The sequence below is a fragment of the Dasypus novemcinctus genome, chromosome 13 (assembly GCF_030445035.2).
Source record: "Dasypus novemcinctus isolate mDasNov1 chromosome 13, mDasNov1.1.hap2, whole genome shotgun sequence".
Taxonomy (NCBI): domain Eukaryota; kingdom Metazoa; phylum Chordata; class Mammalia; order Cingulata; family Dasypodidae; genus Dasypus; species Dasypus novemcinctus.
The window spans coordinates 52386610-52445028 of NC_080685.1; the positions used below are offsets into that span (position 1 = coordinate 52386610).

General features: G+C 37.8%; 2 protein-coding genes and 1 pseudogene across 5 annotated transcripts; 2 read left to right on the plus strand and 1 right to left on the minus strand.

The window, feature by feature from the left end:
• Positions 1 to 1775: 1775 nt before the first annotated feature.
• CENPL (centromere protein L) lies at positions 1776 to 36066 on the minus strand. 3 transcript variants are annotated; one of them, XM_004484773.4, is made up of 6 exons: positions 35986 to 36066; positions 28474 to 28565; positions 23956 to 24132; positions 11089 to 11340; positions 9617 to 10159; positions 1776 to 7584 (listed from the first exon to the last, which is right to left on the minus strand). In XM_004484773.4, the coding sequence occupies exons 3-6, from the start codon at positions 24127 to 24129 to the stop codon at positions 7513 to 7515; spliced, it is 1041 nt and encodes a 346-aa protein (XP_004484830.1). In that variant the 5' UTR covers positions 24130 to 24132; positions 28474 to 28565; positions 35986 to 36066; the 3' UTR covers positions 1776 to 7512. The 3 variants fall into 3 exon arrangements, with proteins under 3 accessions (XP_004484830.1, XP_058166133.1, XP_058166132.1); XM_058310150.2 differs by lacking the exon at positions 35986 to 36066 and adding an exon at positions 28907 to 29088; XM_058310149.2 differs by lacking the exon at positions 35986 to 36066 and adding an exon at positions 28845 to 28933.
• DARS2 (aspartyl-tRNA synthetase 2, mitochondrial) lies at positions 29185 to 58033 on the plus strand. 2 transcript variants are annotated; one of them, XM_004484771.3, is made up of 17 exons: positions 29185 to 30034; positions 30688 to 30787; positions 31987 to 32053; positions 33563 to 33664; positions 34149 to 34244; positions 35356 to 35479; positions 36417 to 36463; positions 37111 to 37217; positions 37984 to 38053; positions 44571 to 44750; positions 45748 to 45855; positions 48038 to 48100; positions 52030 to 52182; positions 54132 to 54350; positions 54562 to 54672; positions 56202 to 56277; positions 56956 to 58033. In XM_004484771.3, the coding sequence occupies exons 1-17, from the start codon at positions 29908 to 29910 to the stop codon at positions 57168 to 57170; spliced, it is 1965 nt and encodes a 654-aa protein (XP_004484828.2). In that variant the 5' UTR covers positions 29185 to 29907; the 3' UTR covers positions 57171 to 58033. The 2 variants fall into 2 exon arrangements, with proteins under 2 accessions (XP_004484828.2, XP_004484829.2); XM_004484772.3 differs by lacking the exon at positions 33563 to 33664 and having other exon boundaries at positions 29329 to 30034.
• Positions 41966 to 43210, plus strand: LOC105745361 (oligoribonuclease, mitochondrial-like; annotated as a pseudogene).
• Positions 58034 to 58419: the final 386 nt, after the last annotated feature.

Sequence of the window (58419 nt, forward strand, 5' to 3'; positions counted from 1 at the left end):
ACTTGATAAAATTAATAATTCCTTAATATTATTTAATACCCAGTCCATGTTAAAATTTGCCTATTCATCATTTTATTCTATATTAGTCTTTAGAGTTTTTTCTCCTTCCTGTTGCTCATTGATCAAATTACTTTTTTTGTCCTTTTGCCCTATAGTTTTAGAAAGTCCTCTATAGTCTTTATAGTCTCTATTCTGTATGTATATGTATATTTTATATTTTATATTTATGTATATATATATCCCCATCTGTGTAAGACATAGTTGAACCCATATTTCTCTAAGATATTCAAATTAAATATTTTTAGGGGAAGCAGCCTTGGCTCAACAGATAGAGCGTCCGCCTACCACACAGGAGGTCCAGGGTTCAAACCCAGGGCCTCCTTGACCTGTGTGGAGCTGGCCCATACACAGTGCTGATGCACGCAAGGAGTGCCATGCCACGCAGGGGTGTCCCCCATGTAGAGGAGCCCACGTGCAAGAAGAGCCGCCCAGCGCAAAAGAAAGTTCAGCCTGCCCAGGAGTGGCGCCAAACACACAGAGAGCTGACGCAGCAAGACACACAACAAAAAGAGACACAGATTCCTGGTGCCGCTGACAAGAATACAAGTGGACATAGAAGAACACACAGCGAATGGACACAGAGAACAGACAACTGGGGCGGAGAGGGGGGAAGGGGAGAGAAATAAATAAAAATAACTTAAAAAAATAAACAATTTTTAGGAATGCTTCGTAAGTGTATATTACATCACATCAGGAGGTTCATAATGTCTGGATAGTCTATTTTTAATGATGCTAAGAATGAGCAGTGGACTCAGGTATTTTCAGCTTCATCCATTATAAAGCTCCCCATTAATCTTTCACCTAATAGTTTTAGTGTCCCTATGATCAATGTTTAGATCCATTATTTCAGCAGGGGTTACCAAATGATGCCTTTTCTATCATTCCTTTTGAATGTATTAGCTGAAATACATCTATAAAGAAAAATTTCCACTAATCAACTATTTGATTATCCCAAAAGAAAGGACAAATTTTTACTTCTTTCCTCTTATTTACCAATTCTCAGAATAAGGTGGTTCTGTAGAAACTCCAAAGACAATCCATGAATTTCTAAATTTTCTTAGTATCAGATTGAGCTCATGAATGTATATATATTCAATCATTTATCATTATTTTTCTTTTTGATATTCAAATTGTTCCATCTTTAGCAAGTAGGAGCCCCTTCAATTTGGAGCGTATCCTTTTGACAAAATTTCAGTAGTCTTTGATAGCTAACTTGCTTCCTGGTATATGAAAGATGTTCTTGTTAGACATTTCTTGCCCCAAACCTGAAATCAGCCTTTCCAAAAAGAAGCCCTACCTCCTATTAGTGGGAAATACATAGAGACAACAATCTGAGTATTAACGATGCTCACTACTAATGGGTTGTCACTGCTTCCAGACCTCTTTGGTACACAAAGCTAGAAAATATGTATTTTTTAGCAAAAAAAATTAAATCAACCATTTCAATAAATGCAGAAAAATAATTTGCCAAAATCCAATATCCATTCACGATTTTTTTAAAAATCCTCAACAAATAAGAATAAAAGACAACTTCCTTAACTTTCCTTACCCTGAAAAATCCTACCACTAACATCATATTTAATGGTGAAAGACTCAACGCTTTCTCACTAAGATCAGGAACAAGGTAAGGATGTACTTTCTCACCACTTCTATTCACCTTTGTATTGGAGAGTCTAGCCAAGGCAATTAGACAAGAAAAAGAACAGGCACCCAGATTGAATATGACGAAGCAAAACTGTTTTTATTCATAGATAACACAAGTCTTATATATAGGAAATCCTAAGGAATCCCTTCCCCCCACCCCCCCCCAAAAAAAACAACTAAAAACTAATAACCAAGTTCAGCAAGGTCACAGGACACAAGAGCAACGTACAAAATCAATTGTATTTCTATACACTAACAAACAATCCAAAAATAAAACTCAGAAAACAATTTCCTTTGCAATAGCATCAAAAAGAATAAAATACTTAGGAATAAATTTAACAAGAAAAGTGTAAGACGTATGCCAAAAACTACAAAACATTGTTGAAAAAAATTAAACAAGATTTAAATAAAAGACATCCCACAGTCATAGACTGGAAGACTTAATAGGATTGATAGCACTACTCCCCAAATTTATCTACAGATTCATCAAAATTTCTATCAAATTCCAGCTAGCTTTTCTGCAGAAATTGACAAGCTGATCTTAAAATTCTATGGCAGGGGAAGGGGACTTGGCCCAATGGATAGGGCATCTGCCTACCACATGGGAGGTCCACGGTTCAAATCCCTGGCCTCCTTGATCTGTGTGGAGCTGGCCCATGTGCAGTGCTGATGCATACAAGGAGTGCCGTGCCACGCAAGGGTGTCTGTCCCCCGTGTAGAGGAACCCCACACACAAGGAGTGCGCCCAGCGTGAAAGAACGTTCAGCCTGCCCAAGAATGGCACTGCTCACACGGAGAGCTGACAGAACAAGATGATGCAACAAAAAGAAACACAGATTCCTGGTGCTGCTGATAAGGATAGAAGCGGTCACAGAAGAACACACAGTGAATGGTCACAGAGAGCAGACAACTGGGGGCGGGGAGAAGGGGACAGAAATAAATAAATCTTTAAAAAAAAAAAAATTCTGTGGCAATGCAAAGGACCCAGACAGCCAAAGTTGGAAGTCTCACACTTCCTGATTTCAAACTAACTACAAAACTAGAGTAGTTAAGGTTGTGTGGTAGTGGCATAAGGATAGACAAGCCAATGAAATAGAATTAAGAGTCCAGAAATAAACTCTTACATTTATGGTCCACCTAATGCTGAAAAAGGTGCCAAGATAATCTAATGGGAAAAGAATAGTCCTTTCATCAAATGGTGCTGGGACAGCTGGATATTCACATGCAAAGGATGAATTTAGATCCCTACCTCACACAATACCTGAAAATTAACTCAAAATGGATCATAGACATAAATTTAAAAACTAAAACTGTAATATCCTTAGAAGAAAACATAGGAATAAATCTTCAGGGCCCTGGGTTAAATAATGAATTCTTAGATACAACACCAAAAGCACAAGCAATAAAGAAAAAAATCAATAAACTGGATTTCATCAAAATTAAAAACTTTTGTGCTTCAGAGACTGAAAGGTGAAGAATTTTCTTGTGTTTTTTATTAACATTGAAATAATGAAAATGCTCTAATAATGACGGAAGTGATGAATATACAACTATGTGATTATACCAAATATAATTGATTGTACACTTTCGATGAATTGTATGCTTTATTAATATGTATTAGTAAAATTGATTTGTTAAAAAAGAATGAGGGAAGCAGACTTAGCTCAAGAGATAAAGCATCTGCCTACCACATGGGAGGTCCATGGTTCAAACCCAAGGCCTCCTGACCCGTGTGATGAGCTGGTCCATGCGCAGTACTGATGTGCGCAAGGAGTGCCATGCCACGCAGGGGTGTCCCCTGCGTAGGGGAGTGCCACACGCAAGGAGTGCGCCCTGTAAGGAGAGCCACCCAGTGTGAAAGAAAGTTCAGCCTGCCCAGGAGTGGCACCGCACACATGGAGAGCTGACACAACAAGATGACGCAACAAAAAGAAACACATATTCCTGGTGCCACTGACAAGAATAGAAGAGCACAGAAGAACACACAGCAAAATGGACACAGAGAGCATACAACTGGGGCGAGTGGTGGTGGGAAGGGAAGAGAAATAAAAATTTTTTAAAAAATTGTCAACAGTTTAAAAAAATAAAAAAATAAAAAATAAAAAAATAAAAAAATATTGAGTTCATTCTGATAATTCCAATTAAAATGTAATACTAGAGTTTTACTTGATTGCTTGATTTTATAATTGTATATTTTTTGTTACACTGAAAATCTTGATTTCTAACACTGACCTTAGTTACATGTTTTATTTTATTATAAAGTGTCAAAATAACAATATTAATATTCTGAATAAGATAAAGAATGCAATCTAAGATTTCTTTGCTGTTTTCTTTTCCTGAGGCTATAGCTCACTAAAAAGGATGTACAGTCAAATGGTCATCATTTAAAGATATTAACAATAACTTTTTGTGACTATACCAACAGCTTAAAATAGTTCGGTTCATTGTTTTCAATTTTTAAGGATTGCTTTGCTTTTTAACTTTTTAAATCTAACCTAGCGTTATAATTATATAAAACACCTATATGATTCCAAATTATAAATAAGGAACATTCAGGTAAGTCTAGTTTCCATTCCTGTCCCCTCTACCCAGTTCCTTTCCTCCCTCTATAAGCAACCACTTTTATTAGTTTTGTTTTTTTATAAACATAAGGAAATAAACATACTCAATGTGCCTATCATATTCTGCCCAGATCTTGCTCTTTTAACAACATACCCTGTATATCACTCATGGCAATATACAGATATCTTCCTCAATTCTTTGTACAGCTGCATATCAATTCATTGTGCAACTACACCAGTTTATTTAACCAGTCCCTTCTAAAGGGCACTTGAGTTGTTTTTAGTCCTGCTGTTATAAACACTATTATAATAGCCTTGTGCATTTTTCATTTTGTATTTTTGCCAGGGAATCTTTAAGATAGAATCCTAGAGGTTTGATTGTTGGTCAAAGGGTAAATGCACACAAAATTTTGCTAGATATTGCTAACTTCCATAAGGATTATACAATTTGGTATAACCATTTAACTTTTTTTCCCGCTTCTACTCTTGTCTACCCACAACTCATTCTCCTTCAGCAGAGGAGTCTTAAACAAACTGGATCATATAACTCTCTACATAAAACCCTTTTGCAGCTTCTCACTTCATTTAGAATAAAATCCGGTCTACTCACAGGACCTGAAAGAAGGAAAATGGATCCTTCCTTTCTGTATTAGTTAGGATTAGATTTGGCCATGAGCAAGAGTCTCAAATTAACAGTAGCTTAAACAAAATAGAAGTTTACTTCTCTAGCAAATAATCTGGAGGAAGATCGTCCAAGGCTGGCATAGGGATTTAGCTTCATGAAGTCCTCAGGGCACAAGCTCCTCCAAAGCCATTCTCTGCCATCCCTGGACTTGATGCTCATCCCCATGATCTAAAGAGCAGTTAGATGGGAGTGGATGTGACTCAAGCAGTTGGGTGCCTGCCTCCCACACGGGAAGTCCCAGGTTCAGTTCCTGGTGCCTCCTAAAGATGACAAGTAGATGACGAGCAGACACAGCAGCAGACACAGCAAGCAGACAATGAACAGACGGATGAGGAGCCATCAGGGGGATGGGTGGGAGGGTAAAGAGCAGTTAAGAGTACCAGTCATTACATCAATTTCCAGGCAGCAAAGATGGAAGAAGGAAGGGATAGGAAAAGGCGCAAGGGACAGATACTAGTTGTTTTAAAAGGAAGGTTCCTGGAAGCTCTACATGACACTTCCATTTACACATCAAGGGTCAGAACTTAATCACATGACTATACCTATCTGTAAGGACTCTTGGCTGGAAAATGTCATCTTTATTTTGGGAAGCTAAGGGCCCAGACAAAATGTCCAGACAAAAAGAGGGAGATAAAATACCATAGAAGAAATCTCTGCTGCACAATGGCTTTGGTTTCATCTCATACTACCCCCCCCTTACTCAATATACTCCAACCACACAGATACCTCAAATAAGCCAAGTTCTTTATTTTAATGCCTATGCTCTTGCTATGTCACCTGCTTAACACACACTTCTCCCTCTCTTCATTCAGGACTCAACTCAAATGTTACTTCTTCAGATCTTCTTTGTAAAGTAGTTCTCACTGCTGCCATCCTTTTTCATATTGTGCTGCCTTATTTTCTTCATAGCATGAATCCCCATCTGAAATTATTTCTTTGCCTTCCTCCACTAGAATATAATTTTCACAGAACAGAGAACTTTTTCTTCCCTTCTTCACAGCTATATCCCTATTACCCAACACAAATCTAAGTACAGAGTAGGAGATTAATATTGGTTGAATAAATGAATGAAGAAATGTGACTTCAAAGCCCATGCTCCTGGGAAGAGGATTCGGCCCAAAGGATAGGGCATCCACCTACCACATGGGAGGTCCAAGGTTCAAACCCAGGGTCTCCTGACCCATATAATAAGCTGGCCCACGCGCAGTGCTGATGCGCACAAAGAGTACTGTGCCACACAGGGGTGTCCCCCTATAGGGGAGTCCCATGCGCAAGGAGTGTGCCCCATAAGGAGAGTCGCCCCGCGCGAAAAAAGTGCAGCCTGCCCAGGAATGGCGCCACATACATGGAGAACTGATGCAGCAAGATGACGAAACAAAACGAGACACTGATTCCGGGTGCTGCTGACAAGAATACAAGTGGACACAAGAGAATATACAACAAAGGGACACAGAGCAGATAACTGGGGCAGGGAAGGGGAGAGAAATTAAAATTTTTTTAAAAAACCCATGCTCCTTCCACTATTTCTGCTACCCTTTGTATACCTGAAATAATAGCTATTCCAGAAGTCAATCTTTATTTTTGGAATGACAGTGTATTAAAGTTACTGTCTTTCAAACAAGATTTCAAACACATTTTTTCTAAAGTTGAATAAAATCTTTCTATGCTCAGTAAGTAAAAAGAGATTTACATATAATACCTCTGACAAATATCTTGTTACTTTATTTCATAGTTTTCCTTTGTAAAATAGAAGAGCTGGTTAAAATTCATTCACTTAATCTACAAATATTTATCAAGCCTGTGCTAAACACTAAGGACATAAAGGTTAAATAATATGATTTCTGCTCTCAAAAGGAGTTTATAAGTACACTGTAACTCTACAGTTTTTATGATTCTGTGTAATTCTTGGTTTGTAACCTCTGCCCAAGAAAAAAGCTACCACTTCCCATTCCTAGAGATTGAGATCTATTGACAAGACACTGATAAACACACTGCTTCATTTTAAAAGTGAATATTTAATTCAATGTTGTAATAAGAATTCAACATTATTAAAAAACAGAAGCAGGTTAGTGGGTAAAAAAATTTTATGTTAATCTTCAGTTTCCTTGAGGGGATTTTGATTGCCAGTTCTCTACAGTGAAATGATGTTAAGAAAATGTCTTTAGAAGACAGAAATTCTCCTTGAATGCAAGTCTAAAAGTCCCAAAAGGGTTTACAGGTTTTAAATCAGAAATACTCCAGATTAGAGAAATCTTATTTGAATCCTAGAAGGTTGATATAATAAGCCTTATACATTAAAAAAAAAAAAAAAAAAAAAGACGACCAACAATTAACAACTTAGTATTTTCAAGAGGCTAGCATTCTAGATCATCAAAACACCTGGCTATCCATTACCATCTTCTTTCTTCTGAATCCTTCTTGGCTTCCATCTGGGCCATCTAAAAACAGATAAAAACAGATGCAGAGATAGAGGCCCTTTTCTCCTGCAGTCTGTCTCAGCATAGCAAGTAGTCAATGAGAAAAATATATATAATCCGTAACTTATAGTCCACACGCAGGGCCTCACTCAATTTGAAAAATTGCCAGTTCTGTCAAATATGCCAACACTCCAATAAGGTATTTATGACATAGAATCTAGAAGAAAAAAAAAAAAGATTTAAAATTAGAATAGAATTAACTATTATAACAAAGCTATTTGATACTTGGATCATGTTACATTGGTCTAATTGCTGGAACTCAGTCATTAAGACCACAGTAATTAAATCATAAGTACTACTACTTTTTAAAATTTTTCTGCTAACACTTTTAAGTTTCTGGTATCACTGTGCATTTACCTTCATAAAAGTGAAAACTGAAGGAAAAAAATATGTATATACCTCCAATGGGAAAGGTATTTTGATAGTATTCCAGGCTTATTTTAAATTCCCTATCTACAAGATATGTATATGAACCCAAATCACTTCTAAGTCAGCGATTTTATTTAACAAAGACTACAACTTTTGATAAATTTACCACTGTTAGTCAATGAGGTTGAGAAATAATGAGATCAGGGTCTTATTTATAATGGCTTCCCAAGTGGTAGGAATAAGGAGGGGTATCTATGAACCTTTTGGACTTAAATGCCAAAATTGAGTATCTACATTTTCTAGAAAGAGGGTCCATAGCTTCCTGATTCTTAAAGGGATCTATGATTCTGAAACACCTTGTAGAAACTAAGTAGATGGCAGAAATCTGGCTGATACATTAATTTCAAACCATTGAGAGGCAGTACAGTGTTGAAATTAAGAACCTAAGATTTTTGAGGGATAACTGGGTTCAAATTCTGACTTCACTTAATATCTGTGTAATCTTAGGGAAGGGCTACTTATTCTTTCTGTGCTTCAGGTTGTTGTAAAAATTGAATGTGATCATCTGTGTAAAGTGCTTAACAATGCCAGGCACAAGTCAGTGCTTAGTAAATGTTAGCTATAATGACATTGTCTGAACCTAGAGTCATCATTAAGAGAGGGGCTTAGATTTAGACAGACAAAATTTTAAAAATAAATGTGTTTAAGGATCACCCTTACATTCCTAGATGGGTAACAACACATTATATAAAATACAGTTTTTAAATATAGTTTACTGATATAGTGTGGGCATATGGAAACTAAATTTAAAAATACATAAGGACTTCATGAATATTGAATTGAGATACTAAAACCTAACTTTTTATAATTTCATATTTTTGACTGCAAACTCTAGTAAGAAATAAATTTAACATCAAGACCCAAGACATGTACCATATATTTTTACCATGTGTAATACATTCAGTTTTCTATTTTCTAATCTTCATCTTCCTTTTTTGAATTTTAATCCTGGTCTCTTACCATCAAAATTATTTCCTAACCCACTGTTAAGTTGTAACCTCCAGTCTGAAAAGCTCTGTTAAGTGGATAAAGTATGGACTACTTGGAACCTAAGAGATGAGAGTTCAAATCTCAATTCCTCCTCTTACTAGACTATGTTGCACATGTCACTTAAGCCTCTCTCAGCCTTAGTTTCCTCGTTGTAAAAATAAAATGTGAATAAAAATACCTACCTACAGGGTTGCTCTAGAGATTAGAGTAAGGTATGTTAGCCCCTAGCACAGTAACAAGAACACACAAAACGTCCTTCAAGTATTTATTATGGCTGTGCATTTTAATATATTTCAGGTGACAACTGTTTATTTCTGACACTTAATGCAACAAGCACTTCACAGAAAGTAAACAATGTCTCTACTACTACTTTTCTGATGTAGATACAAAAAGCCTAAATTATAAAGGTGTTATCTTAGTTCTTTATTTCTGGCTACAATTTTTTAAATTAATAAACAAAATCCTCTGTTTCTGATACTTATTTCAACATTTGACAAGAAAATTTTGAAAGCTTCAAAAAGTATCACAGAATAATTCATATTATCACCAATGTGTATAGCACACAGCATAGTGTCCTTCCATTATAAAGCTTCATCTAGAATGCTTAAGGCTTTAGTAAATCATTTATAGAGCATAAAATAAAGTCTCTCAACTGTCTTGAATTGGCATATATTTAGATATGTTTCTTCAATGTGGAGAAAGCAATCACTATATTTTGAAATTATGCAATAAGAAAAACTATTTAACTAAATTTAATTGTTCAAACTAACCTTTATTTTTCCATCAGTATGTGCTGAAGCTACAGATGTTGAAACACGAATCAATCTTGTGGCTGATAAATGAATTTTGAAATGTCTATGGAAATGTGAATAAAGGCAGTCCATGAATAAGTCAACTTCTTCCTGGGTAACCTCCCCAGGTGTTTTGTGGACACTGTCCCACAAAGCTTTTGCATCCTCTGGATGTATGGCATAGGAAATATCCAGACTTTGAGGGCTACAGGGTACAGACCAAAGAAACTCAGTAGAAGCCATATAACGGTCCATTTTGCATGCAGTCCACATAGCAGCCATCCAGGTAAGATTAAAAGCATTGATTGCTAATGGACTGAAATAGCAGTCAAAGGTTTTCTGAAACCAGGTTCCAATTATGGCTGTATTAGACTCTGCTCCATTTGCAAGAAATAAGGGTAGACAGGTGAAATCTTCTGAAGCAGTCTCCAGAAGACTGTCTCCAAATATACAGCAGAACAAACCAGTCCATAACACTTTATCTTCTGTGTTCTCAGATGACAACTGAGATTTTGTCAGGATCTATTAAGAAGGAAAACAAAACAGGCTCATTAAGTTCACAAGTACATTTACTCCCAAATTACATCCCAAAAATGATTAGTACTGTAGTAGCTTGGATCTCTGAACCCTAGGAAAACATGTTCTTAAAAATAATCCATTCCTGTGAGTGTGAACCCGTATATAGGACCTTTTGATGGGTTAAGGTGTTGCCCAAAGGTCTCAGGATGGGTCTTAATCCTATTATTACAGGCCTTATAAGGAAAGCTACAGAGAGAAAGCCACAGAAAGGAGTAAGAAGCTAAAAGTCAACAGAACCCAGAAGAGAAAGGAAAAGACAGGGGAGGCTGCCACATGCATTGCCATTGTACAGAAAAGCCAAGGACCAAGGATTATAGCCAGGGTCAGAATGCCAAGGTCTCCTGGGAGAAAGTACTGCCTTGATAGTGCTTCTCCTAGTCTCAAAACTATAAGCCAATAAATTCCCATTGTTTAATCCTCTTCCTGGAGTCCTTCATGAATGGGATGAATAGGGAAAGAGAGAAAAGAGCCAAAAGCAAGAAGGTGAAGCAACAAAACCCATAGGGAAAGGAGAGCCCCAGTAGATGCCACCATGTGCCTTGCCATGCAAAAGAGGAGTCTAGGCTCACAAGCAGCCAGTCTTCAGGGAGAAAGCCTTGATTTAGACATATTTCTCAGCCTCAGAATTATAAACTTGCAAGCCAATAAATCCCCAATGTAAAAGCCAATCCATTTCTGGTATATTGCATTTTGGCAGCCCAGCAGTCTTCAGGGAAAAAGCCTTGATTTAGACATATTTCTCAGGCTCAGAATTATAAACTTGCAAGCCAATAAATCCCCAATGTAAAAGCCAACCCATTTCTGGTATATTGCATTTTGGCAGCCCAGCAAACTAAAACACCTAAGAAACCAGTATTGCTGATATGCTATACCTGGACAAAAAATGCTTCAGGGTCCCTTTGCGTTCCTTTCATTCCTAGGAGGGTAGAAAAAATCACTTTGATGTTGAAGTCTTCTCCTACTTCCACAGCAACTCCTTTTTGCTTTTCAGCAGTAATAAATGCACTCAGAAGTCTAGAATACTCTTTGAGATTTGTATAGGAGAATCTATATAAGGGAGTTAAACTATATAAAGTCCATTGTTTATGCAGAAGGAATGCAACCTTTTGAGGATCAACATCTTCCTAAATAATCAAGACAAAAGAAGTTTAAGAATTAGGAAACATTAGTAAGAATTTAATCAGACTACTATAAATATTTAATACTACTGGTACTATTACACTTCAGCCACCCAGGATTTTTTGCAGATCTTCAAACAGGGCTTTGTACTTGATGTACCTTCCACTGTGAATGTTCTTTCTCTGGGAATTCATGCGGCATGTTCTTTATTTCATTCAGGTCTCTGTCTAAATGTCACCCAAGAGACTCCCCCATCAAAGCATCACCCCCACCCACTCCAACCTTGCCACAATATATCTCCTAAACCTGCTTTATTTTTCATCAAAGAACTCATTACTAACTAATATACTTGTCTAATTTTCACTGTCTTCTCTACTAGAGTATAAGTTTGATGACAGCAGAGTTTATCTTTTTTGTTCACCACTATATCTCTAGCACCTAGAACAAAGAGCCATCTAGAACAGGTATTCAGGTATTTATTGAATGAACATTCATGTTTCACTTTTTAAAACCTTAAGTTCATTTTGAAAAGAGTATTCCCAAAGAATCTAATCTGACTAATTTTAACTGATAATTTTGGAAATTGTTTAACAGTAAACACACCCTTAATACATAATAATGCAGAAGTGAATGTGGTTCAAGCAGTTAGCACCTGATCCCCACATGGGAGGTCTGTTGGAGTATTAGCCAGCATAAAGCATGCTGGGATTCTTGCCATGACTGCTTTAATCAGAAATGTTTGCAGTTGGCATGGAAATAAATGGCTCAGAAAGAAGTCAGTGAAAGGAGATGGTGACTTCTTGTTCCACATTGTATAGGTAAATGTTAAGCTCAATGTGCATAGTGTTTGCCTGGTTTTTAATTAAAGCGTTGCTAGGGCCTTTTTGCTAAACAAAGCCTTGTTTGGAATTGTACAAATACTATGACTTTGTACAATAAACTTGTCAGTGACATTTACTCCGGTCCCCTGAACCCAGGTCTACATGACATTTTCATTTCTTCCTGAGTCGCGTTAACAAATGGCGCCCAAAGTGGGGTTCAAAGAAACCAAGATTGGTACGTATATTAACGAACGAAGACAAGCTTCTCTCGGGATTTAAGGAACATTCAGGGTAACATAGGGAATTCACATAGTAAATGGGAAGAATATCAAGCAACATTGAAGGCTTTATTGAAAGCCTCGGGATAGCCAGTCAAAGAGTAGACTCTTAAGAAATTATTCATATTAGTAGTAAAGGTTTGTCCATAGTTTCAGCCTGAAGGAAAAAAGTTAAGTTATCCTCAATGGCTGAAGGTCTTACAACAATTAAAATTACATTACAGAGAAGGTAATCCTATTTCTATTAAGATATGGACATTGTCTAGTGCTTTGTGTATTGTTCTTAAGCCACTGCATAATTCTGATTCATCATCAGACAGTTTAGATTCTAGTTCTGAGTCTGACTCATCTTCTGATGAATCTCAGGCTTCAACACCTTTGCCTTCAAAATGAAAGAAGAAGTATGGTACATTTCCTATGCAGGCATCAGCACCTGAAATAAAAAATTCTAGAAAAACTCCTGCTTCGGTTCCACCTGGTTATTCTGTAATTTGGCCTCCAGGAGTTAAAATCCACATGATTTTTGTCATTCATTAGATCTAGTTTGTGAAAGTGAAAGAGGTGCTATGCATGGTAAAGAGACTTTGTTACAACAGTCTTCTCCTCAGGTAGGCCTAGAGAATGATAGGAAAAGTGAGGAGGACAACTGTGAGTCTTCCCCTATAGCTATCCAGCAGCAACTGTCACAATTGTCTTTAATGGATCAAAATGTGTTGCAGAAAGCTGCCTCTGTCAGTCAACAGTGCCTTCCCCCTAATGTGGGTTCTCCTTCCCTAGTGTTTCCTGTAGCTGTGTCCCCTCCTGTCCTATCTCCTTTGCAAGATGGTCTCCGGTCTGCCCAGGTGGAGGGTGGGGTTATTTCTGAATTTACTCTTTTTCCTGTCATAAAGCACCCATATTCCAATAATCCTGGCCAATATGTACATCTGCTTGAACCCATTCCTTTTAAGTTGTTAAAAGAACTGAAATCTGCTTGTAGCACACATGGGCCCACTGCCCCATTCACTTTTTCCTTAATAGAAACGGTAAGTCAAAATCCTCTTTGTCCCAAAGACTGGATGGTTTTAGCTAAAGCTTGCTTGATGCAAAGCTATTTGTTATGGAAAAGTAATTTGTTTAAAGAATGCAGTGCTCTGGCTAAACGTAATCAGGCTCACAATATCGCTATCACCTTGGATGTGTTTATGGCCACTAAAACCTATGAACCTTTGAAGAAAGAACAACATCCTGCACAGGCAAAAATACTAAATAAAGCCCTTGTTGGTGAAATCAGGCTTGTAAGAAAATTCTCTGTTAAAGTGTTAACTAAGATAAGGAAATTATTCTGGCAGCAACTCTGCAAACCCTCTGCCGTCTACATGATAATGTAGCTGTGGGTTAGTGGGGGTTAATAGAATTAAATCGCTAGAAAAGGAGAAAACCATTGCAACACTGGTGTTCTGTTTTGTTTCCATGCTAATTCTGATTGGGCCTATTTAACCAAAATAATAAAATTAGTACAAAATTTTTTATCAAGGTGTTAAAAAGAATTTTCAGTTTTAAATCAATAGTTTACTCCTGAACTTCAATTCTCAGTGTAGTCTTAAAAAGTAGTCTAAAAAATTTGTGTTAATGGTCTGTCTAAACTGCTAATATAAAAGGCTTACTTACATTTATGCTGCTCAAGTTATCTTAACTGGTTGCTAGTAACTAACAAAAGTGTTTCCAAGCACAAGTCTGCATGTTTCAGGCAACATGGATTCCAGAAGAAATCTTAAAAACAGTAAAATCTAAGATGTGAAATGATGGAGAACTTAAAAACAGCCACACCGAAAACACAAGAAAGAAAGAATTATGAGTCAAATTGTATATTTTATGTTTCTGTTGGTGTGTTGTACGTGTTTTGTGTTGGTCTGTTTGTTCAATGTCAGTGTATATTTTGATACCTCCGGATGGTAATATATATTAATAAATACAAATTTGTAAAAGAGCTCTATTCAAATGGCCAAAAATTAAATAAGTGCTTATATTAATACTTAAGTTTAAATGTTAATAAGATCTCTACAATGATAAAAATTATAAGTCTTGATTAACGAAATTACTGTGAGTCCTCTCATAAAAAATAGTCCTTGCCTAAATTAAAGTGAATAGTTTATTTTTCTTCACAGGATAAAATGAAGGATGTAAAATTTAAATGAATATTTAAAAAGGTAAAAGGTTTGTGGGAATGCTGACTGAAACTTAATAAGTTTGTTCAAAAAGGTGTGCTTTGTTCTAAAACAGGATGGCTAATTTTCATAAATTCAAAATGAAAATGAACATATGCAAGATGAGACATAAATGCATGTGGCAATTTGCAGAAGGTATTGTAGCAACTTTAAGTAAAGGAATTGTTTTATAAAGGTAAAATTTGTCTCAAAATAATATAATTATAGTCTATATAGTTATAAATAATTATAAGAAGCTTAAAGAAGCATTGTTTAAATTCAGGTATTTAAATGGCTAATTCCAAAAAGTCATTATTAAACAAAACCTGAATTGATAATAATAATAAAAGGTAAATTTATAACAGGAAAACTTGTCGGCAGCCAGCCTCACCTGCCAACTTGTTTCTAAAAGACTGCTTCTGTATTACATGCTACTAAGTATTTAAAGTGAAGGAAATTTCATTATTTTAACAAGTTTGTTTAGTGTTGATGGTAATTATATGTTGTAAAAAGTTTGCCAGGTAACTTATGTATGTGGGATGTATAGAATGTGTTTTTATTATTAAGAAAACAGAAAATAATTTTGTCCTAAAATAAAATGATTGGTTATTAAGAAAAGGTAAAATGTGGGACTAAACCTGAATAAATACAGAATGTGCAAAAGGTTCATGGAAAATAAATTTTTAATGTTAAAATTAACTAAGATTTGATGAGTCTATCTATAAAGTTTTAAAAGGATTTAGTATTCACAGAGAACAGACAACCAGGGTGGGGGGAGGAGGGGAGAGAAATAAATATAAATAAAGAAATCTTTTTAAAAAAAGGATTTAGCATCAAGTGGTATACTAATGCAAAGTTAAAATTTTGTTCTAAAGTTTCTCAAGTCATTAGTCTGTTTTAGCAAAAGTTTATAAAAAGTTTTTATCCTGAATAATCAGTATACAAAGAAAGTCTGTTTTATCAAAATAGCTTCTTGTGCTTTACCCTTATCATTTCCTCCATGTTCAAAGAAGAAAAGGTCTTATCCCTTTTAAAGGAACATAACATCCAAACCTGCTCTCTCAAAATCAAATCCTGAAAAGTAGCTTTTTATTTCAAACTGGTTACAGGAGATTTGTTCTTTTACTTTGAAAGAAATAGTATAGTAATAAAATAGTTGAGTTCATTTAATATGTTATAAGTTGAATGGAAGGTGTTTAAAAGTGTTATAAAATTTAAAGTATTTTTTAACTCTGTTTAAGTTGTATGAATAAAAGGTTCATAAGAATACTTAAGAGTGTATACATTTACCAATATTTCAGTATAATATTAAACAAAAGTACAATATGGTTAATTATAATAATTTATTATAAAAAGGTGTGTGTCACAGAAACAACTTCTTATCATCAGTTCAAGTAACAACACTGTAGTATGCAGCAAACCCAAAAACTGCTCGATGTTGCAAGAAATTAATACCCAACTGCGTCATTCTCACTTTGTTTTAAAACTTGCTAAAACTTTCTTTAGTATCTTTTTAAACAGTCAAGCCAGCCTGCATTCCCCTATTTGTGGAAAACCCAACAATGGACTTTTGCAGTGCTTCCCCAAGGCTATATGTATAGCCCAACCATCTATCCTGACATGGTAATAAAAAAATCTGGCTGTGTAGGAAAAATCTGTGGTTAAAACCCTACTGATGACATTATGTTAATCACTAATCCTCTTTCTAAAAATTAAAAGGAATATCAGAAATAATAGTATCCTATCTTAAAAGCCTAAAATAGGCAAACAATTAGAACAGGCTGCTAGGTCCCTACTACTCCAACGAATTCTTAAATATTGTTTGGTTGTACTAATTTGAAAAAGTCCTTCATGGAAGTAGGAAAACCTCCAGCAAGCTGCATTAAATAATAAAAAAAGGCTGTTTAAAAAAAAAAAAAAAAAAAAAGGGAGGGAAAAGGTGGACATTAACTTAGCCTGTGAACTGGATGTGGCCAGCACCAATACTGGCTTTGGGTGGGGTTTGTGGCAAAGGCAAAATTCTAAACAAGTACCCCTTGGGTTTTAATCACAATTCTGGAAGGAGGCCAAAAGTACAATATGAAAAAGCAATTGTGTGCAGCATAGGAGGCCCTGCTGAAAGTGAAAGATTTAACCCAATAGTGTCTGGTCACTCTGAAGACTGCCTATCCTATCCAAGGGTGAACTGCAAATACTAAAAGCAAAACAGAAATGATGGACTGTTGTAAATCACCCTCAGATCTATGGAAAAACATCCAGGATACCTGCTAGTATTAACAGGTAACTCTGTTATGTTCCTGCCCATTCCCCTAACACCCCTTTCAGGACTGTTAAGGCAGATGACTTCGTAAAGATCCAGAGCCATATCACTCAGACCTGAAAAGAAGCTGAGTGGTTCCACCAGCTCATGAACATCACCCGTCAGTGTCCTTTATGCTCACTCCAAGGACTGTGACAGCGGACCCCTCCTGCTCTTGGAAGAGATGAGGAGAACTGTGACAGAGACTGGGACAATTGGAATGATGATCTTTCAATAGTCCACTTTTGTTATCTTTCCCATAAGTTTAGATACCCCCTGGTATAGTGACACCAGGGAAAGAGTGTTGCAAATCATCCAACTGTGTTAATGATCTGGAAAACTCTATAACACATATTGGGGACATAGTATATAAATGCAAATGCAATTAGCTTTAAAAAGTGATTATAATCAAAGTTCTTTTTGCGTTACTCCTTTAAAGTGGAATGATTCAGCAGAATGGAATAGTATTAGAAAACATCTGTTAGGCTATCAACATTCTAATATAACTCAGCAAATTCAGGCATTGCAACAGAAAGCTATATTAATGTCTCAATCAAATTTAGAGATAGAAACGTCAGATATGTGGAATGATATGACTAAAGAATTAAAATCATTAAATCCTGTCTCTTGGTAGAAACAATGGATTCCTACATTTCACGACCTTATCATGTACTATTTACTATTCTTAGTGATACTAATAGTATGGAAATCTTGGTTGGTGGCAAAACATCATATGGAATGACATACTACGTCTTAAGCCATATTAAGACAACAAGAACCCCCCACAGCAGGCGCTTAACTGGTAGTCAATAACGTGTAAGATCTTCAGAAGAAGATAACCTAAGACAGGCACAGTTACCTTGCTATAAAATAAAAGGGGACATGTTGGGGTATTAGCCAGCATAAAGCATGCTGGGATACTTGTCATGACTGCTTTAATCAGAAATGTTTGCAGTTGGCATGGAAATAAATGGCTTGGAAAGAAGTCAGTGAAAGGAGACGGTGACTTCTTGTTCCACATTGTATAGGTAAATGTTAAGATCAATGTGCATAGTGTTTGCCAGGTTTCTAATTATGGCATTGCTAGGGCCTTTTTGCTAAACAGAGCATTGTTTGGAATTGTACAAATACTATGACTTTGTACAATAAACTTGTCAGTGGCATTTATTCCAATCCCCTGAACCCTAGTCTACATGATTTTTTCACTTCTTCTTGAGCCATGTTGATAGAGGTCCTGGGGTTCAATCCCAGGCCCTGGTACCTCAAAAAAACAAAAAAACAAAAAAAAGAGAGAAAACAAATGAAAAAACCAACTCAGAGGAGCTGATGCAGCTCAGTGGTTGAGTGCCAGCTTCCTACATAAAAGGTCTGGGGTTCAATCCCAGGACCCAGTATCTCAAAAAAAAAAGTAACAATGCCTAATTCAATAAATTAAATCATGAGATATTTGGGGGAGTTCTTATCATACTCTTATTAGAACTAAAGGTACCAACAAAAACAAGAACATTCATCTGTCTTGGCCCTGTGGCATTCTTTTTCTTTCTTTTGGTTGCCAAATAATCCTTTATTGAAATATGTTCCTTTGTAGTTCTTAACTAGTTGGGCATTGCACTATACCACTGGTTGATGTCATCTATTTTGCCATGAAGGTAGCACCCATCAAGATTGCAGGCCACAGCCTTGGCAATCCCCAGAACCTCTTTCATGATCTCAGAGAGTTCTCTGGCTGAAGATTAGTGTTGCATCTGTTGGGTAATGTTGACAATGTCATTAAAATCAATATTTCCACTGTGTTTAACGTTCTGCTTTTTTCTAAGAATGACTCCTTAAGGGCTTTAATGATCAGGGAGGAGGCAGAAGATACTCCCTCGACCTGGGTCTGTCTGTTCTTAATGTTCAATTTCACCATAATTCTTCCAGTCACCAGATGCCTTGGCGATATCATCATCAACCTTTTCTGGAGACAGACCTTTTCAGAACAGACATGGCACTGACTTCCCCACTGGTATAACTCAGGTACACAACTATGATCTCCTTGGGGTCGAACTTAGGTGACACAGCAGAGGAAACTGTTGTCAGATGAAGCCAGATGTGGGACAACCAAAGCAAGTTTCACCTTGGCCTCTTCCAAGCCAAAAGCTAAAAGGACCCTGTGGCATTACTGAGGTTGTTCATGTATGTCCTCATATAGCTCCTGGTTTTCTTCCAAATGGAATTTTTCTAAGAATCCATACTTCCTGACATTTTAACAGCTCAAACTATCTTTTGTAACTTTCATGATAGTTGTCTGTAGAATGTTTATTCTGGTTATAACATTCACTAAACCAGTTAAAAACTTTCTTATTATCATCAAAATATAAGGGAACTTTCTTGCTCCCACAGTTCAGTATGTAATGGTTGGTCCCCTTTTTGGAACCGCTTACAACATCTTCTTTACCCTTTTAGTAGAACCATGTTATCTTCAAAATTCTAACTAAGTTTATTTCTTCCAAAATTAACACCTTCCAGAATAAGCTATTAGTCATGCAGAGATTTCATCCAGTTTTAATCACGGAGCCAGACCCACCTTCCCTCAACCTCAATAGAATAGCCAGAGAGTTTCATACCCTATCATGCAGGGACTACTTCCCTTAACCAGTAGGAAGCAGCTATAGAATGACTATCTGCCCTTCAGTTCTCCCTTTAGAATACTTTCTGAGGGGGGAGGTGAGGCTAGTTAGTATAAGAAATAAGGGAAGGCCACTGGTTGGAACATAGCCACAAGACCCCACCCAGAAATCCCCTGAGGGGAGGTAGCTGCTTAAGAACAAAGCTGTAACCGTTACAGTCAAAAAGCCTGCCAAGTCCCTGGTCACAAGGTCCCATTTGAAACTCCCAGGCTCAAAAGAAGCCCCAGATAACTCCAAACAGAAATGTCTCCCTACTGGTTCCCTGAAAGGTAATAGGTAAAGGTAGAAAGACAACCAATCAGGACAACAAATAGCTGAGATCTCTCCTCCTTTTTTTTTTTTTTTATTAATTTTTGTTCTTAGGGAAGCAGATATGGGTCAAGTGATAAGGTCTTCGCCACTATATGGGAGGATCCAGGTTAGATCCCTGGAGCCTCCTGGTGAAAAAGAAGAGAAAGTGTGCATCTGTGGTGAGCCAGGGCCCACATGGCTGAGTGCCCACACAGCAAAGCCAGGTGCTCACACAGTGAGCCAATGCCCGTGCAAGTGAGTCATACAGCAAGATGATGACAAAACAAAAGAGAGACAAAGGGGAGTGTTAAGGTGACGCACAGCAAAGACCAGGAACTAACATGGCATAACTGACAGGGAAACTCTCTCCACATCAGAGGTCCCCAGGATAGAATTATGGTGAATCCTAGAGGAGAAAGACAAGAAGAGAAGACAAAAAGAAAAACAGAGACAGAAGATAACACAGTAAATGGACACAGACAGCAAAAACAGCAGAGTGGGGAAGAGATGAGGGAAGGGGAATAAATAAATAAATAAAGTACCAAGTGTTCCAAAGATAAAAAAAAAAAAAAAAGAAGTTTTAAATTACATAAATGTTACATAAAAAATATAAAGGGTGGGAGGTAGATGTGACCCAACTGATAAGAGTATCCACCTACCATACAGGAGGTTCAGGGTTCAAACCTGAGGCCTCCTGGCCCATGTGGTGAGCTGGCCCACGTGCAGTGCTGCCACGCGCAAGAAGTATCATGCCATGCAGGGGTGCCCCCCACATAGGGGAGGCCCACATGCAAGGAGTGAGCCCCGCAAGGAGAGCCAAACTGCACGAAAAAGCGCAGCCCACCTAGAATGGCGCCACACACACAGAGAGCTGTCGCAGCAAGATGACACAACAAAAAGAGACACAGATTTCCATTGCCACCGAGAATGCAAGCGGACAGAACATACAGCAAATGGACACAGAGAGCAGACAACTGGAGGGGGGGAGGGGGAGAGAAATAAATAAAAAATACATCTTTAAAATAAATAAATAATATACCAAAGAACATCCCCAAGGAGAACTAGGGGGAAAGGGAGTAAATTAATATTTATTGTGTATCACATACAAAACTGGCACTAGGTTGACAAGGGGGGTGGGGTAAATAAATAAATAAAAACGGGAGATTCCTCCTTAATATGGGGAGAAGAAAGAAGGAAAGGCCTTATAAAGGCCTATCCTGGGGAATCATGTTGCATGTCTCACGCTGTAGCACACCTGCACCATGTTTTGGGTGTGTACTCTCACTCTTTCTCGTTTCCCAATATTTACTGGTTTCAAAAATTTTTTAAATAATATTATTTGTCTTATCACTGTGAGAAAGCAGTAATTGGCCATTCTAACCTGTAATTTATACAAATTTTCTGTTTCCTGGTTAAGAACCATCACTTTGATGACCAGCATTAGTAATTTTTCTTTAAGAAAAGTTTTCACAGAGAAACAAACATTTTCTTATATTTCAAAGGCTACTAAGTACACAATCTGGTAAGAGAACAAAGCTACAATGGCAGGACGGGTAACTGGTTGGCCACTCAAAACTACACACCAAACTTGTCTGAACAGGATTTTACTTCATGATTCATGAAATTACAAATTACTAATATTATAGACCTTCAGGTTTGTTTTTGAAAGATCAAAACAGAACATTGGGGAAGCAGATGTGGCTCAACTGATAGAGTGTCTGCCTATCATATAGGAGGTCCAGGGTTCAAACCCAGGGCCTCCTGGCCAGTGTGGTGAGCCGCCCACGCACAGTACTGCCACACACAAGGAGTGCCATGCCACGCAGGGGTATCCCCTGCATAGGGGAGCCCCATGCGCAAGGAGTATGCCCCACAAGGAGAGCCATCCTGCGCAAAAAAAGCACAGCCTGCCCAGGAATGGCGCCACACACACAGAAAGCTGATGCAGCAAAATGGCACGATGAAAAGAGTCTCAGATTCCTGGTGCCACCGAGAACGCAAGCAGACACAGGAGAACACACAGCGAATGGACACAAGAGAGCAGACAACCCAGGGTGGGAGGGGGTGGGGAAAAGGAGAGAAATAAATAAAATAAATCTTTAAAAAAAAAACAAAACAGAGCATTGGGGGAAGTGGATTTGTCTCACGGATACAGCGTCTGCCTACCACATGGGAGGTCCAGGGTTCAAACCCAGGGCCTCCTGACCCATGTGATGAGCTGGCCCACACATAGTGCTGATGCACTCAAGGAGTGCCGTGCCATGCAGGGGTGTCCCCCGCCTAGGGGAGCCCCACGTGCAAGAAGTGCACCCTGTAAGGAGAGCCGCCCAGCGTGAAAAAAGTGCAGCCTGCTCAGGAGTGGCGCTGTACACATGGAGAACTGACACAGCAAGATAATGCAACAAAAAGAGACACAGGGGAAACAGACTTTGGCCCAGTGGTTAGGGCGTCCGTCTACCATATGGGAGGTCCGCGGTTCAAACCCCGGGCCTCCTTGACCTGTGTGGAGCTGGCCATGCGCAGTGCTGATGCGCGCAAGGAGTGCCGTGCCACGCAAGGGTGTCCCCCGCGTGGGGGAGCCCCATGTGCAGGGAGTGCGCCCGTGAGGAAAAGCCGCCCAGCGTGAAAAGAAAGAGCAGCCTGCCCAGGAATGGCGCCGCCCACACTTCCCGTGCCGCTGACGACAACAGAAGCGGACAAAGAAACAAGACGCAGCAAATAGACACCAAGAACAGACAACCAGGGGAGGGGGGGGAATTAAATAAATAAATAAATCTTTAAAAAAAAAAAAAAAAAAAAAAAAAAAAAGAGACACAGGTTCCCAGTGCTGCTGACAAGAATACAAGTGGACACAGAAGAACGCACAGCAAATGGACACAGAGAACAGAAAAATGGTGGGGGGCTGGGCACGGGGGGAGAGAAATAAAATAAATAAATAAATCTTTAAAAAAAAACAAAAACAACCCAGAGTATTGGAAAGCAGATAGGGCTCGAGCAGTTGGGCGCCCACCTACTACATGGGAGGTCCCAGGTTCATTCCTGGTGTCTCCTAAAGAAGACAAGCAAGACAGCCAGTTGATGCAACAGGCTGGCATGGCAAGCTGACACAACAAAGAGATATAGCAAGGACATAAGAAGATGGGTCAAGTGATTGGGTGCCTCCCGGGTTTGGTTTCTAGTGCCTCCTAAAAAGAAGATGAACAGAGAGCAGACAGCAAGTGCAAACAACAAGGGGGAGAGGCTGCATGGAGAAAAATGAATAAATAAAAATCAGAGCACTGTCACTAGCCAAATCTGTGACAATTTAAGCACCAAAATAATTTAGTAAAATATTATAAACCCTTGAAAAACAGTAATTTCATGAGTCATTACTGATAATAAATAAATAAAGGATAACAGAGAGAGGCTAACAGTAGAATGCAAAAGGCTGGGTGGTAAATAGGGGGGAATACTGGAGTTGGAAAAATCATTATTTAGCAACAAATATGATAAAGACTTGATCAGCCAAAAATATCAATGGATGCTAAGTTTAAAGGAAAATTTTGATGATAAGCAGGATATCTGCATTATCCTAAAATTCCTTCCCACAGATTATGTGTTGCAAAGGAGAGGAGAAAACAATATTTATATAGTGGAGAAATCGGGCAAAACCTTGACAGGATGATCATCTGTGTGCTACCAGTTATGATTCCCCAAAGACATAACAGCATCTATCCAGTATTCCAGCCAAGAATGCATAACTTCAATCTAATCATGAGGAAAAATCAGACAAATAGAAAATGAGGAATATTCTATTAAAAAAGGAGAGGGGGACTGTATTCTTCAAAACTGTCAATGCCACAAAAGACAAAGAAAGGTTGTGGAAATGTTAGATTAAAGGAGGATAAAAGACATAACAGAGATGGTGCTAATAATGTGCAATAATTATGCATTTTTTAACTCTTTCTCATTTATTTTATTACCTGAGGGACCAAGAAGATATTTAAAATACTACAAATAGTAACCACAAAATTGAAGTGTTTTATTCACATATGTTCTCTACTATTAGGTAATACAGAAGAACACAGAAAACATACCTGCAATTGTGAACACTGGGGAATTTTCCTTCGAGGTGGAGTTGGGACAAATGAAGTGTGCTTTCTGACTGATTCTAATCGTTTCTGCAGAGGGGTGGCACCTATAAAGTAATCTTTAAGCCTTGAGGATACATTTTGTCTAGGAGTCAATTCTGACGCATCACAAGGATCCATTGTCTACATGAAAAGATATAAAACCAGAATTTTTAACAGTTAATTCATGTCCACAGTTTCACTGATTCTTCTCAATATAGAATTTCTTCCCTTTCCCTCTACCACCCTCCCACTTTTCACCTTTCAACCAAGTCCTGTATTGCTCATTGGCTACAGGCCATTTTTGTGTATATCTTACAGATACCTCAAATACAATATGTTCAGAACTAAATTCAACTCCTTTTTCTCCTCCTCCAAAAAGTCAGCTGATGCATTTTCAAATTTTCCTGTCAATTTTCTAAGTTACTTTAAATTCATATCAGTAGTCCTTCGCCTTCATTCTTTACATGCAGTCATTAAGCAGTCTTTTGGGTTTTTCCTTCAAAAGTCTCTCTCATTCATTCCCAAAGCTACTTCCTTAGCCAGATTCTTATGCCTTAACAAAGAATTCTCCATATCTAAGGGATATTTATTCTTCCAGAAATGCATGTTTCTGTTGTTACCTGTGCAAAAAACTTTACAGTGACAAGATAAAGTCTAAACTCATCTGCCAAGTATTTAAAGTCTTTCAAAATTCTCTTCTCTTTATTCTCTAACTTCTCTCCAACCTAGGGCATAGATATATTCTGTTCTCCATGATTTTGTCTATTAACTATAGTCCCTACTTGAAGTGTCCTCTTCCCATTCCAGACCCTTTAAGACCATGCTTGAATATGACCTCCTTAAAAAACAGGTTTTATTAACTTTCCCCCCAAAATATCTATGCTCTTCTATCTACATTAGTGGCTCAGTCATGGCAATTAGAGAGTGTGTGTGTGTTTGTTTAAGTATAGAATGAGGGAAACGGACTTTGGCCCAGTGGTTAGGGCGTCCGTCTACCATATGGGAGGTCCGTGGTTCAAACCCCGGGCCTCCTTGACCCGTGTGGAGCTGGCCATGCGCAGTGCTGATGCGCGCAAGGAGTGCCGTGCCACGCAAAGGTGTCCCCCGCGTAGGGGAGCCCCACGCACAAGGGGTGCGCCCGTGAGGAGAGCCGCCCAGCGTGATAAGAAAGAGCAGCCTGCCCAAGAATGGCGCCGCCCACACTTCCCGTGCCGCTGACGACAACAGAAGCGGATAAAGAAACAAGACACAGCAAACAGACACCAAGAACAGACAACCAGGGGATGGGGGGGAATTAAATAAATAAATAAATCTTCAAAAAAAAAAAAAAAAAAAGTATAGAATGAGATCTCAGGAACAGTGTTTTGAAAAAGTCTTCTAGATGATTCTAACAAAACCCCTCAAGAATGTTCTGTAAAATCATGGATATTAGTAATACACTAGCACACATACTTCTCAATTACCTAGTCTATACCACTTATTATGGCCCATATTCATATACTTCCTTGTACTCATTTTTGGTGTTTATTTCTTGTCTGCCTAGCAAAGACTAAGCTACCAAAACCATGCTTTATTACTTATCTTGCATAATTGCCCTAATACAGTGCTGAGCATATTTTTTTTCCTTTGACATACAGTGACTGAACCTGGGACTCCTATGGTGGGAAGCTGGTGATCAACCACTGAGATACAATCCCAGGAGTGCCTTTTAAATTGTTATACAAGTATTGTTTCAAAACTCTGAAATTAAAATACAATTTTAATCAAAGGAATTATCATTTTAAAAGTTATAATAATTACTCCCAAATACTGGTGCAAGTATTTTTAAAAGAGTTTCACAAATTAAAAGTTATGTTTATCAGTATATTTAAATTTCAAGATGTCAAACTAGGACACCCTCTACATTTTGCACAAATATCCATGAATTAAACATATAGTACTCAAAGTTCCACAGCAACACACAATTTAGCAGCCACACTAAAGCCTTTCAATTTAAATACATATTGAATTACCTGTTTAAAAGGGAATTTTAATCAGTCCCACCTATACAGACTGCCTCCTTCAAATTGTTATTCGAAATCATAAACACTAACATTTATTGAACATTCATTACATGCCAAGTGCTCTTCAAAATCCTTAACAAATGCTGTTTCATTAAATTCTCAAGGAATCCCATATAGTGGGTTATTAAATCCCCAAATGACATATGGGAAGACAGACAAATTGAGTAATTTACTAAAGTCATACAGTTAGAGAATGGAAGAGCCAGGATTTGAACCCAGACAATTTTAACTCTAGATCAAGTGTATTTATCGACTTCTTTGACATGGACTTTCAATAGGGATTAACTTGAAGGGAAAGACAAATATAAGTCCTGAATTTGACTCCTTCAAAGAGAAAAGCTATGAATTCTGAAATGATTTTAAAGTCTAGCTGTGCATTAAACCTAGATGAGAAAAAGACAATCAGCACTGAGAGGGCTGGTTTTGAGAAAATATTTCACTTGAGTATTTAATTTTAAGATAATGTGAAATAGCCAAATCTACGCATTAAAGATTAGTGGGTATTTTATTTTTATACATACTTTACCCTTTCACTCCAAACTCCAGAATGTATAATTTTATCCACCCCAATTAAGAGGTTATAAATAAATCTTGACTCAATATATTACTATCCCAATACTCTTTCTTCCAATCTTAAGAAAGACGTTCTCTTTCTTGCCTTCTAAAGCTAATCCACCTACCAATGTTCTGGATTCCCATATCCTTTCCCATCTCCCTTAAAAGCCACCTCCTGTGTTTATTCCAACTCTATCACTTCTAACCTCTCCTCCACAAGATCCTTTTCTTGAACTGCTAACCATACTCCAGTATTCCTTACTCTAAAAATCTGCTTAAGTCCAATTCATCTCATTCCTTTTGAGACCAATGCCCTGGAAATGTGGTATACAGCTACTGCTTCCACTTACTAATAAATACTTTAATGGAAACCTTGCAGAAGCAATCTCTCTTCTGCAGCCATCATTACAAAGAAGCTGCAACTTTTGAAAACTACCAAAAACCAAAACCCAGTATATGGTTCATCAAGTCGGTTCATACTTACTCCTCTAAATTTCTGGCTCCCTTGTTTTTTCCAACATTCATTTTTTATGTTTTTTACCCTCCTTATTTCTGATATTTACCTCTGATTCATTTGCTGATTCCTTTTTCCCTCCTATCCCAACAGTGATATCCCCTCAACTCTAAAATCACTCATTGTACAGATAAGAGCATTCATTCTATGTGACTCCTAAATCTCTATCTTTAGACTCTTGCACCTGCATTTCAGTCCTGCATTTCCAATTCCCTGTAGGACATTAAACTTTTCATGTCCTCTGATTAAGTTCAAAACTAAACATTTTTTCACACTCCATTTAGCCAGTCTTTCCTTTCCATCTACCTTGTTTTCTTAATAATAATCCTATTCTTCCATCTTATTTTCTGTTGTGTTCTCCCCCCACCCCCGCCAAAAGTCTTAGTTATCCTTTATTCTTCCCTCAACTTCCTTCTTGCATACAATCTGCCATCGAATTCTGACATCATTCTTAAAATATACTAGCCCATTAAGATTTGGCCTTTGCCTCCATTCTCAATTATGGCTAGTTATCTAGTTCCCAAGATTAACCCCAAACCATGACTAGTCTTCCTATATATGGCACTTTTACGTTGTCATTACCTTGCTCACAATCTCATAAGTCCCATTCATCTTCTACATGAAGTCAGAACTCCCGTGTCTAGGTTTCAAACATCAGGTTATCTGATCTTAAACAGGTTCATTTTCTACTACTACATGAGTTCTTACCCCAAGACCCATGGACAAATAGCCTTTCCAAAATCTAAGAGCTCTTAAGGTTGTATGCAAAATGTTGTATCTATGTGTATTTGGTGGGGAAGGGAGTGAAGAAATGCCCACTAGCCAATTCTTTAAAAGGTTAAAAATTATTGCTCTACACCCAAACATCCCACTCACACTCTAGACTATCTAGATTATCACTCTATTGCTCTTCATGCCTTTCATTTTTGTTTTCTTCTCCCTACCTTTTTATTCAAGCTATCGCCAATTAATACTTCTCTACTCACTCCGGTCTGACCAGCTCTCATCCATCCTTCCGGTTCCCCCTCCTCAGGAGAAACTTTCCAACCTCCATAGATCTAGCTCTCCTGCCAACACTTCTTGCAGTTGTAGCTCATAACACAAAATTAAAACTTAGTGGTTTTTCTTGTGATAAATCCGTGAAGGAAGGAGCCAACTCTGACGTAAATTACTTTTCTACATTCCCTACATACCTAAATCTTACCACCCCAACACTAATAACAAGCCTAGCGCTAAGCATATGACAAGGGTTTAACACATCTAAACATACACAAGTATTGTAAAGATAATGACCACAGAGGGCAAATATAAAGTTTACAGCCAGCCCTGGACAAATACAAAGCATCTTACCAACAAAATGCCGAGATGACGCTGTCACCCATTCCTGCTTCACGAATCATTCTTCAGGTCTGGGTTCAAAACTATGTCGAGACTGAACTCCTCTGAAATAAAAATATGTCGCCAAAGTGACAGCTAAGAAAGAGTCCGGAAAACCCCCGGCCCTCCCAAATTCCCTCTGGCTCCGCAACAGGCGAGTCAGGAGGATCGGAAATGCGCAGGGTAAGTGGACCTCCGCTCCCTCGGGCGTGGGCCAAGCCTAGAGACTTGGCCCGGGAACGGACCTACCCGCTGACACAACCGCCCACCTCTGCGACTCTCGCTCCTGCGGAGGCGGCTCTTCCCCTCAGAGTGACATTACACCCCAATTCGCCACTCCCTACCTGAGCCCTCTGGGCCCAAGCCCGGCTCTGCAAACCCGCGGTTGAAAAGCGGCAACTTGTACCTCAGTTGCCTCCTCAGTTTAAAATCGTTTCCCGACTCTCTCTGCGGCCCGACGCTGGAAGCTTCCCTGGAGTCCCCAATTCGCCACTCCCTACCTGAGCCCTCTGGGCCCAAGCCCGGCTCTGCAAACCCGCGGTTGAAAAGCGGCAACTTGTACCTCAGTTGCCTCCTCAGTTTAAAATCGTTTCCCGACTCTCTCTGCGGCCCGACGCAGGAAGCTTCCCTGGAGTCCCGCCGATTCCATTGCCGTGAAGTAACTAAGGCCGCCATCTTAGTTGAGGGCAAAGTCGAGCGGCCTAATCACAACCGTCAACATTACTACTCCCGCAGTAGTTCTCTAGTGCTTGTTCAACCGATGCGAAGCTCGCCCCCAAATTTCCGCCCGTAGTAATCTCGGCGGCCGCATCTCCGATCTGATTGGTTGAATGCCTTTATCGTAATCTTGGGCGACGTGCCGCGTCTGTGTTAGGTTTCTGACAAGCATTTTGCTTTCGCTGTCTTTTCTCTTTCAGCAGACCTGAAGTCGGCTGCGAAGTCTGGGAGATTTGAAACTCAAGGCTCACTTTCTTCCTGTTTTCCGGTTCTGCCCGCGACAGCCTTTGTGAAGGCGAAAAAAGAAGGGAGGGTTTGCGCCCGGTGACCAGCCCCCTACCATTGGATCACTGAGAACTCGCATCTACGTGTGGCTCTGTGGAATCGTTCTCTCCTCACTTCTGGCCTCAGCTTCGTTTGTTAATAAGTGGAAACTAATGCACTGAGGGAGGGAAAAGGTCTTTCCCTTGCTCACTCCCCCCAAGCGCCCCAAAGATCTTGTAGATGTATTATCTGCTTTCTTGACGCATGTGCTTGAATATTCAGCGGAGGAAAAATATTGGGGAAGAAAGTGGAATTCCTAGGATTTTAAGGGATTTTTATGTGCGTTTGCAAAACTGAATTTTGACCACCATCCAACAGTGGCAGCGTGGGATTTGTGAGCGTCTCTCGTCATCCTGTGACTCCAAGATGTACTTTTCCTATGGACTAAGTCTGCTATCCAGGGGTTTATCCAAACCCATCAGAAAGACCACCCAACCCATCTGGAGTTCTCTCTCCAAAAGTCTGGTGCTGAGTTCACAGAGGAGAATTCCAGGTGAAAACAGGAGTTTTGTCCTCTAATCAACACTTCATCCCGTTCTTTGCAGCCAGCGTTGCTCTTTACATCGCCCTACCCCTTCCAACTCTAAATGGATAGCCTTATGTGAAGAGGAAATCATTCACTCGCCTTGAGCTTTTTTAAAGACAAGACCGTATTGATAGTATAATCCGCTTTTTACGTTGATGGTACTAGTTAGAAGCCAAAAAAATTATTTCACACTAGAGAATGCTTTTAATAGTATTTTCTTCTGTACAAGTGACTGTTACTCATTAGTTACGTATTAAAGCTAATTTTTGCACCATCAAAATTCCATAATAATCAATATTTCATTTGGAGAAGAAATGTACAATATTAAGAATTGGGCAATTAGGATTGTATGTCAATGCACATGCTAGATGTTCCAAAAAAAATAGATTTCCATACACAAAAATTTTTTGTTAAAAAAGTTATTCACTTGGGTTTTGACATTTGCAGCTAAATTAAATAGTGAATGAATCAAAGTATATAATCTGACATTATAGAAACTTCATCCACTGACCTGAAATAGTGACGATGTAGTGACTTATTTTTAAGCCATTTGAAGTCGGATGATGTATTTTATTTTTTTAATCTTGATACTTTTTTCCTTTTTTTTTTTTTTTTTCAAGAATTCAATAGCTTTGTCAGCAGGACCAACACATGTGGAGAGTTGCGTTCTTCTCACTTGGGCCAAGATGTCACCTTGTGTGGTTGGATTCAGTACCGAAGGTAAATTGAGGCAGAGAGTTTAAGAATGCATGATGGTTGTTTTTCCAAAGCAACTTCAAACCTTTAATTTTTTTTCCAGAAAGAAAAAGAGTTTATTTGCTTGCACATAGCAAAGATTTATTTGTTTATTTGTTTATTTACTTCTATTTTTCTTTACCTTCCTTCCCCCAGATGGTTTTCTTGTCTGTCTGCTAATTTTTTTGCTTGCCTTCTCCAGGAGGCAGTGTGACCCAACAGCCTGAGTCACATCTACTCCCTCAAACTTTTATTAAGGTTTAATAAAACCTTATTAATTTTCAATCTGTCAAAAGAATGAAAGCCTTGCAATTCCTTCAGGAGTCCCAGAATTCATTGGATTTTCAGTGTTGTTTTGAAAAACCTGAATATTGTCACTGTCAGTAAGCACTGTTAACATATATTGAAAGATACAACAATGAATCTTGGTTTACCAATGTACTAAAATAACCCTGGATTTACTAAGGTTGAAGAGTTCTGAGGACCAATAATTAGGAATGGGCCAGCATGCTGCAAACCTGTTAAACTCCAATAGCATGAAAAAAAACTTATTTTATTTTAAAGTTAAGTAGGAAAAGCCCAAAATTGTGAATAACAGTGCTTCCTAAGAACACAATCCATTTTTATTACTTCTGTATTCCAGAACATACCTGGATAGTAGATTAATACATATTGAGGAGATCCAAAATACATAAGTTGTGTGGTCTTCCTTAAAAATATGTCACAAGTAGGTGGATATTTGAAAAATAAATTTGAGGACAATCTCTTGAACACAAATAGGAAGAGGCTTCCTGTAACTATTCTTGGTTCTGAGGGCAATATGAGAAATTGCTGAAATGTTTCAATTTCTGGGATCTTTTGGTGGTTTATAAGATAATAGATTAGTAGTTAGAACTCTTCCAGAAAATTTTAGTAAGAGAAAAGATATTATATTGTTATATTTCAAAAATAGAAAAAAAAAAATGCCTTTCATTAATAAGCCATATGGATAACATTAGTAACCTATATAGATAGCTGATAAAAGTTGAAATTTTAAAATCTTTTTCAATAAGCTACATAGATAATTGCATGAATACAGTTAGTGAAAGCACTTATTTATTATAAAAAAGAAATGTTTGTTTTGCATGCTTAAACTTTGAGTTTAGAGATTTTATCCTAAAATATTCACTTTCTTCATTAATCAGGCAAAACATCTTTCTGGTCCTGAGAGATTTCCATGGGCTTATTCAAGTTGTTATTCCCCAGGATGAGGTAATAGATTTCCTACTGTTATCTGAAAACCACTCTTGATGCTGTAGCTAAAGTAAGCTGAGTATGTTTGAGGATTTAAATTCAGAAGTTTACTGTTAACAAAAACTGAAAACTACCACAAACTTTGTTAAGACAAATAACAAACTAGACCAAAAAAAAAAATGTGCTACTCATATCACAAAGAAAGGGCTAATTTCTCTAATATATAAAAGGCTAATACAAATCAATAAGAAAAAGACCAGTGATCCAGTAGAAATATGAACACAAGATATGAACATAAGAAAATATGACTTGTAAAATATATGAAAATATGCCCAGTCTCACTCATAAATAGAGATATGTGAATTTAAATTGCGTGGAATTACTATTTTTAACAAACCGGATTGACAGTACACTGTACTTGGGAAAACAATTGTTCATACATTCCTAGAAGAAGTACAAATTGGCAGTAGCTATATGGAAAGCGATTTGGCAATTTCAAAATTATAAAATCTTATATCCTTTGAACCATTAATTCTACTTCTTGTAAATTTTCTTATAATTATCTTACCCCTAGACTTACACAGACGCAAAATGACACATATCCAAGGTTATTGTTTGTAATACAAATTGGAAACAACCCAGATGTCTTCTAATAAGAGACTGGTTTAGAAAATAAGATATTTCCTTTCAATGGGATAATGCTTGGCTATGGAAAAGAATGAAGCTCTTTATGTGCTAGTATGGAAAAAAAATCCGAAGTCTATTGAATATTACTAAATGAAAAAAGTAGGATATAGAAGGGCAGGTAGAGTGTATCATCTGCATAAAAAATGAGAGAAGGAAAGGAAATATGTATATATTGAGGGTTTGAAGAACAGGGATAGGATGGAGGCTTTTCACTTTGTGTCTTTTTGTACCCTTTGTATTTTGAGCCATATGAAGGTTTTGACTGCTCAAAAAAATAGTTTTACAATTAAAATTAGATAAAATAAAGAACTCACATTATGCTCATTGGACAATTTTGATTTCTGTTGTGGTGATTTTTACATATGCTTCTATGCCTTTGAGTATTTAAAATAAGACAAAAGCAATGAACTGTCTTTCAGGGATCAGAATCCAGAAAGAGATGAGCATAGCTAACCTAGGAAAACTTCTTTCACTTTGGATTCCATTATTGCTGTTGGGTTTAACTGCTCCTAAAATTTAGCCCTGGAGACAGTTGCCTTTAAAGTTCATGTAACTTGTTTGCATTGTCATTATTCTTATTTTCCTTTAAGGAAGTTTTTGAAAACTCTTATCTTGTATTAGAGAGGGTCTTACTTGTATTAGAGAAGGTCAAAATTTGGGGTACAGAATACCAAATTCAGTAATAAATTACTGTTATTAATACTATAATCCTGGATAGCCCCTTTTTATGGCAGTTAAGCTGTGAAGTATTAAAATTTTTCTAAGCCATAGATTTCAGTTACTATTGATTCCTCTAAGTTCATTTGTTTCTTGGAACTGTTTTTCCCCCTTATTCTCTAGTCAGCTGCTTCTGTGAAGAAAATTTTATGTGAAGCCCCTGTGGAATCTGTGGTGCAAGTGTCTGGGACAGTCATTTTGCGACCTCCAGGACAAGAGAATCCAGTTAGTAGTTTAGAAACTGTAAATTTTACCTATACGCATTTGCAGCATCTGTGTCCACACTCAGGCAACATGGACTGAGCACCTGTTGGACACTGGGCACTAGCGTTCTGTAAGTGCTACCGATGAACTTAGAGATTTCAAAATATTCACTATCTATACAAACCCCTGTATAAACATACATGTTAGGATGTTTGTTGATGAGCAGATCAGCCACAGATATGCATAAGAATGTCAAAGTCATGCACAGACTTTTTTTTTAAAGGAGGTACCCGGGAATGAACCCAGGACCTCATACATGGGAACCCGGTACTCAACCACTTGAGCTACATGTGCCGTCCATGCATAGACTTTTATGCTTTAGACGTTCATGCACTATCAGCACCTCACATTTTATATATGCAAATAAATGTATATTTTACAAATGTGTGTTGTGTGCATGTACTGATGAGTGATTTTTAAAATAAGTCTCTTCTCTCCCTCTAAGAAAATGCCAACAGGTGAAATTGAAGTCAAAGTTAAAACAGCTGAGCTTCTGAATTCCTGCAAGAAGCTGCCCTTTGAAATTAAGGACTTTGTGAAGGTACCATGTTCTGTTACTAAATATAGCCTTCTTTAGAAAATGTTGATGCTGCCAAGTATTTTCAGAGTTAAGAAAAATTTTAACTTTTACAAAATTAAAGATTTTTTTGTAGGGGTGCAATGAATTGTTCTGTTAGTCCTACAGTTTTTGGCGAACTATCCTGAGTTCATTAAGCTGTTGTAGTTCCTGAACACCTAAGACTGTTTTTTCAGACAGGTTGAAATGTGGTTCTGTCTTTAAGACTTGGAATGTTATATTGTTCGTGGTTTTTTTGTTGCTATTTGTTTAACTTGTTGAGAGGAAATTTATATGTAGGTTGGAAATAGCCAAATGGTTTAGGTATTCCTGAAACCTGTTAAGTTTCAAGCCTCTTACAGTGTTAAAATGTGTGCTTGAAGCAAATCTTGGCTTCCCAAGCATATAAATATGAATATTGTAATTTAAGATGTTCTTTACCAATGTTTAAGGGGTTGATAGAGTTAGACAGCTCAAGGAAAGTATACCCAGAGGATTTTCAGCTTTGTCAAAATTGTTGACGTGTATATCCCTAATTTGTAAAGTGATATATAAAGGGACTTTTTAATCAATTGCATGGCCCCTTTTTCTTACATTTAGGTTCCCAATTAGCCCTTTAATTTAAAAAAGCAATATATCTAATAAAAAACAAAAAAAGCAGTGTAATTATAGAGTTGACTTTGTTGTGAGAAGGAAAAGGAAATACACGATTTTTCCCATGATAAGCTCTCAGAAAGAGAAGACACTGAACTAGACAAAGAATAGCCTGTTCCAGGGAAAGAGACTCATAAAAAAGTTCTCAATCAGTGAACGATGGTGTTAATAATAAATTATAGTAAAAAACATAAAAGCTGTATTAGCAACTAGCTTAGAAGTTGTAAAAAAAATTAAGGATGGTGATGTGTACACAAATGGAAACAGTATAATAAAGGTGTAGGCTGAAGGCAGAACCAAGGTGTTTGAAAATTCAAGCTCTATGTCTAAAGATAATATCTTTCTAATATTAAAAATATGTATTTATTTTGTGTGATTTATGTATCTTTAAAAAAAGATAATAAAAAGTACATATTTAAACATTATGTTTAAATTTGTTTAGAAAACAGAGGCTCTTCGTTTGCAGTATCGCTACTTAGATTTGCGTAGTTTCCAAATGCAATATAACCTGAGGTTGAGGTCCCAGATGGTCATGAAAATGCGGGAATATCTCTGTAATCTGCATGGTAAGGAAAATGCCTAAATTTGAGCTTTTTAGTATCTCTTCTGTTTATTCATCAGTTTTTGGCATCCTCTTGTTTCCATCTTTGGGTCTCATGTTGCCAAGATATTTGGAATTACCCAATGCATAAGACACTTTTTGAGGAAAGGTTAATTTACAGGATATTTTGTCCTAGAGCATAATGTAGTAACTAGTACCCAGGTCACAAATAAAGTCTTTTTAAAGGTGATAATGCCGGTAACATTATCCTGTGTATTTTCCATCGCTATTAAAAGAAGAACAGCCCTTTGATTGTTTACTCTTTTTTTAATTCTTTATCATGCCTATACATCATTTTTTTGCAACTCAGAAATATCATGTAAATTAAATTAAACACATGAATCAGTCCTTTTTCCTCAGTTCTATTTCTGTTATTTTGTCTAAACTAACAGAACATTTAGAAAACCGTTAGCAGTTTAGTAGATAAGAATCCGTCAAGTGTTTAAAATTATTTAATGTCAAAAGTATCACCTTTTGGAGCAGATGTAGCTCAAACCGTTGAGTGCCTGCTTCCCAGATGAGAGGTCTTGGGTTCAGTTCCCGGTGCCTCCTAAAAGAACAAAAACAAACAACAAGCAAACAAATGAAAAAACCAACCCTGGGGAGCCAATGTTGCTCAGTGGTTGAGCGCTGCCTTCCCACTTACAAGGTCCCAGGTTCAATTTCTGGCCCTGATACCTGAAAAAAGAAAAAGTATCACCTTTATGAACAGAATAGGATTTTGTGAAATCTTCAGCTTGCTTCCTTCATAGATTTATGTAATAAAATTTTATGGAATTAGTAGGCTTGGAAGCTTATTTCAGCCCAAATTCCTAATTAAAGGGTAGCCTCTGCTATAGACATCATTATTTGACAAATTCCAAATTCCTACCTATTAAGCTCTAATGTTTCTCTCTTTTTAGGGTTTGTGGATATAGAAACCCCAACCTTGTTTAAGAAGACTCCAGGGGTATGTATATTACTTAGTCTACTAGTAATGTTCTATTAGTTATAAAAGTGGGCCACTTTGTTTTTATATTCACTTGACCCACTTTTATTTTATTTCATTTTTATCTTACTGCCTCAGGATTCTCATGTCACTTTAACTAGCTCTTCTTAAGAACTGACAGAATTATGTGGGTCAATATTTTATTCTACATGAGTTTTCTTTATCTTGAAAGAGGTTTATAGATACAAATCATTAATGAATTGGTTCCTTAAAACAAATCCCTTGTACATTAAGAGCTAACAGTTATAAAACATTGATATTTAATCTAGACAATCTATGGACTTATAAAACTACTAATTTTAAAAAGCAGTTAGAAATTACTTGGATTGAAAGTCATGCACATAATTCTTTTAGCTAGTACCAGAATTGGAAATTCATTTCAACAAACTTAATACTTGCCATGTATAAACCAATATTTAAAACCTACTACTACAAACCTTTTTAGAGAATAAAAGATGAGCAATAAATGATCTCTGTCATTGTGGAAACATTATTCTTTAGTTAATTTCATTCATCAGTTCAAGTACCAATTTCTACCAGTCAATTACATCTGTGCATTGTTTTTTAACAATTTCTCTTCTCTCCCTCTTCCTCTCTCTCATTAACAGGGTGCAAAAGAATTTGTGGTAGCATCAAGAGAACCTGGAAAGTTTTATTCTCTCCCTCAGAGTCCTCAGCAATTTAAACAGCTTCTAATGATTGGCGGTTTAGACAGGTGAGCTTCCATTATGCTAGTAGATGTAGGAAAGGGAAAAGGAAGAAAAAGGGAGGGGGGCATAAAATAGTCTAATAAAAGGTTAGAAATTTTATGAGAGTTTCAGGGAATATCTATAAAATACTGTGTAAATTTGTAGTAGTCATTATTAAAGATTTATTGGGTAGCCATCATGTACAAAGACAATAGATATGACAGGATAAAAAACAAACAAACTTGATATCAAGGAGTTATTCCTGTAAGGCAAATTAGGATACTTAACTATGATGTAAACCAAAATGCAAGTGTAATAGGAGTTGTAAATTAGATAATAAGAGATTTAAAATCATATCATTTTGCGAAATGTTACAGAAAACTTCCTGAAACTGATCCTCTGAAACAGAGCTGCATTTCAGCAGATAAAGATGAGTGTGGGAAGAGCATGGCACAGGAAAGCTCAAGTGCATTCATGAAGCCATGATTAATTTAGTTGGGCCAAACCAGAGTATGTATAAAGAAGCATAGACTATGTTGCATACCAGTCTAGTATATGAATATTCAAGGTGACAAGATATATTTTTAAAGCAGTATGTAGAATATTTAAATTTTCATGAGTCAGTTGTGTATCTGAATAAAGCATCATAAAATATTTTTTTAATTTTTTCTTAAGTTCTATAGGTGTCATTATTAATTTGTTTTGTGCCCTGCATTGCCATAAATTTTGGGCATAGAAGTGTGTGTGTCTTCCTAGAATCTTGACTCAATTAATGCTATTTTTCAATTACAGATATTTTCAGGTTGCCCGTTGTTATAGAGATGAAGGTTCAAGACCAGACAGGCAGCCTGAGTTTACCCAGGTACTAAGTTATGTTTACTTGTCCTTGAAGATTCAGGCTTGTTACAGCCAAGTATTTTTGAGATCAAGGGAGTAATTACGTATATCTTATTTCTAATTACATTTTATTCCTTGGATATTTTATTGAACTTCCCTGTAATTGAGGCACTAATTGCTTAAATTTAGATCCATTTCATATGTCTTTTTATAAGGTGTCTAATCAGCAAACAAGAAATGCTAGATTCTTACAGTGTTTTAATGTTTATGGTGTTATCAAGTCCCTAAAAATAATTTCTTGTACATTAAGAACTGACAGTTCTGTACATTGGTTTAATCTATTTATCTAATCAGTGGACTTCTCAAAGCTATTATGATTTAGTTTCTATAAGAGGGAGTATTGATTAGTGTGGTGAACTACAATAATTATAAGCTTTGGAGTTGGACAGACCTGAGATCAAATCTAGCTTCAGGGGAAGGGGATGTGGCTCAAGCAATTGGGCATCCATCTACCACATGGGAGGTCCTGGGTTCGGTTCCTGGTGCCTCCTAAAGAAGGCAAGCAAGACAGCAAGCTGCACAACAGGCTGGTACAGCAAGCTGACCCAACAAGGTGATGCAGTGAGGAGACATAACATGGAAACACAATGAGAGACACAACAAGGAGGGAGCAGGTAATTCAAATGATTGGGCACCTCCCTCCCACATGGGAGGTCCCAGGTTCAGTGTCTAGTGCCTCCTAAAGAGAAGATGAGCAAATACAGAGAGCATACAACGAACAGACACAGAGACAGTGAGTGCAAACAACAGGGTGGCGGGGCAGAATAAATCTTTTTTAAAAATCTAGCTTCAGTACTTACTAATTGCTTATTTGCAGGCAAGTATTTAGTCTCTCTGAGCTTTAAGCCACAAGATAGTTGTGGAAATTAAAACAAGTTGATGCTATAATAGAAGATGGTGTCACAGCAGGCCGGCAGATCTCAACTCTCTCACAGAAACAGCGGAGAAAGAGCGAAAAGCTGTCCGAGGGACCTGCTTTGGGGGTCAGCAGATCAGGACAATGCTGCACAACCCTCAGGAGGGCAAGAGACAGAAAGATGAAGAACCCAAAACAACAAGCATGAATTACTAAACCTCCATGGCATCTGGGAACAGTCCCCATCCCCCACCCTCAAGACATTAAGCCTGGATAAAATCCCTGGCTCACTGCAGCTGGCTGAGATGGGAATAGATGTCTTCCTCTCAATCAGCTGTTACAAGGGAAGAGGGAAGGTGAGTCAGAAGGTGAGGAGTAGCTTTTCTTCAGTGAATTCAGCCAGCAGAGCCAGCTTTGAATCTCAGCTCTGGCCAGACCAGAAACACAGGAAAGTGGATGTTGAAAGAAACACCTCCATGGAATGGTTTGCCAACAAGCCAGGAAACTGCAAAGAGAAAAACTGCCTTTAGGTCTTTCTTTAACCCAAGTCCCTGGAAGTAAATCTGTACCCCATTATTAAGTCCCTGGCCTGACTTTGATAACTTAAGCTGGGCAATTTTAAAGACTCAAACGGACTTTGGCCCAGTGGTTAGGGCATCCGTCTACCACATGGGAGGTCCACGGTTCAAACCCTGGGCCTCCTTGATCCGTGTGGAGCTGGCCCATGCACAGTGCTGATGCACGCAAGGAGTGCCGCGCCACACAGAGGTGTCCCCCGCGTAGGGGAGCCCCACGCGCAAAGAGTGCACCCCGTAAGGAGAGCCGCCCAGCACAAAAGAAAGTGCAGCCTGCCCAGGAATGGCGCCGCCCACACTTCCCGTGCCGCTGACAGCAACAGAGACGGACAAAGAAACAAGATGCAGCAAAAAGACACAGAAAACAGACAACCAGAGGAGGGGAGGGGAATTAAATAAATAAAAATAAATCTTTAAAAATAAATAAATAAATAAATAAAGACTCAAAATAAGTTGAACACAAATCAAAGAACAGGTGTGTGGGGGGAAAACTAGGCAAGAGAGAAATTGACCATCACAGTAATTCATCAACATATTCAGATTCCTAGACATCAAGAAAAAATTACAAGCCATGGTAGGAAATAGGAAGAGATGGCCCAGCCAAAGGAACAAACCAAATATCCTGATAAGATACAGGACATAAGACAACTAATCAATGATAATCACACAAATCTCCTAAATCAATTCAAAGAATTGAAGGAAAATATGACTAAAGAATAAAGGATATTAAGAAGACACTGGGTACACTGAGTAACCTTTAAAAAAAATTGAGCAGATGTAGCTCAAGCAATTGAGTGCCTATTTCCCCTATATGGAGTCCCAGGTTCATTCCCCTGTAACTCCTAAAAACAAACAACAAACAAATGATAAAACCAACTGGGGGAGCTGATGTAGCTCAGTGGTTGAACTCCAACTTCCCACATACAAGGTCCCAAGTTCATTCTCTTTCCCCTATAACCTAAAAAAAAAAAATTACAGTGGAGCAGGTGTAGCTCAGTGGTTGAGCACCTGCTTCACAGGTACAAGGTTCTGGGTTCAATCCCAGTACCTACTGAAAAAAAGAAAAGTTAGAGGCACATAACGTATTTGAATTGCTCTAAGTCAGAATTAGTGATTTCAAGGACAGAACATCTGAACTGGAAAAGATGGGAGAATAAAAGAGAAAAGAATGGAAAAAATGGAACAGAGTCTCAGGGAACTGAATGACAATGCAAAACGTACTAACATATGCGTTGCCAGTGTCCCAGAGGGAGAAGGGACTGGAAAAGGAGCAGAAAAAATACTTGAGAAAGTAATGACTGAAAATTTCCCAACTCTTAATGAAAAACATATGAATATCCAAGAAGGACAACATACCCCAAACAGAACAAATCTGAATAGACCTACTCCAAGATACCTGTTCTTCAGAATGACAAATATCAGAGATAAAGAGAGGATTTGGAAAGCAACAAGAGAAACGGAAAGCATCACACACAAGGGGAATCTCAGTAAGATTGTGTTGGACCTCTCATCAGAAACCATGGAGGCAAGAAGAAAGTGGTATGATGTATGCAAGTTACTGAAAGAAAAATGGCCAGCCAAGAATTCTGTATCCGGCAAAACTGTCCTTCAAAAATGAAGGTGAGATTAAAAGTCTTCATAGACAAAAACAGAGAGTATGTTACCAAAAGACTTGAATTACAAGAGATACTAAAGGGAGTGATGCTGCTTGAAAAGAATAAACAAAGGGCAAGAAACTTGGAGAAATATGTAGAAATGAAGATCATTAGGAAGGGTAAAAAGTAGACAATAGTAAGATATGACAACAGAAAGCCAAAAAATAAAATGGACAAAGTAAGTAATACCTTTACAGCAATAACATTGAGTGTTAATGGCTTGAACTCCCCAATAAAACACATAGACTGATAGAATGAATTAAATTATATGAGGTGGCGGACTTGGCCCAGTGGTTAGGGCGTCTGTCTACCACATGGGAGGTCTGCCGTTCAAACCCCAGGCCTCCTTGACCCGTGTGGAGCTGGCCCATGTACAGTGCTGATGCACACAAGGAGTGCCCTGCCATGCAGGGGTGTCCCCCACATAGAGGAGCCCCACGCGCAAGGAGTGCACCCCGTAAGGAGAGCTGCCCAGCGCGAAAGAAAGTGCAGCCTGCCCAGGAATGGTGCCCCACACACAGGGAGAGCTGACACAACAAGATGATGCAACAGAAAGAAACACAGATTCCCGTGCCGCTGACAACAACAGAAGCAGACAAAGAAGACACAAAGAACAGACAACTGGGGTGGGGGGAGAAGGGAGAGAAATAAATAAATAAATAAATAAATCTTTAAAAAAAAAAAATATATATATATATATGAGCCATCCATATGCTGTCTAAAAGAGACTCACCTCACATGTAAGGACACAACCAAGTTGAAAGTGAAAGGTTGAGAGCTACACGGAACTTGGAGATGACTCAGCCTTACCCTTCATTCCAAAGACGAGTCAACTAAGATGACAGGACTGGACATTGAGAAGGATCAGATTATTGAAGTGGCCTGTTTGATAACTGACTCTGATCTCAATATTTTGGCAGAGGGTCCTAACCTGATTATCAAACAGCCAGATGAGTTGCTGGACAGCATGTCAGATTGGTGTAAGGAGCGTCATGGGAAGTCTGGTCCTACCAAGGCAGTGAAGGCGAGTACAATTACACTGCAGCAGGCAGAGTATGAATTTCTGTCCTTGGTATGACAGCAGACCCTTCCGGGGCTCTGTCCACTTGCAGGAAATTCAGTTCATGCAGATAAAAAGTTTCTTGACAAATACATGCCTCAGTTCATGAAACATCTTCATTATAGAATAATTTATATGAGCACTATTAAAGAGATGTGCAGATGCTGCTATCCAGAAGAATATGAATTTGCACCAAAGAAGGCTGCTTCTCACAGGGCACTTGATGATATTAGTGAAAGCATCAAAGAACTTCAGTTTTACCGAAATAACATCTTCAAGAAAAAAACAGATGAAAAGAAGAAGAAAATTATAGAAAACAGGGAAAATGAGAAGACTGAGTTGATGCCATTTGTCATGCTGTCACCAACATAGTTCTCTGGAAGCAACTTCTGGTGTGGTTGTTTTTTTCCCCCACCTTGATGGCTTAGCAGAGCACCTTCTTTCAGTTAACTTGAATCTCCAGACTACTCAAGCAGACAGCACTTGAAATACTATTTTTCTCTGTATATGCTGTTTCCACTTATGACACAGCAGCTCCTTTTGTAAGTACCAGGTCATGTCCATCCGTTGGTACATATCCACATTTGCTTTTAGACCATTTCTTTTGTTTAAAAGAAAAAATAATAATAAAGGTAGTTCTATTAAAATGCAAAAAAAAAAAAAAGTGAAAGGAGAAGAAGATATTCTATGCAAATAGTAATCAAAGAAGAGCTGGAGTAGTGATATTAATAGCAGGCAAAATAGATTTTAAAATGCAAAACTGTTATAAGGAATGAAGATAGTCATTATATATTAATAAAAGGGGCAATTCACTAAGAAGAAATAACTATAATAAATATTTATGTACCTAACCTGGGTACCCCAAGATAAATGAGGCACACACTAGCAAAACTGAAAGGAGAAATAGATGTCTCTACAATAATAGTTGGAGATTTCAATACAACGCTCTCAGTATTGAATAGAACATCTGGATAGAGGATAAATAAAGAAACAGCGAACTTGAATGATATCAAATGAACTATACCTAATAAACATTTATAGAGCATTATACCCCAAAACAGCAAGATATACATTATTTTCAAGTATTCATGGGTCCTTCTCCAATATAGACCATATGTTGGGTCACAAAACAGACCCTGATAAATTTAAAAAGATTGAAATTATACAAACACTTCCCTGACCATAACAGAATGAAGCTAGAAATCAATAATGGATAGAAAAAGGGAAAATTCTTAAATATATGGAGAGTAATTCAACACAGTCTTAAATGATCAGTGGGTCAAAGAAGAAGTTGTATGGACAGTACAACCCCACCCACCCTACCCTCCTCACTGATCAGCGCCATCCAACCCAAAAGCATCACTGCACCACTGTCATGCTCATCTACTGCACAACTATACCCTTCCACCTTATCATAGATTTTGCCCATATGGGCATTGGCTGACAAATCTTTGCTCCCTTTCTGTCTCCTATAAACCTATCTTCCAGACTCTAGCTCTGTGAACTAAATATATTGTATAAACTCATGGAGTTAATAATTAGAATATAGGTCAACAGAAAATAGAATGAGGGTAAAGAATGGAAAACTCAGGATTAATCTGTGCAGAATTGGTAAAAATTGTTTGAAAATCTTTGGAAATGAATAGAAATGGTAAAAGCATAGCACAGTGTTTGTAGCATAGTTATATATGGGTATGACTGGTTGAAAGGGAATGTCTTAGAACATGTATATTACTAGAAGGAAAGCTAAAAACATCACTGTATAACTGAACCCCATGTAAAATATTAATATGGATAATATTGCATATATAAGACTGTTTTTACAAAATATAAATACAAATAAACTAGAGAGATGGAAAATAAAAGTTTTGGGACGCGAATTTGGCTCACCAGATAGAGCATTTGCCTACCACATGGGAGATCCAGGGTTCAAACCCAGGGTCTCCTGACCCGTGTGGTGAGCTGGCCCACACACAGTGCTGATGCACGCAAGGAATGTCATGCCACATAGGGGTGTCCCCCATGTAGGGGAGCCCCACACGAAAAAAGTGCAGCCTGCCCAGGAGTGGCGACACACACACACAGAGAGCTGATGCAGCAAGATGACGCAACAAAAAAGAGACACAGTTTCCCAGTGCCACTGACAAGAATACTAGCAGACACAGAAGAACACACAGCGAATGGACAGAGAGGAAGAAAGGAAGGAAGGAGGGAGGGAGGAAGGGATTTTAGCTCAGTATTTGATGTAAAATTCTTCTCCCCACTGACTCTTGTATTAATTATTTATGTGCAGAAATGTATCTATAAATACTAATACTGTTTATTTTTGCTTTCAGGTTGACATAGAGATGTCTTTTGTAGACCAGACTGGGATCCAGAGTCTAATTGAGGGTTTGCTTCAGTATTCCTGGCCCAGTGACAAAGATGCTGTGGTGGTTCCTTTTCCTTCTATGACTTTTGCTGAGGCGTTGGCCATCTATGGAACTGATAAACCCGACACTCGCTTTGGGTTGAAGGTGATTCTCTTCACTTCTCCAGGACTGTGCCTCCAAATAGTCCTGCAGTTTTTTAAAACCACTATGAAATTGGCAACCAGTTACACACTATTACATTATATATTTTTTGTTAGTACAGCAAGAGAATATAATAGTGTATTAGCATTACAGTACTCTTTTTCTGTCTCCTGTGTTCCAAGATCCATTTTCAAGGGCAAGGTTCTTGCTATAGTTTTTTAACAAGTTATTGAAAAAATGGACATGGATGGTAACTTGGAAGGAAAAAGAACTATTCTTTCATCTTTAGTTTTTTTAAACCAAAATGTCACTTAGAAGGAAAATTATTAAGAATTATGTTTTCTTTTTCCCTGGTCTATAAAGAGCTGAAACAAGTGAAAACATTTATTGAAATTAAGGTCTAAAAGTAGTAACTAAAAGTAAGAATAGAATTTATAAGGAGTATTTCCATTACTAGTCCTCTCACTGTTTAGAGAGCAACATTCCTTGGTCTCTGTAATGCTGGTGACACTTCTGTATCTTAGTTCTCAGTGAAAATTCATTAGAAATTGAATTCTGCCTGGTCTTTCAATAGGCAGTGCTCAATTCTTAGAATGAAAAAAATATGATACACAAAAAGTCCTAACTACCTTGTTATAGGTGCCAATTTAACCACTGTTTTTCTTGTTTTATAATATGAAAGAGGTTATAGTGGAGTAGTTCTTAAATCAGACTGTCTGGCTTAAATTCTGGCTCTGCCATTTACTAGTTGTAGCATCTTGGGCAAGTTGCTTCCTTCTCTTTGCCTTATACACTTTTTGTGAGGATGAAATGAATTCATGCATGCAAAACACTCATCACAGTTCCTGATCCATGTTGAACACTCTATGAATGCATCCTATAAGTGTTAACTGTTATTGTCCTCAAGGTCTACTCTTCTTTAAAGTCATGTCTATAAAACTATTTTGGGATAAAAATTACTTGATATTTAGTTACGCCCTTTTGTTACCCCATTTTCCAGATTGTGGATATCAGTGATGTGTTCAGAAACACAGGAATTGGATTTCTTCAAGATACACTTAGTAAACCTCAAGGAACTGTCAAAGCCATATGTATCCCTGAAGGAGCAGTAAGTGAAGCACAAGTCTTTGTTTTCCCTAGATGTATATTTGAGAAATTGATATGTTCAACATTAGCACATTCAAGCTTCGGAAAGAATGATTCTCTTTAAATAATATGAATTTTTATGTAAAGTCCAATAGTGACCCTAAAACTATAACATCAATGGAGAAAAATAAAACCTTATGAATATTACTTTATGCTCAAGATCTGGAGCTCCTTTTCTCCCCCCACCTGCCCCCCCCGCCCCTTAAACAATACTATAAAATACTTCTGTGACTGTACTTCGTTTGAGCTAATTTCCACCAGTGATGAGTATAAAATAGTATTCATTACTATACCTCCAGCCTCATTTTGTCCAAAGTCCCTCATCAACTCCAGCATTGACCTTGGATGTTGGTTCTTGTTCTTTTGAGGACTCTGACCTTAATTGTATTCATAACAGGGGAACAGAAAGGAGCTAGAGCTAAGGAAAGCAAAAGGAAGGGAAGTGGGGGTAGAAAAGAAAGCAAGCATGGTGGCAGGGTTATCATTGACTCTGAAACAATAAGACATGTTTATTTTCTGTAGTTAATACACCTGCTTTGAAAGTTATTTGAGAAGAAGGATTCCAGAGGTCTTTTGAATAAGATTACTATTTTGAAAGACTACTCTTTTAGATATGTAAGAATAACAGTATATGTGGTGTAGGGATGAGAAATGGTCTCATTACTTTTTTAGTCACTTCATATGTTCAATGGAAAGTAATTTGGTATCCTGCAGTCCATATATAACAACTATGCTAAGCCTAATATAACATATATTCCGTATTACTATTATTTATCCCATTTTGAGTATGTCTAGTCTTCTCCAACTCAATTATAAGAACTGCAGGGGTTTAGACCATGTTCTTTTCTGTTTTTTTTTTTGAAGATTTATTTCTCTCCCTCCTCCCATTGTCTGCTCTCTGTGTCCATTCACTGTGTGTTCTTCTGTATCCACTTGTATTCTTGTCAGTGGCACCAGGAATCTGTGTCTTTTTTTGTTGCATCATCTTGCTGCGTCAGCTCTCTGTGTGTGCGGTGCCACTCCTGGGCAGGCTGCACTTTTCTCGTGTGGGGTGGCTCTCCTTGGAGGATGCAGTCCTTGTGCATGGGGTTCCCCTACACGGGACACCCCTGCGTGGCACAGCACTCCTTGTGTGTATCAGCACTGCACGTGGGCCAGCTTACCACACAGGTCAGGAGGCCCTGGGTTTGAACCGTGGACCTCCTATATGATAGGTGGATGCTCTATCAGTTGAACCAAATCCACTTCCCTAGACCTTGTTCTTTTTTTTTTTTTTAAGTTTTTATTTTTTTATTTATTTCTCTCTCCCCCCCATACCACCCCCGGTTGTCTGCTCCCTCTGTCCATTCGTTATATGTTCTGCGTCCACTTGTATTCTTGTCAGTGGCACCCAGAATATGTGTCTCGTTTTGTTGCATCATCTTGCTGCCTCAGTTCTCCGTGTGTGCAGTGCCATTCCTGGGCAGGCTAAACTTTTTTCGCCCTGGGCGGCTCTCCTTACGGGGCACACTCCTTGCACGTGGGGGCTCTCCTACGTGGGGGACACCCCTGCGTGGCACAGCACTCCTTAGCGTGCATCAGCACTGCGTGTGGGCCAGCTCATCTCACGGGTCAGGAGACCCTTGGACATCATGTTGTAGGTGGACGCCCTATCCATTGGGCCAAATCCGCTTCCCTAGACCATGTTCTTTTATACCTCCTCTACCTAGGTAAATGCCCCATGAATTTAAGTTAATGACAATAGCCATAATATAGATAGATATATTGAGATCACTCAGAAAACAATAAAATATAAAGAATCTTAAGAAACTTGAAATAATCAAATTCTGGAAGTTGTTTTATCTTTCAAAAATCAGTTGTAGAGATTCATTTTGAACTGTTATCCTGCATATGTCTTATGCAGGGTCTTCTGTGGAATATACTCACAGCCATTTCCAATGAGAACTGTATGCCTGGAAAAATAAATAAATAATCCCTATAACCAGCTCTGAAAATTTATCATTGGGTAGCAGAAACTAAATTTTTATGGAATCCCACTATTGTGATGAAAAGGCACAAAATTTATTTGTGTCCCATTTGCTATCATAAATATATGTTTATGAAAGCTGTGTCATACTGACAAGTTTACTTTTGTTTTCTTTCAGAAATACTTGAAAAGAAAAGACTTTGAGTCCATTAGAAAATTTTCAGTTGACCATTTTAATCAGGTAAGAAGTAGTTTTTTCCCTTTCTTTCAGGGATTCAGTATTTTGAACTAATAATTACTTGAGCTCTTTAACTATCATTAGTTATTTCAAAACATTGTTTCTACTTTTTCTTGGATTTTTAAAGTTAACCGTATCCCTGGGTATAACTCTAAGACTTCAATATAAATAGTTGAATTCCCCATTAATGAGAAAGTGAAAGTCCAACCATAGCCTTTTAAAGCCCAAGGTTTAAAAGAAAGCATAGCAGTCGATGTGAAAGAAAGATTGTTATGCGTTCATTGTTCCCCCTATACCCTCTTTTGAATTCTGAGTATACCTTTGACAGACATTTTGTTTTCATGGCTTAATGGATGGTCAAATTAAAAAGGAGGAGCAGGAGTAGGGAATGGACAATCTCATTCATTGATGCTGGGAGTGTGAATTGCCTCAACTGTTTTTTGAGTCAATAACTTTAAAAATAATTATGCTTTTAAACAAATAAAGAAAAAAATTAGCTATACTATTTGAGTCATTAATTTTCTGTAGCATGTTCTAAAGGATTCTCAATATGGGGAGACTGCTGTTCATCAGTGTTATTTATATCAGAAATAAGATGAAATCATGTGGAAATGATTAAATTATGGAATAATCACAGGAATTAATCTCTTTTTAGAACTGTTTCCTAAGAGTTTTTAATATAGGAAAAAAATGCTCACATTACCATCATTAGTAGGAAAAGAAGCTACAGAATTATATATGTTATGATCATTACTGTGTAAAAATGTATTTGTGTATGAAAACAGACTAACCACACATCCACCACCCCATCTCAAGGCTCTACCTCAGGCTCAAAGAAAATTAAATTTTTTAATAAGAAAAAGATAATGGTTTCCAAAAGAGTTCAAGGCAAAATGAGAAAACTCAAGGAAATAGAGAAAGCTTTTCAAAAACTCAGCTGCATTTAAAGAACTGTCCTTTATTTCTTTTTCTTTTTCTATTTTTTTTGCTGTAGAAATGTTCTTCCTTTTATGAAATGAGGGTAATATCAGGTGATATTTTTATATTTATGTCCTTCTGTGACCTGATTTCATTTAGGTTCTTGGCTATGCTGCAGAAGTAAATTTCAGTAGCATGCTGGGTGAGTTAGGCTAGTAATTGATTTAGGTAGGAAAGGAAGAGAAATGGGAGAAAATAACAGAGCAGGGGTTCTGGGTAGAGAGGAAGGGGTTGAAAAATGATAAAATGGGCTGATTTACAGGCTACAATTTCCCATGTAGGTTAAAAATGCCCAGTTTACATGTGTAGTGATCCAAGTGGGGGAGAAGACAGCTGGAGTCTGGGGTCTAGAGGCAAGAGAGCACGAGAGAGCAAGAGAGCTCATTCAGGCCTTGCACCAGGCTTTTGAACTGTTAATTATCCCACCCCTTCGCTAATGGCAGGAGAAGAGTTCCAGCTGTTTACTCTTTTGATTGCTTATTTCCCCTATCAGTCTCCCAGGAGGGTGCAATGCGAAAGTCCTTGGGGGAATATCCTGGGTTACTCCTGGTTCAGGAGGAAGCCTTCTCCTGAGTGGCAGAATCTTGGGGAGTGTCTTCCAGCAGCCATCTTGGGGTTGCTGATGTCCACGTGGACTCTTTGCCAGGTCCTCGATCCATCTATTAATTCTGTCTTACTAGCCTTCTTTACTTCCTTGCTAAAATAGAAAATTAGCAATCTCAGTTGTGTTCTCTTATTTTTATTTTACTAGTCTATGAAATCTGCATCTAGGAACCACAGCATGAGGATATAAGCCTGAATGTTCACTATGGCAGTCTTTAGGTTACATTTTCTTCTTTTATTCTTTTTCTTCCTCTCTTTCTTCTCCTCTTTTTATATTATTTTTACTTTCCTAATTTTTTTTCAAAGAAGTGGGTCCTACTTTTTTTTTTTTAAGGTTTTATTTTTTATTTATTTCTCTCCCCTCCCCCCCAGTTGTCTGCTCTGTGTTCTTCTGTGAGTGCTTCTGTCCTTATCAGCAGCACCAGGAATCTGTGTTTCTTTGTGTTGCGTCAGCTCTCCATGTGTGCGGCGCCATTCCTGGGCAGGCTGCACTTTCTTTCTCACCTGACCAGCTCGCCTTACGAGGTGCACTCCTTGCGCGTGGGGCTCCCCTACATGGGGGACACCCCTGCATGGCAGGGCACTCCTTCCACGCATCAGCACTGTGCATGGGCCAGCTCCACACGGGTCAAGGAGGCCCGGGGTTTGAACCGTGGACCTCCTGTGTGGTAGGCAGTTGCCCTATCCATTGGACCAAGTCCGCTTCCCCTACTACTACTTTTTAAGTTTGTTAATATGTTTTTACTTGATTTGGCACTTCTAATTGTTTTTACTGCATGTATTAGTTTTTAGCAACATCATATATATACATGGTTTTTAAAAATCAAACAATACAGAAGGAATAGTAATTAAAATTAGTAAGCATATACTCTAACCTGCCCCATCTCAGATCTTGTCCCCAGAATATTTCTGTTTTTAGAAATGAGTCTACGTATAGCCATTTTTTCTGCTTACCCATTTTATACTTTATTAACTTTCTACAAGAGTTGAGGCTCATATACACAGGACTTCCCTAGTTACTCTATCCCTTCTGCACAGCTGTCTTCTTTTCTTTCCTCTCCTGACATGGAGCCACTCTTTTCCTAGATCCCAGATATTCTTATGTCATATTTTTAGCTGGAATATATCTTTAAGTAATTTCCTAAGAAAGCATGTAAGAGAGAAACTTTCTGCTGATATCCCATCATTTTCCTTGTCTTTGTTCTACTTTTTAGGAGATTTCTTCCACTCTTCTTCCAGTAATTTTTTTTTTTAATCTTTAAATGCCAATACTCTTTTTTTTTTTTTTAAGATTTATTTATTTATTTATTTCTCTCCCCTTCCCCTCCATCCCGGTTGTCTGTTCTCTGTGTCTATTTGCGTCGTCTTCTTTGTCCACTTCTGTTGTCAGTGGCCCGGGAATCTGTGTTTCTCTTTGTTGCGTCATCTTGTTATGTCAGCTCTCCGTGTGTGCGGTACCATTCCTGGGCAGGCTGCACTTTCTTTCGCGCTGGGCGGCTCTCCTTATGGGGCGCACTCCTTGCGCGTGGTGCTCCCCTACGCCCCCTACGTGGCACGGTACTCCTTGCGTGCATCAGCACTGCGCATGGGCCAGCTCCACCTGGGTCAAGGAGGCTGGGGGTTTGAACCGCGGACCTCCCATGTGGTAGACGGACGCCCTAACCACTGGGCCAAGTCCACCGCCAATAATTTTTTTTTTAATTTCTGTGGTCATATTTTTATTTTCCAAGGCAGTTTCCCGGTTTTTGTTTTGTTGTTTTTCCTCTTTATCTTGTTTGCTGTTTTGTGCTGCAGACTTTCCTCAATATGTGGAAAGAATGAGGCATTCTTTAAGAATGAGGCATTAAAACAAGCTGGTTGGGAGCACAGGGTCATTGGTGGGGCTTTGTCAATGGTTAGGTTTAGTTTAGTGTGAGCAGCAAAGCGACTGGCTGTTCCCAGGAGAACCTCAAGCTTCCTAAGAGTCTTGCACCTCTCCAGGATTTTGTAAGGCAAACCCCATTAGTTCTTTCTTGTGCTGCAGCCACCTCCATTTGTCCTCTAAGCCACAACTTCTTATCTTTCTTTAATCATTCCTATTCTATTTGCTGTCTGCCAAAAGCTTGTAGGTATCTCTTATCTATTGATATACCTCCCCACTCTCCATTCTCTTTTTTTTTTTCATTGTGGCAGGATCACTTATTAAAATTCCTCTAGTACCATTTTGAAGGAATCTAGGGAAGGAGCAGAGATAATCTCATGTAAGTAGATTCTCTTCTTTTGGGAACAAGAAATCTTTGTACAGTTTTTTGAATAAAGAAATCAACTATACTTTTTTTTTAAGGTGAATAAGTCTTTTTTTTTTATCACAGGAAGTCTTACCTATATTCCTGAAAGGCAGTAAAAACCAGAATTCTTCAGTTGCTAAGTTCATAATGGAGGAGCAAAGATTAGAACTAGTCAAGTTAATGGAAATCCAGGAAGAAGATGTGGTCCTCCTAACTGCCGGAGAGCACAAAAAAGCAGTAAGAAAAAATACCTCTAAGCATCTGTGCTGTTAATACTAAATGGTGCCCCTCTTCTCCTATGTAAAATAGTACATATTTGAAATCGACTACTAATTTTACAAAATGGAGCTGCTTTGCATAAGTTTTTGTATAAATAAACATCTAATCTGCCAGCACTAAATGATACACTGAATAAAAACTACCTAGTTTTTTTCATCCACTACCAGCCTTCACTGACAATACTTGCTAAGATTAGTCTAATTCTGATAGGAAAGCCACTTAGGTAAAGGGCTATTGATATTAGTTGTATGACTATGAAAAAATATTTTCATTTTTAAGGTTTTGAGATGAAGAAAATTTGGTAATCACAAACTTTATGCATTATAAATTCCTGAAAATGTAGATGGACAGATCCGGTTGCTGGTCCCTGGCCCAGCTTGGTCAAGAAAGTACCCCTTCCTCAAGAGCAACAGCTGGCTGGTGGTGAATGCTGTCATGCACTGGTTAAAATCCCCGTTCTTCAGGGGATGTATGGAAGACTGAATTTAGCTTCAGAGATCATTGTAAAATACACAGAAGTGTGATGCAGAAGTCTCATATGTATATTGAAAATAAAGGTCAAGTTTTAAAGTAAAGGTTAGGTATGATATAAATTTATTATTGCAGTGTAATTATATATAGTTATGTGTGTATATATATGGGTTCTCTATAAAAGTAGTGGCTAATTAGTACTTTATCAAGTTCATCTTTCTAATTTATATTTGCAGTAGGTTTATAAATTTATCGGTTTGTTCCAAAAGAAAAATTTCAGAGTTCAGCTTCAAGGCTAAATGTTATCAACAGTCATTTCCTTTCCCTTTAATAGTAGAATGAAGAAAGTTATGTAATTACAAGTTTTATTGTCAATCCATTTTTTTAAAAGGAATGTGGGATTTTGTTTTATATAAACAAATTATATATAAATTATATATAAACAAATTAACTTGATTATTAAATTTTTCACTTGTATGAACTATAAATGCTGGTGCTCTTACTCAAGAAGTATGGTCCTAATTCTTACCAGGCCTTCCTTAAAAGAAGGCTAGAAACCATATTTATGAGGACCAACATTAACATTCTGAAAATATCACAATGAAAAGATGCCCTTTGTGGATATTTAAATGAGAGCTAGAACAGACCAAAGTGATATCCTATGCCTGTCTCCAGGCATATCTCCCTTTCCTGACTGCCTGTCTCAAGGATGACCTGCACATCATAGTCAGCACTGATTAAGCACTTCCCATTTGCCAAGCACCTTTCTAAGTACTTTGCCTATATTAACTCATTTAATCCTCCTGCCAATTCTATGAGGGAAGTACTAATACTCTTACCTTTTTAAATATATGAAAACTAAGGTATACAGGTTAAAAATTTGGTCATACAAATTGCTAGGAAGTGGAGGTGCCATATTTCTAATCCACAATGTCTGGTTCCAAAATCCACACTCTTCAGTTAACCTTCAATTAATCCAGACTATCTCTGTAATAGTGGCCAACATTTATTGAACATTTACTATGTGCCAGGCACTCATCACCTTCTCACCACACCCTTAAGGAGCAGTGAGGAAATAATCATAATAGCAGTTGTTCAGGTCAGGTCCTGCACCTTACATACCTTATCTCACTTAATCCTTACAACAGTCTTTGGAGTAGATTATTTTTGTCTCCATTTTACTATGGAAAAGGAGCAGATGCTAGTATTTTTAATCACTGTGTTATCAGATATCCAATCAGCTAAATATGACATTCCTCAACAATGTAGCAGTCAGATCATCCTCAGATCTTTGTCTACTGATAGGCAAAGAGCTTCTGATCTATTGACTGTCTAATCCTTTATTGGAGAGTGGCCTGGCTTCAGAATCCAAGTTACTGCCTCTACTTTTACTCTGTCATAGCAATTAACTCAGTGTTTATGTCTTCTGTTTGTAGTGCTCTTTGTTGGGAAAATTACGATTGGAGTGTGCAGACCTTCTGGAAGCAAGAGGAGTGGTACTCCGTGACCCAGCTCTGTTCTCTTTCCTTTGGGTGGTAGATTTCCCACTCTTCCTTCCCAAGGAAGAAAATCCCAGAGAGCTGGAGTCAGCCCACCACCCATTTACTGCTCCCCACCCTAATGACATCCACCTCCTGTACACTGAACCCGAAAAGGTATCTATACCTCCAAATAAAAAGGAAATGTGTACCCAAAGTCAGGGTACTTCAGATTTTACAGCCTGACCTAGTTCTGGAAGCCCCAGAAGGAAATGTTGCATTTGAACCAGTAATTAATACATTGTCTTTAAGTAGCCATAGTGTCTTCAACCTATAAAACCGAAAACCAGAAGCATTTTCTAACATAAAGGCTCTGTGACTCTTCTAGGTACGTGGCCAACACTATGATTTGGTTTTAAATGGCAGTGAGATAGGAGGTGGTTCTATCCGAATTCACAATGCAGAGCTACAGCATTTTATCCTGACAACATTACTAAAGGTAACATTGAATACTAACCTGGCCTTATTTTTTTTACCAGAATATTTGTCCTATTTTGTTAAACCTTTGGTATGAATGGAGAATTTGCTAGATACAGATTATTGTTACCTTATATTTCTACCTTTAGTGTAAGACTTTGAGAAGTAAATAATGATTATAGCTAATATTTATTGAGTTTTTGCCATATGCCAAGCATTTATATGCATTAACTCATTCTCACAATTACTATATGAGTTGCGTACCCTTACTATGCCTATTTTGAAGATGAGAAACTGAAGCAGAGAGAGATTTTAATTAACTTACCTAGTCATACAACACAGAAGTGAGCAAAACCAGGATTAGAATCCAGGCAAATGGCCTTCTAGTCCATCCTAACCACTATTCTGCTCAAAAGACAATGCACTCTGCAGTGACTGAAAATGTTGATAGTGCTAGAGAAAGAGGGAGCAAAAGGATATTATATCCCTTAATAGATACCACTTTACTTGGTGATGTTAGTGTCAGAGAGTAGGATAATCAAGATTTTTTTTTTACTGTTAAAGAATTTCTACAGATATAGGCCTGAAAATTTGCAATTTGTTGGGGATTTTATAGAACACTAGGATAGGTTTCAAGAAGAAAGAGCTAAGAGTCTGGTTCTGAAAGATCATTTTGTGGAATTAACCAACAGGTATGAGGAAGAATGGAAGAGCTTTATTTTAGAAAGCAGTATTAGAGAATTCAAAACATCAGACTCCACTTTTAGGTTTAAGGGCATTGTACATTCCCTTAACGTTTTGCCTTCTTAAGTAAAAGGCCTCCCAGCCTCTTTCATTCTTTTCATTGCCAAACTTCACAAAAGAGTCTCTGAGAATATATTGCTTCTGCTTCTTCCTTACACATCAGTGGTTTTCAGACCCAACTGCACATTAAAATAGAATCACCTGGAAAGCGTAAAATGGAAAAACCCCACCCCACCCCAGACCCAATAAATAAAAATCTCTAAATGTGAGGCCTGAGCATTTGTTTGTTAAAATCTCCCCACTTGTTTCTGATCTACCTAGTAGATCTACCAAGTAGATCTAAAACCTAGTCAGAGAACCACTTCCAAACATATTTTTCATGTTTTTACATGTCCTACCCCACCGAAGTTATTCACACAGTCACTAAATCCAATTCTTGGTCCTCAAACTCTCCTACCTCCAGTGCCATTTGATTGTCCATGTTTTCATCTCTAAGTCCTTGTGACAAGAGTTTGCTTCTTTTCATCTTATATTTCTCAGCCCCATCTCTATGTCCTTGATTCATCTTACTCCTTTTACCTTACCAATGCATAATAAATAATAGCTGCCATTTACTGAGCAACCACACATTTTTCTGTGTATTATTATCATCTGTGTACTCACCTTATTCCCTAGCTAAACTCTAAACCTCTTAAAGTATTTTATGTATTACTCAACTCTGTGTTCCCTTTAGCACCTAAGCTTAGTGACTGGCACTAAGTAGGCCCTCAGTATGTACTGAAACTGAATTATCTTTTGGACTTTCAGGAAGATGTGAAATTGCTCTCCCATCTCCTCCAGGCTTTAGATTATGGGGCTCCCCCGCATGGAGGAATCGCCTTAGGTAAGCATCCTGTCCGTTTATAAGCTAAATTTCACTCCATAGCACTGAGCCTCAAATATGAACTCTCAGCTTTGGGGTTGGATGAAGGGTTTCCAAAATATTTTACCACTTGTAAAGATAAAACTTAACTGATCATTTGCATTTGAAAAATTCTTTTAATAGAATTAAAACTGAATTCTATTAATTCAGAGTCTTAAGTTAATATTGCCTAATCCTGAGGGGTTCACAGACACACATAAAGGTCTGAGAAGCAGTGCTTCATGCTTGTTTGAGTAGGCATATGCCATTGTCCTTCTGATTGCCATAGTTGCTCACCTAGCTTATTTATTCAAGCAAGCAAAAGTTGAGAAATTCTACAGAGTTCAGATAGATTATAGGCACTCAACAGGGACTTCCTTCACTTTTTAGTACACCCTGTAATGGGCATTTAGTAAGTCCTTGGTAAGGTCTCACTTATTGTTAACTCTTAATCCCAGTAGTGTGAACATTAGTCCTGGGCATTTTTCCAGAATGAGATAGAGAAGAGCTTTCAAGCAAAAGTTCCCTTAAAAGTTAAAGAGGCATGCTGAGCTGCAACTTGTTAAAGATTCTTATTTTAAAATCTCCACCTTTTAGAAAAGCTAAATAATTCCCAACTCTACATTACACTTCTCACTTAACTATTTATTTTTTTCACAGGGTTAGACAGACTGATGTGCCTTATCACTGGAGCTCCAAGCATCAGAGATGTGATAGCCTTCCCCAAATCCTTCCGCGGACATGACCTCATGAGCAATGCCCCAGATTATGTTCCTCCTGAGGAACTGAAGCCCTATCATATCCAGGTCTCCTGGCCAGCGGATTCAGAGGCAGCAAAGAGCTCATTGCATCATCTACACAATCCAGAAAGTTAAATTTTATCCTCTGCTTTTCCAGAGCTAAAAATCAGATCCTAAGTTCTGCCACAGATCTAACAACCAAGTCTTTAGATTGAAAGAATCCAGGCAACTTTCTCATCAAAATGAAATTAGATAGAAAATACCAATTTTGACTTATTAACATGCCTTAGTAAGGTTTGTTTGGTTTTTTGGCTGAGACTTTTTTAATTATTAGGACAGGTATGAAAGATGTCTCTTGGTTGGAGTAATATAATGGTTTAGTGTTTTCTAATCATGTGTTTATTTAGAACAGATGTAATCAAATCGTGTGACATGGGAAAATGCTTGCCTCTTTAGACTGTCAGTTGATGATAGCCTTGTTGAGAATCCTATGTTAAGTTTTATAGTGTTATTTTAATTATTATCATAATTTAGTGAGAAGCAATATCATATAATGCAAAAAACATCACTGAAATGAGAGTCAAAAAATCTCATTCAGTGTTTCACCATGAGCAAGTTATAAACCTCTCTGAGCCTCCCTTTTACTTATATAAAATATCGACAATACTTGCCCAGGTTACTTCACTGTTGTTGCTGTGGTTGCCAAAATCAGGGAAGATATATTTGTGGTAGATAATGAATGCTTTGAAAAACTATAAAACATTACACAAACAATGGATAATCAGTAATCTCCGAATAATACCTTTTGATAATAAACCAAGTTCAGATGTATAATTATAAAATGAGAACAAGCTTGATTAATGAATTTGTAATGGTTCTTTTCTACTTTCTCTTCACTTTTGCCTTGACATTCTTTTGATTTTTTTAACTTTATTTTGTACATTCAATAACAGAAAATATAAACAATAATTTAAAAATAAAATACAGTTGAATAAAAACATAACATTTCTCAGTTACATGTACTAGATACATATAAAATTTTTTTTAAATCATACAGTGTTACACAGTCTATTTGGTTCATAGTAACGCAGTCATATAATATTTGTCCCTCTGTATCTGGCTTGCTTTGCTGAGCATAATGTCCTCCAGGTTCATCCATGTTGTCATATGCTTTACAATTTCATTTCTTCTTACAGCTACATGATATTCTATCATGTGTATACAGCACAGTTTGTTTATCCATTCATTAGTTGATGGACACCTGGGTTTCCAACTTTTGGCCATCATGAAAAATGCGGCTTTGAACATCAGTGTGCAAATGTCTGTTCATGTCACTGCTCTCATTTCTTCTAAGTGTATACGCAGTAGTGGTATTACAAGGTTA

Coding starts and splice junctions, on each gene's coding strand:
- CENPL (XM_004484773.4), bottom strand. CDS start 24,129: ATGGATCCTTGTGATGCGTCAGAATTGACTCCTAGACAAAATGTATCC. Junction 11,341..23,955: donor CCCAGTGTTCACAATTGCAG/GTATGTTTTCTG, acceptor TTGATTATTTAG/GAAGATGTTGATCCTCAAAA. Junction 10,160..11,088: donor CTGAAGCATTTTTTGTCCAG/GTATAGCATATC, acceptor CCTTCTTAATAG/ATCCTGACAAAATCTCAGTT.
- DARS2 (XM_004484771.3), top strand. CDS start 29,908: ATGTACTTTTCCTATGGACTAAGTCTGCTATCCAGGGGTTTATCCAAA. Junction 30,788..31,986: donor GGTTGGATTCAGTACCGAAG/GTAAATTGAGGC, acceptor TTCATTAATCAG/GCAAAACATCTTTCTGGTCC. Junction 52,183..54,131: donor CCGGAGAGCACAAAAAAGCA/GTAAGAAAAAAT, acceptor TTCTGTTTGTAG/TGCTCTTTGTTGGGAAAATT.